Source organism: Oncorhynchus gorbuscha, linkage group LG01, assembly GCF_021184085.1.
Source record: "Oncorhynchus gorbuscha isolate QuinsamMale2020 ecotype Even-year linkage group LG01, OgorEven_v1.0, whole genome shotgun sequence".
NCBI lineage: Eukaryota > Metazoa > Chordata > Actinopteri > Salmoniformes > Salmonidae > Oncorhynchus > Oncorhynchus gorbuscha.
This window is the reverse complement of record NC_060173.1, coordinates 42,701,354-42,753,988: the sequence shown is the minus strand read 5'-3', so window position 1 is coordinate 42,753,988 and position 52,635 is coordinate 42,701,354. Positions and strand designations below refer to the sequence as shown.

General features: G+C 43.1%; 3 protein-coding genes across 5 annotated transcripts; 1 reads left to right on the top strand and 2 right to left on the bottom strand.

Annotated features, from left to right (window-relative positions):
- Positions 1-4,277: 4,277 nt before the first annotated feature.
- On the bottom strand, positions 4,278-16,654 carry LOC124038073 (SUMO-activating enzyme subunit 2-like). Its single transcript, XM_046353505.1, has 17 exons — positions 16,449-16,654; positions 14,757-14,840; positions 14,330-14,400; positions 14,134-14,198; positions 13,252-13,352; positions 12,959-13,080; positions 12,712-12,779; positions 12,445-12,566; positions 12,190-12,289; positions 11,860-12,008; positions 11,592-11,685; positions 11,312-11,424; positions 9,033-9,188; positions 8,479-8,575; positions 6,034-6,139; positions 5,818-5,954; positions 4,278-5,605 (listed from the first exon to the last, which is right to left on the bottom strand). The coding sequence occupies exons 1-17, from the start codon at positions 16,593-16,595 to the stop codon at positions 5,406-5,408; spliced, it is 1,932 nt and encodes a 643-aa protein (XP_046209461.1). The 5' UTR covers positions 16,596-16,654; the 3' UTR covers positions 4,278-5,405.
- A 361-nt stretch (positions 16,655-17,015) lies between these two features.
- On the bottom strand, positions 17,016-25,667 carry ccdc135 (coiled-coil domain containing 135). Of its 3 annotated transcripts, XM_046353492.1 has the most exons (19): positions 25,536-25,667; positions 24,636-24,781; positions 24,225-24,399; positions 23,939-24,064; positions 23,628-23,822; positions 23,293-23,451; positions 22,965-23,183; positions 22,712-22,834; positions 22,452-22,524; positions 21,793-21,921; positions 21,430-21,558; positions 20,995-21,224; positions 20,606-20,821; positions 20,335-20,445; positions 20,090-20,200; positions 19,811-20,005; positions 19,249-19,388; positions 19,006-19,098; positions 17,016-18,629 (listed from the first exon to the last, which is right to left on the bottom strand). In XM_046353492.1, the coding sequence occupies exons 2-18, from the start codon at positions 24,779-24,781 to the stop codon at positions 19,014-19,016; spliced, it is 2,562 nt and encodes an 853-aa protein (XP_046209448.1). In that variant the 5' UTR covers positions 25,536-25,667; the 3' UTR covers positions 17,016-18,629; positions 19,006-19,013. The 3 variants fall into 3 exon arrangements, with proteins under 3 accessions (XP_046209448.1, XP_046209429.1, XP_046209438.1); XM_046353473.1 differs by lacking the exon at positions 17,016-18,629 and having other exon boundaries at positions 18,885-19,098; XM_046353482.1 differs by lacking the exon at positions 17,016-18,629 and having other exon boundaries at positions 18,885-19,098; positions 24,636-24,791; positions 25,536-25,606.
- Positions 25,668-30,097: 4,430 nt separating this feature from the next.
- Positions 30,098-48,663, top strand: lcat (lecithin-cholesterol acyltransferase). Its single transcript, XM_046353460.1, has 6 exons — positions 30,098-30,497; positions 45,646-45,802; positions 46,672-46,787; positions 46,876-46,971; positions 47,102-47,326; positions 47,613-48,663. The coding sequence occupies exons 1-6, from the start codon at positions 30,347-30,349 to the stop codon at positions 48,233-48,235; spliced, it is 1,368 nt and encodes a 455-aa protein (XP_046209416.1). The 5' UTR covers positions 30,098-30,346; the 3' UTR covers positions 48,236-48,663.
- The last annotated feature ends 3,972 nt before the right edge of the window (positions 48,664-52,635 follow it).

Here is a 52,635-nt window from a genome sequence, read left to right as displayed (position 1 = left end):
AGGGAGGTTTTCCAATGCTCAAAAAAATAAATCACACATTGATGGAGAAAAATAAATAACAGCAGACAATAAAAAAATATCCCTTTGAGCATGGTGAATTTATTGATTACACTTTGGAGGGTGTATCAATACACCCAGTCACTACAAAGGTACAGGCGTCCTTCCTAACTCAGTTGCCGGAGAGGAAGGAAACCACTTTGGGATTTCACAATGAGGTTAATGGTGACTTTAAAACAGCTGTAATTGTGGAAAACTGATAGATACTCCACAAGTTGAGCTAAGCACAGGCAAAATCCTAGAGGAAAACCTGGTTCAGTCTGCTTTCCACCAGACACTGGGAGATAAATTCACCTTTCAGCAGGACAATAATATAAAACACAAAGCCAAATCTACACTGGATTTGTTTACCATTTGAGTTAGGCAGGACACCCATATCTTTGTAGTGACTGCGGCATACCACTGCTGGCTTCCTCTGAAGCCAAGCAGGGTTGGTTATGGTTGATCCCTGGATGGGAGACCAGATGTGGCTGGAAGTGGTATTGGAGGGCCAGTAGGAGGCACTTTTTCCTCTGGTCTAAAAAAATAAATAATAATATCCCAATGCGGCAGTGATTGGGGGATTTTTCCCGGTTAGGATACGCTCTTTTGAATGGGATGTTAAATAGGTGTCTTGACTCTGTTGCCACTAAATATCCCATTGTGTCCTAACTAAATTCCCAATCTGGCCCTCATACCATCATGGCCACCTAATCATCCCCAGCTTCCAATTGGCTCATTCACCCCCCTCTCGCCTATAACAATTCCCCAGGTCGTTAATGTAAATAATGTGTTCTCAGTCAACTTACCTTGTAAAATATGGGATCAAATAAAGCAAGACAGTGAATGTGGACAAGTTACAGTTTTGACAAATCTATTTCATAGATGCACAAATTTCTAAAAACATGATTTCCCTTTGTCATTATGGGGCATTGTGTGTAAATGGGTGAGAAAAAAAGTATATTTAATCCATTTTGAATTCAGGCTGTAATACAACAAAATTGTGAAATAAGCCAAGGGTATGAATACTTTAAGGCACTGTATGTACAGTCGTGGCCAAAAGTTGAGAATGACACAAATATTAATTTCCACAAAGTTTGCTCCTTCCGTGTCTTTTTTAGATATTTTTTTATCAGATGTTACTATGGAATACTGAAGTATAATTACAAGCAGTGTCAAAGGCTTTTATTGACAATTACATAAAGTTGATGCAAGACCTCTGCAATCCGCCTTGGCCTGCTGTGAATTAACTTCTGGGCCACATCCTGACTGATGGCAGCCCATTCTTGAATAATAATTATTGAATCAATGCATGTCAGAATATGTTTTTTTGTTTGTCCACCCGCCTCTTGAGGATTGACCACACGTTCTCAATGGGATTAAGGTCTGGGGAGTTTCCTGACCATGGACCCAAAATATCAATATTTTGTTCCCCGAGCCACTTAGTTATCACTTTTGCCTTATGGCAAGGTGCAAAGGCATTGTTCATCACCAAACTGTTCCTGGATGGTTGGGAGAAGTTGCTCTCGGAGGATGTGTTCGTACCATTCTTTATTCATGGCTGTGTTCTTAGGAATTGTGAGTGAGCCCACTCCCTTGGCTGAGAAGCAACCCCACACATAAATGGTCTCGAGATGCTTTACTGCTGGCATGACACAGCGCTCACCTTGTCTTCTCCGGACAAGCTTTTTTCCGAATGCCCCAAACAATCGGAAAGAGGATTCATCAGAGAAAATGACTTTACCCCAGTCCTCAGCAGTCCAATCCCTGTACCTTTTGCAGAATATCAGTTTGTCCCTGATGTTTTTCCTGGAGAGAAGTGGCTTCTTTGCTGCCCTTCTTGACACCAGGCCACCCGCCAAAAGCCCTTGCCTCACTGTGCATGCAGATACACTCACACTTGCCTGCTGCCAATCCTGAGCAAGCTCTGTACTTGTGGTGCCCCAATCCCACAGTAGAATCAACTTTAGGACAGTCCTGGCACTTGCTGGACTTTCTTGGGCTCCCTGAAGCCTTCTTCACAACCATTGAACCGTTCTCCTTGAAGTTCTTGATGATCCTATAAATGGTTGATTTAGGTGCAATCTTACTGGCAGCAATATCCTTTCCCGTGAAGCCCTTTTTGTGCAAAGCAATGATGACGGCACGTGTTTCCTTGCAGGTAACCTTGGTTGACAGAGGAAGAACAATGATTCCAAGCACCATCCTCCTTTTGAAGCATCCAGTCTGTTATTCGAACTCAATTAGCATGATAAGAGTGATCTCCAGCCTTGTCCTCGTCAACCCTCACACCTGTGTTAACAATAGAATCACTGATATGATGTCAGCTGGTCCTTTTGTGGCAGGGCTGAAATGCAGCAGAATTATTATTATTATTTTTTTTTTTGGGGGGGGGATTCAGTTCATTTGCATGGCAATGAGGGACTTTGCAATTAATTGCAATTCATCTGATCACTCTTCATAACATTCTGGAGTATATGCAAATTGCCATCATACAAACTGAGGCAGCAGACTAATATTTGAGTCATTCTCAAAACTTTTGGCCACAATTGTACACTGTAATGGTCATCAGTGGTTGACACAGGCAGCACAATTCTGATATATTATGTATACTAGTAATACTGTGTATGCTAAAGCTTAAGAAAACAAGTTTTGGGTCATTAGATCTGTAAGCGTTTATTCTGTCGTTACCTACTTGGTCCAAAGGGAGGTCAAGGCCCAGCTATGATGGATCAAACTATAAACCACATGAAAAACGAATTGTATAAATAAAGCCAAATACATTTCAACTCAGTTTTTCACAATTCCTGACATTTAATCCTAGTATAAATTCCCTGTTTTAGGTCAGTTAGGATCACCACTTTATTTGAAGAATGTGAAATGTCAGAATAATAGAAGAGTGATTTATTTCAGCATTTATTTATTTAATCACATTCCCGGTGGGTCAGAAGTTTACATAAACTCATAGTATTTGGTAGCATTGCCTTTAAATGTTTTAACTTGGGTCAAACGTTTTGGGCAGCCTTCCACAATAAGTTGGTGAATTTTGGCCCATTCCTCCTGACAGAGCTGGTGTAACTGAGTTAGGTTTGGAAGTGTCCTTGCTCGCACAAAATTGTTCAGTTCTGCCCACAAATTTTCTATAGGATTGAGGTCAGGGCTTTGTGATGGCAACTCCAATACCTTGACCTTGTTGTTCTTAAGCCATTTTGCAACAACTTTGGAAGTATGCTTGGGGTCATTGTCCATTTGGAAGACCCACTTGCGACCAAGCTTTAACTGATGTCTTGAGATGTTGCTTCAATATATCCACATAATTTTCCTACCCCATGATGCTATCTATTTTGTGAAGTGCACCAGTCCCTCCTGTAGCAAAGCACACCCACAACATGATGCTTCCACCCCCGTGCTTCACGGTTGGGATGGTGTTCTTCGGCTTGCAAGCCTCCCCCTTTTTCCTCCAAACATAACGATGGCCAATATGGCCGAACAGTTATATTTTTGTTTCATCAGACCAGGACATTTCTCCAAAAAGTACAAACTTTGTCCCCATTTGCAGTTGCAAACCGTAGTCTGGCTTTTTTTATGGCGGTTTTGGAGCAGTGGCATTCTTCCTTGCTGAGCAGCCTTTCAAGTATATCAATATAGGACTCGTTTTTCTGTGGATATAGATACTCTTGTACATGTTTCCGCCAATATCTTCACAAGGTCCTTTGCTGTTGTTCTAGGATTGATTTGCACTTTTCGCACCAAGTACATTCATCGCTAGAGGACAGAACGCATCTCCTTGCTGAGCGGTATGACGGCTGCGTGGTCCCATGGTGTTTATACTTGCGTACTATTGTTTGTACAGATGACGGTGGTACCTTCAGGCATTTTGGAAATTGCTCCCAAGGATGAACCAGACTTGTGGAGGTCTACAATTGTTCTTCTGAGGTACTGGCTGATTTCTTTGGATTTTGCCATGATGTCAAGCAAAGAGGCACTGAGTTTGAAGGTAGGCCTTGAAATACATCTACAGATCCAACTGACTGAAATTATGTCAATTAGCCTATCAGAATCTTCTAAAGCCATGACATCATTTTCTAGAATTCTCCAAGGTGTTTAAAGGCACTGTCAATTTAGTGTATGTAAACTTCTGACCCACTGGAATTGTGATACAGTGAATTATAAGTGAAATGTCTGTAAACAATTGTTGGAAAACGACTTGTCATGCACAAAGTAATGTCCTAACAGACATGCCAAAACTACATTTTATTAATAACAAATTTGTGGAGTGGGTGAAAAACAAGTTAATGACTCCAACCTAAGTGTATGTAAACTTCCGACTAACTGTATCTGCAGTAATAGTGGTTCACAGTATTACTTGCCAGTGTTGTGATTGGCAGTGATATTCACCTATTGATTTCTCCTACCAGAGCAGTATCGGTTGTCAGAATGGGTAAGCTAATTTGACTTTGTGGCTGTGTTATCTAGGATGGGTCAATTGGCCAATGTTAGAAATCACTTTTCCTAGTTGCAAAAATTCTACATGGTTCGCTCAATTTCAGTTTGTGAGAAAACAGAAGTGTTGGGAAGCATTGTACCATGCAAAAATATATATATATTTTAATATAACTGAAGGAAAAAAGGGGGGGGGGGAAATGAAGTTGAAGACTCTTATCTCCCCCACGAGCTCACAGATCACTGCACCTGTAAATAGCCCAGCCAACTACCTCATCCCCAAACTGTATTTATTTATCTTGCTCCTTTGTACCCCAGTATCTCTACTTGCACATCTATCACTCCAGTGTTTAATTGCTATATTGTAAGTACTTCGCCACCATGGCCCATTTATTGCCTTACCTCCCTTATTTGCACACACTGTGTATAGACTTGTATGTTTGTTGATTCCATGTGTAACTGTTGTGTCAAACTGCTTTGCTTTATCTTGGCCAGGTTGCAGTTGTAAATGAGAACTTGTCCTCAACTAGCCTACCTCAACTAGCCTAGCACATTACTAATTCTACAGGGAAATGGGATGAATGGGAGGGGGAGATTTGCTTTGAATGCCTATTGCAGTTGCAATTCACCTGCTTCCACATAGAGGAGAAATTCTAGCTGTAGCACCTTTTAAAATGTTTCTTTCAATCTCCCCAAAAAATACACACCCGACTTGTGACAAAACAAATACATTTTTTTTTTAAACGTAAATAATTTATCACAAATAGATGCAATGTATCAAAATTTCCACTGTAAACAGTACTGTTGACTCCAAATAACCAGAAAATGTAAGTTTTGTACATTATTATTTACAAATGTTTGGTAAGAGGAATGGCGCATGAAAATAGTTTCCTCCCTCTAACGGGGGGGGGGGGTGTTGAGACATGCTAGTCCAGCGCAATGATGTCATTATCATCATCAGCTGAGGGTTGACTCAGGTGTTGGCGCTTAGCTGAGGCCTCGCCTGTCTCAGCATCATGGAGCTTCCTCTTGTGGCCTCCTGACTCCATGCTGACAGCAATAGTGCTGGAGGATGGCGCCTCCTCGTCTGAATCAACTAGCAGAATGTCATTCTGTTCAGCAGGAGCTAAGAGGTGAAAGGAAAGCAAGAGGAAAACAAAGTCAGATTTACCTGTACCCCTTTAGAGTTTACATTCAACTACAGAACAAACATTGCCTCATTCTAAGCACTATAAACAAATTGTTTAAGGACCGGACTGATTACTTATGACCAGGATTTGAATTATCAGATGTAGTCTAAAATAGTTAATTTCTGTAGACAATGTCAGTTTTGCTCACCTTCGGAAGAGGTGGACGGTTCTGAAGATACTTTGTTGCCATTGGCAATGTTCTTTCCCTCTTCTTGTGACCTGGTTGGGGCCTTGTCAGGTGCATCACCCACCACCTCAAATTCCACATCCTTCTCCAAGTTTTCACTTTTTCAGCAGAAATACATTTACATTAGGGAAATACAAAGGCGAATACAGCACACATAGAAATACATCCTTCTCTTACCAGTGAATCACATTAACCAGGAGTGTGTAATCCTGCAGAAAGTCATCCACTTGCAGACGGCTGCCATTTCGAATCGCAAAGTCAGACAGGAACTTGCAGTTGTTTGCTATGAGAAGAGAATGGTGCATGAAAATATTTGTATACTGATGATGAGAGTATACTGTTTAGGGGTGGGCACAGTTAATCAAATATCCCAACAGTTAGTGTCGGATTATTTGCAAGATTATTCATGTTGGTGATCGTGTGCCCACTGTTTTTAGCTGATAGAAGAAGTGCAACCTGGTGGTCTGCTGCAGTAACTCTCTACAAGGTGTGGAAAACTTTCCACAGGGATGCTGGCATGTTGACACCCAATATTCCCACAGTTGTGTCAAGTTGGCTGGATGTCCTTTGGGTGGTTGACCATTCTTAATACACACGGGAAACTATTGAGCTTGAAAAACCCAGCAGTGTTGCATTTGACACAAACCAGTGCGCCTGGGCTTGCACCTACTACCATACCCTGTTCAAAAGGCACTTATATTTTGTCTTGCCCATTCACCCTCTGAATGGCACACATACACAATCCATGTCTCAATTGTTTCAAGGCTTTAAAAAAAAATACTATTTAACCTGTCTCGTTGTTCAGTCTGTTTAGGCTCTAAAGATCATATCACTCACCTATTGTAAGACACATGTAGGCTGTGAAAACTGGTAAGAATCGGTTCTTGATTGTGTTAATGCTTTAAGGGAGTAGAGCTAAGAATCTCATCTCTCATGTAAGCTTGCCTCCCTCTTGGAGGGGTAAGCAGTTCGGAGAGTGCCTCAATTAGCCTTGCTAGCTAGCTACTTTGTCGATTTGACATACAGTGTCAAGAAAATGTATGTGAACGCTTTGGTATTATCTGGATTTCTGCATAAATTGGTAACAAAATTCGATCTGATCTTCATCAAAATCACAACAAACAGTCTGCTTAAACTAAATCACACAAATCATTGTATTTTTCTTGTCTATACTGAATAGATCATTTAAACATTCAGTGTTGGAAAAAGTATGTGAACCCCTAGGCTAATAACCTCTAAAAGCTCATTGGAATCAGGAGTCAGCTAACCTGGAGTACAATCATTGAGACCAGATAAATAAGAATATGTTCTTAACTGACTTGCCTGGTTAAATAAAGGTCAAATTAAAAAATTAAAAAAAATTGGAGATATTGGTTAGAGCTGCCTTGCCCTGTAAAAACTCACAAAATTATGAGTTTGCTATTCACATGAAGCATTGCATGATGTGAACCATGTCTTGAACAAAATAGATCTCAGAAGATTCAAAATTAAGAATCACTGACTTGCATAAAGCTGGAAAGGGTTACACAAAAGTATCTCTAAAAGCCTTGATGTTCATCAGTCCACAGTAACACACAACACTGTGGAAGAAAAAAGGCACAGCACACCAACATCCCAACTGTAAAGTATGGTGGAGGGAGCATCATGGTTTGGTGCTGCTTTGCTGCCTCAGGGCCTGGACACCTTGCTATCGTTGACAGAAAAATGAATTCCCAAGTTTATCAAGACATATCGCAGGAGAATATGGAAGGCTATCTGTCCACCAATTGAAGCTAAACAGAAGTTGGGTGATGCAACAGGACAACAACCCAAACACAGAAGTAAATCAACGACAGAATGGCTTCAGATGGAAATATGCCTTCTGGAGTGGCACAGTCAGAGTCCTGACCTCAACCCGATTGAGATGCTGTGGCATGACCTCAAGAGAGCGCTTCACACCAGACATCCCAAGAATTTTGCTGAACTGAAACAGTTTTGTAAAGAGGACTGGTCAAAAATTCCTCCTGACCGTTGTGCAGGTCTGAGCCACAACTACAGAAAACATTTGCTTGAGGTTATTGCTGCCAAAGTAGGGTCAACCAGTTATTAAAACCAAGGGTTCACATACTTTCCCCACCCTGATCTGTGAATGTCTACACGGTGTGTTCAATAAAGACATGAAAACATATGGTGTTAGTTTAAGCAGACTGTGTGTCTATTGTTGTGACTTAGATAAAGATCAGATCAAATTTTATGACCAATTTATGCAGAAGTCCAGGTAAAGGGTTCACATACTTTCTTGCCACTGTAGTTAAAACAGGCACTACCAGATGGTATGATAGATAACCTATAGCAGCAAGTTTGTCAAACTAGCATGACTATGGCTACTTTCACTCTCTGTCTATCCATCCCATCTCACATATACCGGCCCTTCCCCCACCCTGCTGCAGCTCTCCCGAGTCACGCAGCAAACAAGAGCCGTTTTACAAAAAACATGCATTTCGACTATCCGAAAGAATGTCATGATATTATTCGAACAGTACAAATATTTCAAATGCAAACCCCTAACTGTTGAGTGCAATATGCAGTCCTCTACTAGTCTCCTTTGGGACAGTCTGATAATGTTCTGTGATTGTCTCATACCTTCTGTTTCACCCTCCTCAGAGGAGATAAGGATTGTCCCTTTCCCATCCTCGATCTGCACATCTGGCGCCACCATCCCAAACTTCTCCTTTAATATCTAACAAAGAAACAAGTCTTTAGCTGAACACATGGTTATGGAGTGGCAGGTAGCCTAGTGGTTAGAGCGTTGGACTAGTAACAGAAAGGTCGCAAGATCGAATCCCCAAGTCGACAAGGTAAAAATATGTTGTTCTACCCCTGAACAAGGCAGTTAACCCACTGTTCCTAGGCAGTCATTGAAAATAAGAATTTGTTCTTAACCGACTTGCCTAGTTAAATAACAGTATTAAAAAAAGGTTAAATATGCTGATCACATTTCACTCTGTCATGTTTGTAACAACGAAACAAAATTTGTTTTGTTTAGATTTTACATGCAACCCACTAGTCAATATCTACATGGCTTTATCTCTTCCTCCCTGGTCAAAAATGTCTATCAGTCTGTGCATTTGTCTGGCTTTATCAGTATGATTTTAAGCATGGTTACATGAAAAAGGAGCCAGAAAGCCATATATTACCTTGTCTTGTAGGGCCAGCACAAGAGTTTTGTGCACATTCAGTTTGACTGTGACTTCTGGCTTGCTGGCGCACACATAACAGTTGGCACTGGGTGGATCCAAAGCACACGGAACCAGCAACTTTTTCCTGGGGTTGGGATGCTTGTTTAGGAAGATCTAGGAAGACAATACAGGAATGGACATTTGAATAGGTTTCAGATCACACTAGCTATACACTAAAACAGCCCTAAATTTCCATTAAATTATTCACAACCACAGGGTATCTGCAGGTTCAATGACGCTACATTTTTAATGGCACTTGGAATGCAAATTAATACCAACTTGATGTCTGCACGCACCACACACCAATATTCCTCTCCAGAAATGAGCACATATTGGCAAAAAGTTTTTGGGCTGACTTTCATCAGAAGGCTATAGTTTATATTATCAGGCAGGTGTGCCATTTTAGGCTTACTGATATAGCATAGTGGCTAGGTTATAGATGGGTAAAGCATGGGGTTGCCCATCTGCATTTGTTTAAGTTACCCCGATGGGCTAATAATTTTTATAACCTTTATTTAACTAGGCAAGTCAATTAAGAACAAATTCTTATTTACAATGACGGCCTACCCTGGCCAAACCCTAACGACACTGGGTCAATTGTGTGCCGCCCTATGCGACTCCCAATCACAGCCGGTTGTGATACAGCAGGGAATCAAACCAGGGTCTGTAGTGACACCTCTAGCACTGAGATGCAGTGTCTTTGACCACTGCACCACTCGGGAGCCCTTTCATTAGCTAGATCACAAACTAATTGTTCAGAATTTTGGGTTCAATACCAAAACCAGCCAAGTATAATGACACAATATCATAATGATACCACTGAAAAAAGTGCGTTAAAGTCAAATATACAGCAGTTACTCTCCATCTGGAGAGCTAGGCCACATAGGAGTCAGATTAACAACATCCTGTTGAGCAGTGTGCTAGGGTAGATCTGGACCAAAAGTCTACACACTCAATAGCTCGCTCTGAGGTATTATGCTATAACATTAGCCTACAACCAAAAAGTCTAATAAATTCCTTAATTCCGTGAAACAGGTATAAAAATGGCTATACGTTGAAGCAATGTAACTAAGCAGGAGAGCTCTAGACTTACTTTTTCCCGGTGCCAAGTAAGACCTGGCAAAAGTTAGATATTTCAACTAACATGTTCAGGGAACGCATGATGGATATTTTTATGTGCAGCATGTCAAAGCAGGATCCAGAAAAATCACATTTATTTCTGGCTCTTTAGAGAGATTAACTTGCTGGCATTGTTTGTGCACATTGGCATAGGCCATGCCTATATGCTACATAACTCAAATGTTATGGTCACATGCGCCAAATAGAACAGGTGTAGAATTTACAGTGAAATGCTTGCTTACGATCTCTTTCAAACAATGCAGTTAAAAAATTATAAAAATAGTAAGAGGAATGATCAATATCAAGTGTCGGCTGGATTGGTGTAAAGTTCACCACCATTGGACTCTGGAGCAGTGGAAATGCATCCTCTGGGAGTGGTGGATCACACTCAGCCATCCGGCAGTCCAACAGACGATTCTGTGTTTGGTGGATGTCAGGAGAACGGTACCTGCCCGAATGCATATTGCCATCTGTAAAGTTTGGTGGAGGAGGAATAATGGTCTGGGGCTGTTTTTCATGGTTCGGGCTAGGCCCCTTAGTTCCAGCGAAGGGAAATCTTAACGCTACTGCATTCAATTACATTCTAGACAATTCTGTGCTTCCAACTATGTGGCAACAGTTTGGGGAAGGCCCTATCCTGTTTCATGAAATTGCCCGTGTACAAAGCGAGGTTCATACAGAAATGGTTTCACGACATCGGTGTGGAAGAAGTTGACTGGCCTGCCACGCCCTTGACTTTAGGGCCCCCCCCAGTTACACGGCAACTATTACAGGGAATGATACAAAATGACAGGCAGGTAAGAGGGCTACAACAAAAACGTTCCTTCACCAAATATATTTTGAAATAAATGCTGTGTTGTGTACTTAAAATTATATGAGTTTTGAAAATAGTTCCCCATTCCTACTGTCAAACTTCCCCTGGGGTGTATTCATTAGTTGCACACCATAGCAAAACGTTTAGCAACGGAAGCGGTTAGATCCAAATGGAAAATGGTATGCAACGAAAACAAGAGTTTGTATTGGACAAGTTCAGGTTCGTCCTGTTTGGTTCCTAGTTAATATGACAAAATGTTTGAAGGCTTAGAACCACCCTTAGCAGATCACTCCTGATTTCTCACCGTGCGACACTGCTCCACATCTCCTGAAAGAATCTTCAGTGCCTCCAGCACTATGAGGCCAGCAATGACTGCATTGGTCGTGGCAATCGCTGGGATGATGTTCCCTGCCATGGCTGCAAGGAACAATTTTACAACACGTCAAAACAGCTTACTAGGAAACAGACATTGCAATTTTTTAAAATCAAAAGTAAAATCACTTATTTATAATAAATCAAAATAACACATACATTTGTTTTTTTGTTTTTACAAATGCTAGACAGCATTCACTAAAAACACCCACACTTGATGTCAAAACGGCTCTTCATATTCATGCTGAAAATATACATGCGCAGGTTGGCAGCTGCTGTCACAAAGTCCATCGCTGGAGGGTCGTCCTAGCAACAAGAGGAAGACAATCAAATGGACTGCCAAAGAACTTGCAATGCAACTTTAAGCTTAAACTATGAGCGCATCATCTTCACCGTTCTGTTGTACCTTCATAATATATTGTGTTCCAGTTTAGACCCTGCACAGTTACCCATCCAAATCCATTCCCTGTGTGTCCTCACCTTGTCCCACACAAGCTCTGCTCCATCCCCTTTGTCAGCCAGCATGGAGTGCAGGGTTTCCACGCTGCGGGAGAAGAGCTGGCAGTAGCCTGCCACACCCAACACCTGCTGGTCCTTCAATCCTGTCCCAGTCACCCCCTGGGGACACGCTATCACACAACCAGAGAGAATCACAAACCTAAACCTCAAAGCTTCTATAACAAGACCAGAAAATGAATCAGAAAATATTCAAATTCAATTTGTATTAGAAGATTTTCTAATTCAATTTCTTTGAAAAATAAAAATCGAATTCAAATTGGAGCAATATAATATAGGATGCTAATATCTTACTAAGTTTCTGATGCTCAGGCCAATCCAGAGGCAGTGGGGCTTTCCTCTTCTTCCACAGCTTGTCCATGGTCAGGAGGTAGTAGATGTCATCTTTAAAAAGCTGGAGGACCACACAAATATAGTCCTGGACTAGTAGCTATTTCTATACATTTTAATACCCATAGCTTAGGGTAATAAGCTGCTTGACAACAAGACATGGGGCCACATTCAAGCAGTCCTCTAGTAAATGCTTGCTCACCCTTAAGCCTACAGTACCTTGTTGAAGAGTTTGACTGGGTCGTAGCCAGTGGAACGTGCCCAGTCCCTAGTGGAAACACGTTTGATGTCTCCATCCTTGTCAGATGCTGTGGCTCGGGCTTCAGTGTCTGCAGGGTTCCCTGGGAATAGGCAACAAATATCCAATGGCATATATTATCCCAATGAAGCCCAGAGTACACACGACTCAGTCTCATGGAGACCAGGGAGAGTAGAGACCAGGGAGAGTGGCAGTTGGAGAATGTTCAAGTGTTTTGTTATACTCACATGAAAGCTCTGGGTCAGCTGTGTCAGGGGACACCTCTTGATCTGCATCTTCTTCTCCAAAAAGCTGGCTGAGGTGGAGATATAACTGGATTGTCAATACCATGGACGACAACTCAACAAACCTGATCGCAATAACAGATCTACGCCAGGAATCCCATCATTAACCCCCTATTGGGTAAAATGAAAAAATAATCAACTTCGCAATTGTTTACTACGAGAGAGATACAAGCACCTTTACTAAACTTACTTGAAAAGGTACTTGGCCCACACAATGCAATGTATGGGCTCAGATGGGGTGTTGCGAATGGTGCAGCCAGGGAATGTTTTCTGTGTGGGTTTAGGCTGGCACTCATAGCACTCAGTAAGACCCTGTAGTGTATAAAAACAAGAAGAGGGAGGTGGCTGTTATGTGTTACATTGGTGCTCAACATTAACAATTGGATGAATGGTACTCACAGGTTGTGGTTGACAACTACACACATGTGATTCACAATCAAATTGTTAAACTCATCCTTAGAGTGTTTTTAATCTGTTTCTTACCTTCTTAATAACAGTCACCTGCCCAAGGTAGCCAGCTGTGCCACTCTCAATAAGGGGAATGTCAGCTGCAAGACACATCCGGTTCACATGGTTACGAGCCGCTGCAAGGAAGAAAAGATTCAGTTGGCAGCAATGTTCCACAAAATGTTTTTAAAAACATGTTTTATGCTCTTGTAGGAAGAAATCACTCACCTATTGCTGACTACAAATGATCTATAACTGGGCTGATAACTCACTAGCAAAAAATATTAACAAAATGTGCAAACGTGGCTACATGCAGCTCTTGATTTGATCTCAAAACAAGCGCATCTACTCAGGACCGCTCATGCTGTCAACATAGTTCAGTTCAAAGTAAATGCCACAGATCCATATATCGCATTGATCCATTTGCATATAGGCCTACTGCAGCTCTGATTGGTTATGCCGCACCAGTCTGTGTAGAGTACGGTTTGAGTAGTGCGTGTCAATTCAATAGAATCCTACTCCGATGCGTTCTGCATACAACAAAATCTCTTGGATACTTAGTCTTGTATAGTTTGTTTTGTTTCAGTATGTTGCATTGAAAGGGGCTAATATTGCGTTGATTCAATCACAATTGCCAGAGTAATGGGAAACGTTGAGTGTTAACAGGGAAAACTCTAGAAAGGTGTGTGAAGTTCAATCTTGTGCTTCTCTCCATGGGCTTATATTTCTTCTGTGTGGCAGTCCACGGGAGCTGAACAGCAGTCTCGGGCTACTGCACGCAGCTTAGAGGGAACATTGGCGGTAAGACAAGGACCATAATAATTGGGAAAAGATAACAAATATACTCTACAAACAGGCAAATTGACTAGGGATCAGTATTGAGGGTTTCATTAGGAAGGCATTGAGATTCCACTATACCTCGATTGTCCAAGGCATTCATTACAAGCATGAAGTTCCTGAAGAATTCCACATTGTAATCTGGACTGGGAAGGACAAACAGACCAAGGACATCTCAGTTTTCCCATCGGCAACTCATGGTGACAAACACACACAATATAATATCATATGCACAATGAACAATCATGCACATAACTACAGTAGCTAGTTGACTTACTTCATGATGCTGTCATGGTAGGCCGTGATATTGGCAGTAGGACAGAATTGCAGCACACTCTCTTTGGCCACCTGCAAGACAGCCACAAGTTTATTTATAGCAGGGGTTGGAAACAGGCAGCCCCCAAGAGTTTAAGTAACAAAATTTAAAAAAATATAATAAATAAAATAAACATAGCTTTGGGTCAAAAAGCCTAGAAATCACCAGTTGTTCAGCATAAAACTATTTTGATTTAGGAAATCTGCTCGTGACTATCTGCTCTGGGGGGGATTTTTTCTCTTTTTTTCAGCCTGCAGTTGAATCTAGTTGCCTACCCCTGACATAGTATTTTGGTTGTATAGCTACATAGCCTACAGCAAAAGTGAGAATGGACCAAAAGGATCAAGCAGTGATGCATGTTTATGAAAAGAAACATTGGGTCCCCTACCTGAGCCTTGGACTTTCCCACATGTTTCTTCTGGAACAGGAACTGTCTGTTCAGGTTGCTCACATCAATAATGTCCAGATCAATCTATAAGGAACACAGATACAGCCAATTAAAATCCAAATCCAAGTTAACAAGACAATTACTAATAGCTGCAACAACAAAAAAAATGTACATTTTTGTCAGGTTCACTAAAAGTGTGAATGTATGAAAGAATGTGCTATACAAGCAGCAATTTAACTAGCTACCTAACAGAAATGCACATTATAAAACACCTAAGGGGTAGAGTACAAAGCAAGATCAATGACTGACCAAACCTGCAGCTAAGCTCATTTACACTGAGCTACACATTTTGGAATGGCAGTGTAGGCCAATCAGCTCATTTGTTGTTCAACACGACATGCCATTCCATAATGGCCGTTGTGGCTACTGCCAGCTAGTATGAGGAAGAAAAGGGCAGTTTTCCAGGAAAAAGCAACAGTATCTCAATCTTCGATGGAGCAGTGTCGATAAAGATAACATTTGGAGTGCAGTGGTATATTCCATCCCTGCATTGAGGTACATTTTCAGACCCACATCTCGCACTGGCTCTAAAGGTGCATTCGTAAAATACTCTCTGACGCCCTACTCAGACATCAGAGCGCTCTCTTCTGAGAGGGTTGATCTGGGTGTTCTGGCCTCACTAGTCAAGCACCCAAGCTAACTGTCTCGAGTTAGCTAGCTAGACAACTGCTTCCAGGCACAATTGAGAGAACACTTCACTCTGACCATTTTTTACAGAGGAAGAAAATTACAAAATTGTCAGACTCCAGTCACCCAAATCGTAGACTGTTCTCTCTGCTACTGCACGGAAAGCTGTACTGGAGCGCCAAGTCACGGTCCAAAAGGCTCCTTAACAGCTTCTACCCCCAAGCTATAAGATTGCTTAAGAATTCATTAAAAGGCTGTTTTTACGCTGCTGCTAAATGCATAGTAACTTTACCCCTACCTAAATGTGCAAATGAACTCAAATAACCTGTACTCCAGCACCTAGACTCGGTATGGTACCCCTTGCATATAGCCTCGTTATTTGTCATTTTATTGTGTTGTTTTTTTTTTTTTTTTTTTTACTTTATTTAGTAAATATTTTCTTAACTCTATTTCTTGAACTGCAAGAATAAGAGAGCGTAACGCTCTGAATTTAGGAACGCCCCGAGGGCACTCCGCCACTCCTGACTGAATTTAGGTACGGGCGACATGGGTGGTTATTTTACCGGGGCCGAACCGGGCGCCGAGGGGGGTTTGACATATTGAAACAAATAACCAAACCGAAAACAGCAGACAAAAATGCTTTCTACTACTAAGAACATTGAACTTTAGGCTAAACTGACAACGGATTGAAGAGCAGAAATCTCAACTAGCCAGCAAATCGCAATGAAGAACACGAAGGGGAGATTTTCGGCACAACACCGGGAAAGATGAGACTCCTTAGTATTGTCTAACATTACAGACCACAAAGTCAGAACATGGCGCGCAATTTAGATGAAGTGACAACTGTTAACTATGTAGTTATGTTCATTCATGACTATATCTAAAAGAGAACGTCACCACTTAAATATAGACATGTTCGAATATAATTATTTTCAGATTAGCTAAATTTAGCCAGCTAGGCCCTTTATATCACCCTGGCAAGTGTCAGCCCCCTGCACGACTTACCACTTCTATATTTTTGAAACCGGTGAGAACAACATTTTTCAAGAGCTCACAGCCAATTCCTCCAGCTCCGACCACCAGCACCCGGCAAGCGGATAAGGAGTCAGCGAGCTCTTTTCGGAGAGACCCCACTAGTTGTAACGTTACCATTGTTGACCGCTTCAAGACAGAAACTGTAGAGGACGAGATAGTAGCTTCTTCTTTTGTGGATTTTATATGGCGGTTGGCAACCAACTTTAGGGTACATTACCGCCACCAACTGGACAGGAGTGTGGACCAGAGACAGTGAAGGTCTACTCTAAATCCTATCCAATATCGGCCTGAGGATCTCCCTGCCCCCACCTTTTCCTGGATCTTATACAGGTGTCTTCCCTTACTCTCCCTATTCCACAACTCGTGCCACTTATTTTTAAGCAGTGTTCTTATTAATCCATTGGCTTCTGCTTTACTGATTGACAATTCCATCTCAACATTCGGATGTTTAAGAGCCTGCTTAGCAATAATATCCACTTTTCTCCCACATGAGCTGGTACCCAGAGGAACATCACAAATACCTCCATCTGTTTCAAATTAAATTGTATTTGTCACATGCTCCAAATACAACAGGTGTATAAGACCTTACCGTGAAATGCTTACTTACTCCACCCTATTCAAACACTGCAAAACCTCAAACAATACATCCTGTCTGCTTTGAGACACACTTGAATTTACACTTGAATCAGTGTAGCACAGGAGACAGAGCAGATGACTACCCTGTCTGGCCTCACCTCCTCCACCCACTCTGCAGCCAACATTACGGCCAACAACTCCATTGTGTAAACAGATAAATTATTTGTTGCTCTTTTTGTCACTGCCACCTTAAACTCAGGAACACTAAAAGCTGTTCCTGTCCTCCCTGTTTTAGGGTCACTAGATTAATCTGTGAATATATTCAAGAATGTATAGTATTTTGCTCTTAAATGTTCACTTACAACTGAATCTACTCCTTCTTCAACATCTCTTACCCTCTCAAGCAAACCTAGATCTATCACTGGTTGAGGGAAAAACCAAGGTGGGATAGCAGAAAGAACCACAGAGGGGCTAAACTCCCTCCAAAACCACCCCATCTCTCTCACCATCCACTATCCACCCAAAGCTTGTATTCAGATTTTGTTCATGTTCCCAGCACTCAAGGAGCACCTTTTTTTTGTAGGATGTGTAACCTTATTTCCATGTAGATTTACCCAATGTCATGGCTAGCTGTTCTCTTTTTATATTTAACGGCATCTCTACCTGCATTGCTGCCACCGGAGGTCCTTAGTGCTCCACAACATATTCTTAGGGCTTGGGCCTGAAAACATCTAGCTTTTTTAAAGATGTCTGAGCTGCTGATACATATGCTATACTTCCATAATCCATTGATGACCTTAATACCGCTATGTATATCATTTTCAACGCCATTCTATCTGTCCCCCACTCCATTCCTGACAAGCAACCCATCACATTCAATATTTTCTTTCCTTTGACAACTTCTCTGTTAATATGCTCCACCCATGTCATTCATGTCAAACCAGACCCCCAGGAACCTAAACCCTTGAGAGAGTAGCAGTGACCAAAGATTATGACTATACTGACAAGGTACATGTCTCTCAACCCTAACAATGGGAGTCGTTGTCCATAAAGCGTCCCGGGTGGCTGAATAGCTCCCGCCTATCTTTTCTTTGGATTGGTGGATACATTTCATTATTCAAATTATGTTTTGAATATTCGATAAGTGTTGTTGACGTCAACCACCTGTATTCAATGGAAAGAGATGCTATGCTACTAGCATCATGTCATGAATATGCATAGCCATCTCAAAATATAGTGTTCTTTTCTCAAAGTTACCGGGATGTCACGTGTCCTACTTATATCAGTACACCCGTAACAACTTAAACATTACGAAACTTCTATTCGATCAAATAAATCTCACATAGCAAATAAGCCATACATTTTTGTTGTAGACTGAAATTTGACACTCATTGAACTCCATTCAAAAAAGTCCTTGCTTTGTGGGCGAAACAACAAAAAGACGCCACCTGTCGGGCCTCGCTCTTCTTCTTCCTCTCTGTTGTTGATACAAGATAGCTGGTAGCAGGCACCACCTCCTCACTCCAATAGGGGGTGTTCTGCCAAAAGCACACAGCGTGATCCAACTAGTGCCGCCTGCTGGAGAGGTGAGGTTTAGTTTACTTCTCCGATAGTACAGTTCACAAGTTCACATCAAAACCATGACCAAAACAGCCTTGGTTGGCTTTTTCACTATGTGGGTGGGAAGATATTGTTGGATACCATTTTTTTTTTAAATGTTCAAGATAGAGCCATGGTAAATGAACTCAATCCAGATGAACAAAAACATCCAGTCAATCGCGTTGTCAAGCTCAAACGAATAGTCATGATGAAAATGATTAAGAGCCAGAATATAACGAATATAAAATTAGTTTATTGCTTTGAGTGGTGGTATACCTAATCAAAACAGAGAAATTGAGGAGTGTCAGATTATGGAGTGGGGGAAGGATGTGATTAGGGAGCTGTACGTGACCATGTTTATCACCACAAGTGATTGGCCAGTCTGGGGTCTCGTCTCAGTCTTTCATCCAGAGCCAGGTATTTCTGGGGGGCTTTGTCCTTATGCCTGAAACACAACCCAAGTCATCCTTCACAAATAATCTAACAAAATAACTATTGAAGTATGTAAACGTCTATACTAAAGCCCAGTCATGTGAACTAATTTCAATACCGATCGTGAATCAATGCTTTGAAACGGAAACTTTTCAGTGCTTACCTGCTCAGACGCAGTTTGAGAATATGGATCCTGAACATGGCATCAGAGCAGTAGGCAAGGTATTCATCTTCATCCTCCTTGGTCATAGTGAGCTGGTTCTTCTGGTACCACTGCTGTTTCTGCTGAAGCTCCTGGGTCTCCTAAACATACAGTATGCATTACAATACATGAATAGAGAAACATTACAAAATATAGAGATACCCATCAAGATTGGGGCGGCAGGGTAACCTAGTGGTTAGAGCGTTGGACTAGTAACCGGAAGGCTGCGAGTTCAAACCCCCGAGCTGACAAGGTACAAATCTGTCGTTCTGCCCCTGAACATGCAGTTAACCCACTGTTCCCAGGCCGTCATTGAAAATAAGAATGTGTTCTTAACTGACTTGCCTGGTTAAATAAAGGTAATAAATAAATAAATAAATAAAAAGATTAAACCATTATTTTTCAACCAGGAGTATTCCCAAACCTTGAACCTTTGCTTGTTTAGTTTATTTTAACATTACTGTACAGATATTCACAAAACTGTTTGTTCTTTTGATTCCACTTATCCTGTGCTTTGACATACCCTCTCAAAACGAGCCTGTATGAGGTTGGCCTTATCAATGAGCCGCTGCTTCAGGTCAGCCAGGCAGTCATTCCTCAGCTGTAGAGCAGCCTGTCTGGTCAGGTTCTCTGGGTCACCCAGCTGGGCCAGAAGAGGTGCTAAGAAGTCCAGCTCCTTCTCCTCCTGTCGGAGACGCTCCTCTTTGGCCGTCCGCTCCTGAACATAAGGTTGAGAGGAATTAGGTTAAGGAGGTTCCTGAGGGTCAGTCAGTCTTCTATGATAAGAGAGTGTGATGCTCACCAATGCCTCTCGGTGGCAGCGTGCTCTCTCATTTCTCGCCGTGTTGTAGATGGAGATGTGGAGCTCAATACTGCTCTCTTCTTGTTCCCTAACACCCAGTATCGCCCTCACCTAAGCAAAAATACAAATGCATATTATCACTACCAACTACATACCTTGCATTACTTTTCGAATTCTCTAATTTTAAGAGATACTGGAAAAGTTATATCAATTCATGCCAGAATACCCACACAACACATACATACCTCTTTTTCAGACTCCTTGACTCTGAGAGCAACGCGCTCCTCCTCCTTCATCATATGGACTAGCATTTCATACAGAAAGAGATTCTTACTGGGCTTCTCAAATGGATCTACCTGAAAGCGCATACATAAAAACAATTGGAAAAACACCCTAGTTCATTCAAACCAATTAACAGAAGAATATGTTACCTCAAATTAATGGTGGCGCCAGTTGTAAATGAATGTGAATTGGTTGTTGTTTAGGTACTGTTTATTGTCCCTGGTGATGTCTGACCTGGAAAGTGGAGGCCATTTGAGGGGTGAAGGAGTGTGGGTTCTGGGAATCGCCTGAATCTCTGGGCTTTATGAAGTTTCTCCAAGCAGGAATAATCCGGTCGTCCTCCCGGTGGTATGTCACTTGGATCCTGTCCTCAGACACTAGAAAGATACGCTCTGCTACATCCTCCCCGGCTGGCTTGGACCGGTCTCGATTGAATCGTTCCACCACCTTCTTCTCATAGACCATCGGAGATATCGTCAAAGATGTTCAAATGTTTAACCATATATTTTCCAGTGATGCAGACATGTGTATGACACATTATGGTGGTGTTAAGTTTACCCAAATTGAGTTATGTTTGAATGGTAGTGCAACCAATTATTATCATGTAATGTAAGCAGTATTACCTGTAAAGGGCGTTGCCCCTGGTCAGGTGCCTCAGTATTACTGGGGCCAAACACTTTGATACGTTTGCCAAAAACGACATGACGATGGTACATAAAGTCTGGCCGATCCTCAAAGGTCTCTGTCATCTCAAAGGGCATCTCGACCCGTCTGGCCAGCCCGTCTGCTCGGGCATGGCTGTAGAAGTCCATCTGACGCTCCGTCTCCGGAGTCATAGTAATATACCTGTGGGCTTGACAGCAAAACACACATTTGTCATGTATGCACTCTTGTCACTTTTATCTTTATGTTTAGATACATTATCTGATGTTGTAACACGGTCATAAGCTGACACTAGCTGTTATGTCATGATTATGGCAGAGTCATGTAGCCCTTATGGGAGTGGGTTCAAGTTACAGTTACTGTTTTTCCACTTGGTCCAATTTTCTAACAGTTACATTTTAAAGCGTAGCTCCGTCCAGGTCTGAAATGCTCAATAGTGACATTGCTAGTCTTCTTCAGTTCCCGTTCCTCTAGGTGGTCATGCCTGTGTTGGTACCACTCCTTCACAGTGCTGGGCTGGGTACCTACAGAAACTCACCAGAGGGGGACAGGAGGGAACGGGAGTCAGTGTCTGAGGTAGGAGATAGATTAATCAGAGACAGACTCAAGTCAGAGTTCAGATACCAGAGAGAGAAGACATTATTGCTGATCATTTATCAGTGTGCTGGCTTTATCAGTCCACATTTAGGACTTTTACTGTAACACATATTAGGAAATCACAGCACCATGACTCAATATGTCAATAATATGCAACTCACAGTCGAGGTCTGAGTATGAGGTCAAGCGTGTCACAAGACCATCCGGGAGGAGGTAGGGTGCAAACTTTTCCAGCTTGGCCTTCCGATACTGGATAACTTTCATGCCCCCAGGGCAGCGTGTCTCCATGTCTGGACAAAGTCACAAAGGTCACTCAGGCCAGACAGATGGAGCATGTAACATTTGATAAGGATAGGAGACATGAGACTGGGTTAGGCTGGTTAATCCATGCCAGAAGGTCCAGTTAGTTATGTAAGATTATGAGGCTGAGTAAAGCGGAGGGCCAGTAGGTGGCACTCTTTCCTCTGGTCTAAAAAAATATCCCAATGCCCGAGGGCAGTGATTGGGGACACTGCCCTGTGTAGGGTGCTGTCTTTCGGATGGGACGTTAAACGGGTGTCCTGACTCTCGGAGGTCATTAAAGATCCCATGGCATTTATAGTAAGAGTATGGGTGTCCTGGCTAAAATTCCCAATCTGGCCCTCAAACTATCACGGTCACCTAATAATCCCCAGTTTACAAATGGCTCATTAATCACCCTCCTCTCCCCTGTAACTATTCCCCAGGTCGTTGCTGTAAATGAGAACGTCTTCTCAGTCAATTTATCTGGTAAAATAACGGATCAAAAAATTAAATTAAAATAAAGCAATGAATGACTTACCTTGTTGTGAGATGTTGATTTGATTCACCCAGGATGGAGGCATTTCAAACACCTTGGGCTCATCCACTTCTTCCTTCAGAAAAACAACAGAGTACACATGCTCATAGTGAATCATAGCACAAATATACACCCATGCATGAACTTCACTATTTATTCCCACACGGTCAATGCCATAGAGGGTGTGCAGAATCAAGGGTAAAGTGCACCAGAGCAGAGTTGAGCAAGAGAGTGAGCGAGGGAGTGCGAGATTGGGATTGCACCTCTTCATCATCCTCTGCCTCCTGCTGTTTTTTCATGTCAGGGATGAGAAGCAGAGATTGGCCAGTTGTGCCATAGAGCAGATACTCCCACTTCACCGCATCCCCCAGGTCGAAATTCATCTCCTGCAAAAACATCCAGTCATTCCCCAATTTCAATAACACCTTGTCACTAACTATGTGAGCAAGATATAATACATGTAGTACATGCATACAGTACAAATCACATTGTCACAGACAAGAGGGCATTACTAACCGCACAGCCGAACCGGCAGTCCTGCATGTTGACCCAGTAGTTCTGATGGTTCCAGATGCTCTCTATGCCCAGGAAGCATTTGTTGGTGGTGGATAAACTCTTCCCTGTGAGTGGGTTAATGAAGAAGTTCTCTGGAACCTCCCGGTTGCCAGACAGAATGAGAACCCAGCAGTGGACCCGCAGGCCCAACAGGGGATCTGGGGGTAGGCGCTCTCGCTCCTTAGGCACATAACAGAGGGACAGTCACAAACATATACACTGTGCTCAAAAAAGGACAATACATTGACAATTCATTTGTTTCTCAGTGTTTCTGGAGTTGCCTCCATACCTCTTGAAGTCTCTCTGCCTCCTGCTGTTTCTTCAGGAGGATAGCCTGTGCATCAGCCTGTCTGCGTTCCTCCTGACGCTGCTCAAAGCCACTGCGAAGGTCCCGTGGTGGTTTCACTGAGTACTTCTTCACCTGCCGCTTCTGCTCAGTAGCCTTTCCCTGAAACACACAAACCCGCAGGAAAACCACAAAAGTGATGCAATTGTGCTATAAGGGATGGATGCAGTGAAATTACATACTGTAATTTGAACATGAAATGAAAGCAGATATACCAGTTCAGTGGTACTGGAGGGCAATGTACAGGCCATGTAGCCAGGTTGCTATCGGTCACTCACCTTAACATGTGTAACCAGTAGGGGGCATTCCTGGAGGGACTGGTTGAGGAGACACATTTCCTTCACAGCGTATCCACTAACACAGTAAGCATTGTAGCCTGCACCCAACAACAGGCTACACAGCAGAGTAGAGAAATCAAAGCAGGAGCCTCGCTGAGTCTGCATCAACCAGGTTGGAGAGTAGAGGTGTCTTGGCTAGAGATAAAGAACATTACTCCTTGCGTCTCTTATATACAAAAGTAAATGCACCAAATCTTCTATTAGTATTATATCATTTTTAGGACAAGCGGAAAGATGTCTCTCTCCCTTACCGGGTCAATGGGAGGATCCAGTGGCTCTAAAGACAAGAACTCTGACACAAAGCTCGCACATCCCTCCCAGCTGTACAGCTCCGGGTATGAGAGCAAGGTGGGCCTCAAGGTTGTACTGACAAATTTCTATTTTGGCCGTTAGAAAGATAAAGAGTGACAAAAATGCCCATTCAAAGATGGGATGTTGGAGGAACATAGGAAGCATGGGTGTCAGTGTGCACAACAAACATGTCACAGAGAAAACAAAGTCAAAGGTGAGTGTAATTGTGAATGCTGTGGAGTTTACCTGGACTCCACACTCATTGAGTGGGCTCAGCAGAAGGGGTTTTCGGTCAGGGTAAAGGTGTGCATACTGGCAGCAGAAGTTGTCGGCGATGGCAAGCAGCAGCTTTTCCTGTGGTGAGTTTTCTTTATAAGAGGTTGGGTATTGGGACAGGTCAACCTCCTGAGCCCGTTCTGGCCTGTTAGGATTGGATTTGAGCATGAGTGTTGATGCAGCTGTCTAAGCATGTAGTAGGGATGTGAATACAATAAGATTATGTATGTATGCGAGAGCACTCTACGTCATTGTGCAAGTAATCATGACAATGAACATAAACATCCTGTATGTTTATACTTTTTTGGTAGAAAGCCATATGAATCAATAACCATGTGCCCTAGTTAAACATGACTAAAAGTGTAACAAAAGTAACCTCACAGGGAACACGGTGTTGGGGTTATTTGTATGTTGCAGAGGGTCTCCTCTAGTTTAAGCAGATCCTCGTTAACCTCGTCCTGTCGATACTCTTCAGCTTCATCAATGGCAACCTCTTTGTCAGACTCCACTTTAGGCAATACCTCCATCTAGAAACAGCTATTTATTTAGGCATATCAATAACTAACATTCACATTTTCTCATAACTAATATAGTGGTTTATTTATGGGTGCGTTCGTAAATTAATTTTGGCTATCTAATCCGATTTCAGAGCACTCGTTTGAGTGTGCCGGGGCGCAGAATAACTGATGAATTTACGAGCATACAACGGCCGTTGAATATGACAGGTGTCCGTAAAGGTTGGCAAAAACAATTAATTAAATTGTTGCTAGCAGCAGTTACAGTCACTAACGCTCTAGATAACATTACAAATAAAACGTCAGGGAGTTATGAACGCTCGGATCAACCCTACTCCTCGGTCCGGTGTGCGCTCCGAGAGCGAAACGCTCTGAATATACGAACGGCCCAGAGCGGACTCTGACACACTGGAGGCATTTCACGAACGGCCCAGAGCACACTCTGACACACTGGGGAAATTTATGAACGGACAATCTGAAAACGCTCAATATTTACGAACGGCCCAGAGCGGACTCTGACACACTGGAGGCAATTTACGAACGCACCCTATTTTGACGCTTAGTTGACGTCAACATCCATGTGAGCTAACGGGAGCTAGCTTGGAAAACTAGCAGCGTTTAACGTTAGCTACCAAACAGGTAACAGACATCCGCAATCCAGAGAATAACACATTTCCAAACTTCTATGTAGAAATATTGTACATAGCAACTATTACAAGATTAAACAGTTTATTGAGAACGACAAACGTTTCTTTATGTCGGTTACCTTGGATTAGACAAGATGTTTGTTGTCGTCTGCCTGTCGTTTGCCGTCTATCTCCATAGTAACGGAAATTGTTTGACAAATTCAATTCTGGATTCCTACCCACAATTTCGCGCAGCTAGAGATGTAATTCCCGGTCGATTAAATAAAGTAGCCAAACATTTAATTAATTATATTTGTTAATGATATTATTAATAGGAAATGTGGAGTTATGTCACATGTGCAGCTAACAAAAATATATGGAAATGTGTGCTCTATCCAAAATTAAACCAACTGATTTAAGCATTAGACTACTGCAAAAATGGAGGAGAAAAGTGGAAAGGGAGAAGGTAGGAAATGTTTGTCTACTCTTTATTATATACCAAAATTGGGTAAACAAATTAATAAAAATCATCATAAATAGAAAAATATAGCCTATCAGTTATATGGTTTATAAATGTCTATTTATACCTACGTTCATTGATCTAGAGCGATTTACAGGAGGGCAATGACAGATTTTTCACCTAGTTGGCTCGGAAATTAATCCCAATCCCCTGTCCCCGCAGGAGGCCTTTTGCCTCTTGGTAGGCTGTCATTGTACATACGAATTTGTTCTTAATTGACTTGCCTAGTTAAATAAAGTTTAGATACAAAAATGTGTGACTGTAACTGTGCTGCTGGCAACAATTTAATAAAACATTTTTGTTGCCAATGTTTACCTTCTGACACCGGTCACATTCAACAGGTGCTGCTCATGTTTTGCAGATACGCAAAACAACGCTTGATTTAAAACGTATTTTTTTAATGAATTATTATAAAATGTTTTTAAAAAATGTTTAAAAAATATTATAAAATGTTACACTATATATACAAAAGTATATGGACACCCCTTCAAATTAGTGAATCTGGCTATTTTTAGCCACACCCGTTGCTAACAGGTGTATACAATCGAGCACACAGCCATGCTGAAGAGCTCAGTTACTTTCAATGTGGCACTGTCATAGGATGCCACCTTTCCAACAAGTCAGTTTGTCAAATGTCTGCCCTGCTAGAGCTTCTCCGGTCAACTGTAAGTGCTGTTATTGTGAAGTGGAAACGTCTAGGAGCAACAATGGCACAGCCACGAAGTGGTAGGCCACACAAGCTCACAGAACAAGTGCTGAAGCACGTGGGGAGTAAAAAAAAAAGAATCATCTGTCCTAAGTTGTAACACTCACGAGTTCCAAACTGCCTCTTACAGCCTTATTCTAAAATGTATCAAACTGTTTTTCCCCGCATCAATCTACACACAATACCCCATAATGTCAATGCAAAAACAGATTTCTAGAAATGTTTGAAAATGTATTTTTTTTTTTAAACGGAAATATTATATTTACATAAGTATTCAGTCCATTTAACCCAGTACTTTGTTGAAGCATCTTGTAACATAGACGCTGGGAGTCGGAACCAAGTACAGGTGGTGAGTTTAATAATAAACGGAACATGAAACTAAACAAGACACATGAGAAGCGTACAGACATGAAACACAGAGTCAATCCTGCCTGGGGAATGGAACTAAGGGAGTGACAGATATAGGGGAGGTAATCAGTGAAGTGATGGAGTTCAGGTGTGCCTAATGATGAAGCACAGGTGCGCGTAATGATGAATGCCAGGACGGGTGGTTAGTAAACCTGCGACCTCGAACACCGGAGGGGAGGAGCAGGAGTAGACGTGACACACCTTTGGCAGCGATTACAGCCTTGAGGCTTCAAGCTTGGCGCACCTGTGTTTGTGGAGTTCATCCCATTCTTCTCTGCAGATCCTTCAAGCTCTGTCAGGTTGGGTGGGGAGCGTCACTGCACAGCTATTTTCAGGACTCTCCAGAGATGTTCGATTGGGTTCAAGTCCAGGCTCTTGCTGGGCCACTCAAGGACATTAAGACTTGTCCCAAAGCCACTCCTGTGTTGTCCTGTTGAAAGGTAAACCTTCGCCCCAGTCTGAGGTCCTGAGCCCTCTGGATTAGGTTCATCAAGGATCTTCTCAGTACTTTGTTCCGTTCATCTTTCCCTCGATCCTGACTAATCTCCCAGTCCCTGCCGCTGAAAAACATCCCCACAGCATGATGCTGCCACCACCATGCTTTACCGTAGGGATGGTGCCAGGTTTCCCACAAAACATGGTGCTTGGCATTCAGGCCAAAGAGTTTAATCTTGGTTTCGTCAGACCAGAGAATCCTATTTCTCATGGTCTGAGAGTCCTTTAGGTGCCTTTTGGCAAACTCCAAACGGACTGACGTACCTTTTACTGAAGAGTGGTTCCGTCTGGCCACTCTAACAAAAGGCCTAATTGGTGGAGTGCTGCAGAGATGGTTGTCCTTCTGGAAGGTTGCCCCATCTCCAAAGAGGAACACTGGAGCTCTGTCAGAGTGACCATCGGGTTCTTGGTCACCTCCCTGATGAAGGCCCTTCTCCCCCGTTTGCTCAGTTTGGCTGGGCGGCCAGCTCTAATGAGAGTCTTGGTTGTTCCAAACTTCTTCCATTTAAAAATGATGGAGGCCACTGTGTTCTTGGGGAACTTCAATGCTGCAGACATTTTTTGGTACCTTTCCCCAGATCTGTGCCTTGAAACGATCCTATCTCAGAGCTCTACAAACAATTTCTTCAACCTCGTGGCTTGGTTTTTGCTCTGACATGCTCTGTCAACTGTGGAACCTTATATAGACAGGTGTGTGCCTTTCCAAATAATGTCCAACCAATTGAGTGTACCACTGGTGGACTCCAATCAAGTTGCAGAAACATCTCAAGGATGATCAATAGAAACAGGGTCTGAATGATGGGGCATTGTGTGTAGATTGATGAGGGAAAAAAGTATTTCATAAATTTTAGAATAAGGCTGTAACGTAACAAAATTTGGAAAAAGTCGAGGGCTCTGAATACATTCCGAATGCACTTTAAATCTTACCAAATGTTGCTTTTTTTCTGTCAGAAATTAGACATTTCCCTTAAGAGGGTGGCGATTTCCCACAAGTTACCCAATGTGTTTAAGTACTATCTATCCAGATGTAATGTACATTAAATAGCTCTATTCTTGCTATGGAACTACTGTGAAAAAAGTGCAATGTATGTAAAAATGTGTGTAGAATGTACATGTAACAAAAAAAATTAGCCAACAATTTTTAAAAGTAAAATAATAAGTAACCAAACCAGAAGAAAGGGCATAGCCTTACTACATTTTTTTCTGGGGGGTACAATTTTTTACCAAAATGAATAAAAAATAAAAAATGATGCTGACATCTAAAATGTAATTTCCCAGCCAGAAATGAGGCCATTAACATATTGTTCCATATTACCAGGCAGGTGGGCTATTTAACAATACTCATTGTCAATTGATTTAGCATCGTGGTTAGAAATAAATAGGCTTGAGGGTTTCCCATCTGCATTTACCCTATTAGGCTAATCATTAGCTAGATAAGAACTCTGAAGTCTAAACCTTAGGCTATCTTGTTGCTAGTTAGCAACATATTGATTACTTGAATGTCCTCCCAAAAATAACGTTCCACTGGCCCTCAGCCAACCAAGGATCATGTACTGTGAATATATTTTAGGCCTGTTACAGCGGACCCTTTTACATTTAGCCCTGGTCTTCCATATGCATTCAACGCCATTGGCGAGCGAATTAGACAAGATTGGTCGCCATTGGCAAGCGAATAAACCATGCTGCTGCTGAAAACTCAGGCTCTAAAATTGGGCATTTTAGCCAACTAATTTATTGGATTTAAGAAATAAGTGTAGCCTAGTAACACTAGAAAGCTCCGTGATCCTCCTATTTTAACAGTGGCATTCAAAACTGTTTTGAAAAGTGTGTTTTCCTGCGACTGCATTAAGAATGTACAATGATGACTGGGTATGCATATTTCTCGCCCTGTCCGGCACTCGCAATTTGAATGCGCCTCGAGATTAATATTATTTTATCGGATTGAATGCGACAGGTGGAACAATTGAATAGTTAAACTATTCCACCATGGAGTTGTCTAATTGTAATGTTGTTTAGTCGTTTTTTTGACTGTGGAAAAATTTAATGTGGACAATAATTTTTCATTAGATAATTCAAATAATCAAAGCAGATTCCGGATCTCAGCTCAGCCTACATGGATATCATTTGGGTCATATAGGTACCGGGTCTCGGACCCAGGAGGACCCGTCCCAATTTAACCTCTGTGTGTAGGTTATAATAAGGGCTAATTGTAGACGTAGCCTCTATAAAAATGCATTGGCTATATCAACAGGCCTATATTTTATATAACATTGTAAAAAGCCAAAACATGTATTGCATGATAATCAAAATATGATATTCAGCAAACCAGCTAACTTTTTTTTCTTCTAAATGTTTTGTTTGGTATACTCACTAGAAATCTCTAAATGCCGGACTGTAATGAATAATTTACCTTGGGACCATAGCGCAAACAGCCTTGACGGAATGGGACTTGTACAACAATCAATAGGGCAATGGGTATGTGGTAAGCCACACGTTGTGTTTGTTCTTCTCTCTGTCTGTGTGTGTGTGTGTGCTTAAATGTCCATATAAATTCAGTTAAACTATAACCCGTCGGCCTTTTACGTTTACTACACGGTAGAAGCACACAGCTGCTCTTATAGAAGGACAGATGCGCATCATGTTGATGTTGTTTATAACGTTACCTGATGTGAGAAAGTGCGGTCCAACGATGGTCGAGTAACTGACCTCACATTTTCCCTCTGATTTCGCGCCCCACCTCTTTCACACACAGCATTAATAGGCCAGTTCTCCTCCTCCTGACCTAGTGAGAGACAAGACAACACTGTCAAGATTTGGACAGAATGGGATATGCGCACTGCTGTACCGTGCTTCTTATAGTATTCATTGCGCTACAGCAATCTGCTGGATTTTGGCTCTTCGATGTGGTATTCCCACCAAGTGCCAAACCGCAAAACAAAGTGGCAAACAATAGCACTCCGCCGGTTCTTATAGGTAAGCGTTTTTATTTCTTGATTAGTTTGCTGTGATGTGATTGCACCGTGTTATTTATCATGGAATTCGATGTATGTTTTATGTGATTGTAATATCAGTTGGCTTTCTTGCATACTGAACGTCCAAAATGTATTTCACAAGACAGGTCGATTTTCTGTCTGGAACTTGAAGCCAGCTCCAGACCGTTTTCTATGGTATCTGCAGGTGTTGGTATGAATGCTAAGTGAATCCTATGGTCCTAGGCCAGGGATATATATATATATTTGATTCCTAATGGCATTGGCTGGGGTTTGGACTTGGGTGAAGAAGCATACCCCAATTCAGCATAATGGGAGGACAGCCAGCCTATATCTGTCTGGAGAGGAAATCATTTGGGGCCTTGGGGTTCAGGAATAGTTCTGGTAATACTTAATTTTAAGGAGTCCTTATTACAGTGTAAATATATGTGTAATTACACTGTAACAAGTCTTGTAGTTAATTGTAATAACTCATAGTTACACTGTAATAACAAAATGTAACTGGCGGGAATTGCAGTCTGTAATTACAGAGGTGTAACAACAAATGCTTGTTACTAATGGGCAAGTTTCCACTAAATTCACCAAATGTAGTGTTTAGTTTCTTCTGAGTTGCATCTGATTCAGTAATAACTGTCACAAGGTTGTAGTCTCTCGTGGACAAATGGGTGTCCGAGATTACAAAGGTTGGAGGCTCAATAGGCTCTAATTACCTCCTGTGAATGCGCACTCTTCAAAATTTCCACTCAATGTTGTTGCTGCTAGCACTTGCCCCCAATAAGTGTAACATCTGGGTTAACTTGATTTACTTTACAATAACAGATCAGATATAGGCCAGCCTCACTGACTGGAGTCTACCATACGGGTGTCATTCCACATTATAATACAAAAATAACTTGTAATGTATGTGCACGTTATCGATGATGACAACCTGAACCTCCTTGCCACCCAAGTGAGAGGATAAACCCACAAGTACACCACAGAGTACATGTAATATCTGCATAAGTACAATGTAATTACTAGGTGTGACACAGGATATAGCTTGTGTATCTTGAGGGGTACTTACTTCTAATTATTGTGTACTTATATAGTAAATTACTTATCCTGACAATCTGGCCCTTATTTTAAGGCTTCCGAGAGCGCCATCCAAGTGGGAGGTTAAACACACTAGTACCCACAGAGTACATGTAATATCTGCATAAGTCAAATGTAATTACTAGGTGTAATACAGAATATAGATAGTTAAAATGAAGTGTAACTTCTTGAGGGTTATTTACTTGTAATGAATGTGTACTTTTATGTAGTAAATTACTTATCCTGACAACGTGGCCCTTATTTCAAGGCTTCTGGAAGCACCATCCAAGTGGGAGGTTAAACACACTAGTACACAACAGAATACATGTAGTATCTACACAAGTGTAACAGTATAACTTTTGACCGTCCCCTCGCCCATACCCGGGCGTGAACCAGGGATCTTCTACACACATCAACAACAGTCACCCACGAAGCATCGTTACCCATCGCTCCACAAAAGCCGCCACCCTTGCAGAGCAAGGGGAACTACTCCTTCAAGGTCTCAGAGCAAGTGACGTCACAGATTGAAACGCTATTTAGCGCGCACCACCGCTAACTAAGCTAGCGTTTCACATCCGTTACACTCACCCCCCCTTTTGACCTCCTCCTTTTCCGCAGCAATCAGTGATCCGGGTCACGGCACCAATGTAACAGTATAACTTTAAACTGTCCCCTCGCCCATACCCGGGCTCGAACCAGGGACCCTCTGCACACATCAACAACAGTCACCCATGAAGCATCGTTACCCATCGTTCCACAAAAACCGCTGCCCTTGCAGAGCAGGGAACTACTACTTCAAGGTCTCAGAGCAGGTGACGTCACTGATTGAAACGCTATCTAGTGCGCACCGCTAACTAAGCTAGCCGTTTCACATCCGTTACACAAGTACAATGTAATTACTAGGTGTTAGCTAGTTAAAATAAAGTGTATCTTGAGGGGCACTACCTTGTAATTATTGTATACCTACAAAGCTTGTTACCCAATTTGACAATCTAATTGTCAGCTTCTGAAAGCACCATCCACGTGAGAAAATAAACACACTAGTACTAAACAGAGTATCTGTAATAGCTGCATAAGGACACGGTTGTCGCTAGTTACACTGCAAAAGTACTGCAGTACAAAAACATTTTTTGGGGGGGATGCAGTATTTGCAGAATACTGGAGTTATACTGCACTCTAACTGCAATCTATTTTCGTAAGGGAAGTGAATTGTAACTTTATAGTTACCCATGAGCAATTTCCATATAATTACTTATTACCAAATGAAAATGCAAACAAAAGATGAGCTTCTACTTTAGTCAACTTTGTTGCAAAAATACATTACATTTCATACAAATAATAACTTGCTGTATTGTTTGTTTAATCAAAGTATTAATCTAAGATATACAGACCTACTCAATAACATAAAAATAACTATTCTAGTGGTGACTCAAATCTGTAGCCTATATAATGGTGAGTAACCTAGATAGCTAGCTAATACAAAAATGGGATGGTCTTTTTAATACCCTTTTTAAGATTACAAGTAACAATGGAAATTGACAACTCTGTCTGACTCTGTCTTCATCCGTTTATTTCTTGTCAACATTTTCCGATCCTGGAGTCTGAGATCTTGTGGGAATCAGTGGTAGATAAGAATAATGTATAACAACTTAGCATAGGCACTATATATTACCCCTATTTCTCATCATCATGATTTCTAGGCATGTAGCCAGCTAAGCTTAGCTAGTTGTTGTGTTATTCAGTTAGCAATAATAGTGCTTGTGTTGACACAAGTAGCTAACTAGCTAGATAATGTTAACATGCTGGGTGTCTCACGTAATACAGTGCATTCGGAAAGTATTCAGACCCCTTGACTTTTTCCGCATTTTGTTACGTTACAGTCCTGTTCTAAAATGGGTGAAATAAAACATTTTCCTCACCACCTATGGTAGTCCACCTGTGGTAAATTCAAGCTGGGGCGGCAGGGTAGCCTAGTGGTTAGAGCGTGTGACTAGTAACCGGAAGGTTGCGAGTTCAAACCCCCGAGCTGACAAGGTACAAATCTGTCGTTCTGCCCTGAACAGGCAGTTAAACCCACTGTTCCTAGGCCGTCATTGAAAATAAGAATTTGTTCTTAACTGACTTGCCTGGTTAAATAAAAAATAAATAAAAATTGATTGGACATGATTTGTAGAGGCACACACCTGTCTCACAGTTGACAGTGCATGAATTTGTCCATAGAGCTCCAAGACAGGTATGTGTTTCAGTATGATATGTTGGATAAAGGAATAAAGACAGACACCAATATCAGGTTCAATAGCCTTGTTTGTGCATTGTACAAATCCCTATACATGGAGTCCAGGGAACAGTCCGGCTAGTCGAATACCTATCAACTAGACTCCGTAACATCATCCTTTTCAATAGAAAGTGCAAACATAAAGGCATAACATTAAGTTCTTAACAGTCAGGTCATAACAATAGAAAAGGCATGACATTTTATTTTTACCTCAGTTGTCAGCATCCTTTTTATTATTTAAGAAAAAAATATATATTTTAATTAACCGAGGGCAAGTTAACAGTCCCTTGCTTACAGAGTAAGCCTGTCCGGTGGCTTGCACAGCCGACCCACCCGTGAGTAAGTATTGGCTCTGACAGGGGTAGGATTAGGGGCACGAGCTGGAGAGCTTGGTGGGGTAGAAGCCTCACCTTCAGTTGGCCCATGTCTCAATTCTGCGCCCCTTACCCTTAGGCCTGGACTGTGATCCAGCTCATCTAGGTGAGTGTATAGCGTGTTCTGGTTTGTCTGCTCTGCTACACGCAGATCCACCCGATTGCGATGATAGAGGGAGCCACCAACATCCACCAGGTAAGAACGTGGTGCAACTCTCTGCAGGCATGTGTCCAGCCTCCAAAGTCCTGTGTGGTCTCCCGGCAGCTGTTTCATCCTTATCGTTTCACCCACCTCCAGCTCTGGTAGGTCTTGAGCAGTCCGGTCGTAGAAGCACTTAGCGAGCTGCTTTCTGTGACGCAGTAAGTCCGTGACGCCAAAACCATGATGCAGGGCTCAAGTAGCTTGTTAGCTACGGGGATGGTAGTCTTCAGACGTCTGGACAGAAGGCGTTGTGCTGGGCTGCTGTCCATGTTTTCGGTGGGTGTGTTCCTCCACTGTAAGATCGCTTTCCATGGGTCATTGCTGTCGCGCAAGGCCCTGCTTAACAGGTTTTTTGCAATTTTGACAGCTGATTATGCCTTGCCATTTGCTTTTGGGTGTCTTGGAGAGGAGGTCACGTGGTCAAACTCCCATTCTGAGGCGAAACGCTTGAACTGTGCAGTGAATTGTGGGCCATTGTCCGTGATTACCTTGTCAGGCTGACCTTGCCTTGCACAATGTGCCTTGCAGCACTTTATGACCGTCTCTGCAGACAAGTCAGGAAGCAGTTCAATTTCCCAAAAGTCAGAGTAGTGATCAACGATTAGAAGATAGTCCTTTTGTCTGTGGCTGAATAAGTCCATGCTGACGATTTGACAGGCCCTTGTGGGCAGTTCGTGTGACATCATGGTTTCCTTTTGCTGTTCATGAGCATACTCGTTGCATGTGGTACAGTTGCTGACAAAGTCTTTAATTTCTGCTTGCATTTTTGGCCAGTATAATGTTTCACGAGCCTGGCGGTAGCATGCGTCACCTCCAACGTGACTGGAGTGTATGCGGGTAAGCACCTCTGGACGTAGTGATTTGGGAATAATGATCTTCTGACCTCTGAACAAGACGCCATTTTGCACGCTGATCTCATCTCGAAAGGTCCAGTATTCTCTCACTGTGAAAGGTGTCTCCTCTTTCAGGTATGGCCAACCTGCGAGAGCCATGGACTTCAGTGACTGTAGGTGTTCGTCCATGTCAGTGTGTTGCCTTATCTGGGCTAGGCGGCGATCTGTTACGTTTAAGTAGTCTGCCTGATTGATCTGTTGAACATCTTGTTGTTCCTGCTGTATCGAACAGATGGCCTGCCGCTGATAGACAGTGCCTCTGCCTGTACATTGTGTTGTTGCCCTGCTCAGTGTGTCGCTGATGTACATCTCTGGTCCTGGCTTGTAAATGACCTTCAGGCTGTAGTTTTGCAGAGTCAGGAGCATGCTTTGAAGCCTCTTGGGCGCGTTGAGGAGAGGTTTACTGAATATGGCAATGAGTGGTTTGTGGTCAGTTTCAGCGGTGACCATCTCTCGCCCATATAAGTAGAGCTGGAATCGCTGGCAGGAGAAGACAAGGCTGAGGCAGTCTTTCTCAATTTGTGCATAATTTTGTTTGGTGGGGGTGAGCGCTCTCGAGGCAAACGCAACGGGCTGGCCTTCCTGCATAAGGCAGCATCCAAGTCCTCTTTGGCTGGAGTTGCTCTGGATTGTGACAGGCTTCATGACATTGTAGTAGCGCAACACTGGCATGGATAAAGCCAGAGATTTCATCTCCTGCACTGCGGCCTCGTGCTTGGGTAGCCAGTGCCATGGTGTGTCTTTGTCCAGCAACTGGCGCAGAGGCTCACAGACTGCTGATAGGTGTGGCATGAACTTTGCAAGATAGTTTGCAAAGCCGATGAGACGCTGTACTCCTTTTGCATCCGACGGGTTTGGCATGTCGAGGATCGCTCTGACCTTGTCTGGGTCTGGCTTCAGGCCTTTTGCCGAGAGAATGTGGCCATGGAAGTGGACGTCTTTCACCTTGAACTGCAGCTTCTTCAGGCCAAGGCGAAGCTTAACTGATCGGCAGCGCTCCATCAGTGCCAGGAGCTTCACATCGTGGTCGCGTTCTGCTTCTTCGTCTGTGTCACCACAGCCTACGATCAGGACATCATCAGCGATGGGTTCAATGCCCTTGAGCCCAGCCAGTAACTCGTGCTGCTTGTGTTGGTATATCTCAGGCGCCACTGAGACACCAAACGGGAGCTTGAGCCAGTGTTTCCGACCCCAGGGGGTCCAGAAGGTAGTCATGAAGCTTGCTTTCTTCATCCAGCTTGCATTGAAGGAATGCATCTCGGGCATCCACCAAGGTGAAAATCCTGGCCTTGGGAAGCTTTTAGAGGACATCCTCTAGTGTCGGCATGATGTAGTGGAATCGTTTCAGTGCTTGGTTCAGATGCTTTGGGTCGATGCAAACCCTCAGCTTCTCTGTTTTTTTCACTATGACCATATTGCTGATCCAGTCAGTTGGTTCAGTCACAGATGTCATGTGGCCATCGGCCTCATACTTGTCCAGCTGGGCCTTCACAGCCACTTTCATTGAAATGGGCACATTGCGAGGAGCACACTGGACTGGAGTGATGCTCTCATCCACTTCAAAGTGTACCTCCCCAGGCACAGGTTCAACAGGCATGTTGAATACATCGTCATATCTGCTGAGTAGTTGTTCTTTGGACAGGGGTCCATGCTGGACATGATCCACAATGTGCAGGTCATTTGGTACAGTGAACTGCATCAGTCCCAGGCGTTCGCATGTAGAGCCTGAGAGGAGAGGATGTTGACTGGTTTTTACAATCTCAAACTCCAGCTTGTGTTTGCGTCCCCGAATAACACATTCGGTCTCAAAAGTGCCCATAGAGCTCATTAGCTCTCCTGAGTACAGCTTTAGTCGAGTATCGCTGGGCAATAGATGTGTGTCAGGTGCCAGGTTGATTTTGCATGTAGCACCGTTGCATGTAGCACCGGAATCCAGTTGACATTGTTGTTGCTTGTTGTGTAATCGTAGTGTCACAAACCATTTCTTTCCTCTTGAGTGTACAACCCCAATGGATTCATGCATGTAAATGTCACTTTCACTGTTCAGCTCTGAACATTGAGTGATATCATCAACACAGTGAATCTTGCCCTCACTCACCCTTCTTTTGCTTTTGAGACACACTTTTGCAAAATGATTATTAGTTCCACAAGCTCTGCATGGTTTTCTGAAGGCAGGGCAGTGCTCTTTGCCATGTGTGTGTGTATTCCCACAGTATTTACATGCTACGGGGCTCTCTGTGTTCACCGTTCGTGGTGAATTGCTCTGCCTCGATTGGTTTAGTCTGAATGTCTGCCTAGCAACAGCGTGAACAGTATCAACATCGGAGCGTGGGGTTTCGATTTCCATTGCTCTCATTCTCATGTCAGTGACTTCAGCAGTGCGGCACATTTCAATGGCAGTTACTAATGTTAAGCCTCTCTCTCTCTCAGTACATTACATTTACATTTAAGTCATTTAGCAGACGCTCTTATCCAGAGCGACTTACAAATTGGTGCATTCACCTTATGACATCCAGTGGAACAGTCACTTTACAATAGTGCATCTAAATCTTAAGGGGGGGGGGAATACTTATCCTATCCTAGGTATTCCTTAAAGAGGTGGGGTTTCAGGTGTCTCCGGAAGGTGGTGATTGACTCCGCTGTCCTGGCGTCGTGAGGGAGTTTGTTCCACCATTGGGGGGCCAGAGCAGCGAACAGTTTTGACTGGGCTGAGCGAGAGCTGTACTCCCTCAGTGGTAGGGAGGCGAGCAGGCCAGAGGTGGATGAACGCAGTGCCCTTGTTTGGGTGTAGGGCCTGATCAGAGCCTGGAGGTACTGAGGTGCCGTTCCCCTCACAGACATTTACATTACATTTAAGTCATTTAGCAGACGCTCTTATCCAGAGCGCCTTACAGCTCCGTAGGCAAGCACCATGGTCTTGTAGCGGATGCGAGCTTCAACTGGAAGCCAGTGGAGAGAACGGAGGAGCGGGGTGACGTGAGAGAACTTGGGAAGGTTGAACACCAGACGGGCTGCGGCGTTCTGGATGAGTTGAAGGGGTTTAATGGCACAGGCAGGGAGCCCAGCCAACAGCGAGTTGCAGTAATCCAGACGGGAGATGACAAGTGCCTGGATTAGGACCTGCGCCGCTTCCTGTGTGAGGCAGGGTCATACTCTGCGGATGTTGTAGAGCATGAACCTACAGGAACGGGCCACCGCCTTGATGTTGGTTGAGAACGACAGGGTGTTGTCCAGGATCACACCAAGGTTCTTAGCGCTCTGGGAGGAGGACACAATGGAGTTGTCAACCGTGATGGCGAGATCATGGAACGGGCAGTCCTTCCCCGGGAGGAAGAGCAGCTCCGTCTTGCCGAGGTTCAGCTTGAGGTGGTGATCCGTCATCCACACTGATATGTCTGCCAGACATGCAGAGATGCGATTCGCCACCTGGTCATCAGAAGGGGGAAAGGAGAAGATTAGTTGTGTGTCGTCTGCATAGCAATGATAGGAGAGACCATGTGAGGTTATGACAGAGCCAAGTGACTTGGTGTATAGCGAGAATAGGAGAGGGCCTAGAACAGAGCCCTGGGGGACACAAGTGGTGAGAGCGCGTGGTGAGGAGACAGATTCTCGCCACGCCACCTGGTAGGAGCGACCTGTCAGGTAGGACGCAATCCAAGCGTGGGCCGCGCCGGAGATGCCCAACTCGGAGAGGGTGGAGAGGAAGATCTGATGGTTCACAGTATCGAAGGCAGCCGATAGATCTAGAAGGATGAGAGCAGAGGAGAGAGAGTTAGCTTTAGCAGTGCGGAGCGCCTCCGTGATACAGAGGAGAGCAGTCTCAGTTGAATGACTAGTCTTGAAACCTGACTGATTTGGATCAAGAAGGTCATTCAGAGAGAGATAGCGGGAGAGCTGGCCAAGGACGGCACGTTCAAGAGTTTTGGAGAGAAAAGAAAGAAGGGATACTGGTCTGTAATTGTTGACATCGGAGGGATCGAGTGTAGGTTTTTTCAGAAGGGGTGCAACTCTCGCTCTCTTGAAGACGGAAGGGACATAGCCAGCGGTCAGTGATGAGTTGATGAGCGAGGTGAGGTAAGGGAGAAGGTCTCCGAAAATGGTCTGGAGAAGAGGGGAGGAGATAGGGTCAAGCGGGCAGGTTGTTGGGCGGCCGGCCGTCACAAGACGCGAGATTTCATCTGGAGAGAGAGGGGAGAAAGAGGTCAGAGCACAGGGTAGGGCAGTGTGAGCAGAACCAGCGGTGTCGTTTGACTTAGCAAACGAGGATCGGATGTCGTCGACCTTCTTTTCAAAATGGTTGACGAAGTCGTCGGCAGAGAGGGAGGAGGGGGGGAGGGGCAGGAGGATTCAGGAGGGAGAAGAAGGTGGCAAAGAGCTTCCTAGGGTTAGAGGCAGATGCTTGGAATTTAGCGTGGTAGAAAGTGGCTTTAGCAGCAGAGACAGAGGAGGAAAATGTAGAGAGGAGGGAGTGAAAGGATGCCAGGTCCGCAGGGAGGCGAGTTTTCCTCCATTTCCGCTCGGCTGCCCGGAGGCCTGTTCTGTGAGCTCGCAATGAGTCATCGTGCCACGGAGCGGGAGGGGAGGACCGAGCCGGCCTGGAGGATAGGGCACATAGAGAGTCAAAGGATGCAGAGAGGGAGGAGAGGAGGGTTGAGGAGGCAGAATCAGGAGATAGGTTGGAGAAGGTTTGAGCGGAGGGAAGAGATGATAGGATGGAAGAGGTGAGAGTAGCGGGGGAGAGAGAGCGAAGGTTGGGACGGCGCGATACCCATCCGAGTAGGGGCAGTGTGGGAGGTGTTGGATGAGAGCGAGAGGGAAAAGGATACAAGGTAGTGGTCGGAGACTTGGAGGGGAGTTGCAATGAGGTTAGTGGAAGAACAGCATCTAGTAAAGATGAGGTCGAGCGTATTGCCTGCCTTGTGAGTAGGGGGGGAAGGTGAGAGTGTGAGGTCAAAAGAGGAGAGGAGTGGAAAGAAGGAGGCAGAGAGGAATGAGTCAAAGGTAGACGTGGGGAGGTTAAAGTCGCCCAGAACTGTGAGAGGTGAGCCGTCCTCAGGAAAGGAGCTTATCAAGGCATCAAGCTCATTGATGAACTCTCCGAGAGAACCTGGAGGGCGATAAATGATAAGGATGTTAAGCTTGAAAGGGCTGGTAACTGTGACAGCATGGAATTCAAAGGAGGCGATAGACAGATGGGTAAGGGGAGAAAGAGAGAATGACCACTTGGGAGAGATGAGGATCCCGGTGCCACCACCCCGCTGACCAGAAGCTCTCGGGGTGCGCGAGAACACGTGGGCGGACGAAGAGAGAGCAGTAGGAGTAGCAGTGTTGTCTGTGGTGATCCATGTTTCCGTTAGTGCCAAGAAGTCGAGGGACTGGAGGGAGGCATAGGCTGAGATGAACTCTGCCTTGTTGACCGCAGATCGGCAGTTCCAGAGGCTACCGGAGACCTGGAACTCCACGTGGGTCGTGCGCGCTGGGACCACCAGATTAGGGTGGCCGCGGCCACGCGGTGTGGAGCGTTTGTATGGTCTGTGCAGAGAGGAGAGAACAGGGATAAACAGACACATAGTTGACAGGCTACAGAAGAGGCTACGCTAATGCAAAGGAGATTGGAATGACAAGTGGACTACACGTCTCGAATGTTCAGAAAGTTAAGCTACGTAGCAAGAATCTTATTGACTAAAATTATTAAAATGATACAGTACTGCTGAAGTAGGCTAGCTGGCAGTGGGTGCGTTGTTGACACTACACTAATCAAGTCGTTCCGTATCCTCATTTGCAATTCCCAGTACTATTCTGTCACGAATCAATTCATCTTTCAATCCCCATGTATTCACAAGGATTTCTCTCTCAAACGGGTTACAAAGTTGTGTACTGACTGACCCTCTTCCTGTTTGCAGCTACCGAAAAGGAATCGTTCGTAAATGACGTTTCTGGCGGGTTTGAAGTAATTCTCCAATGCATCCAATATAGCCTTTGCATCACACTGTTGTCGTGCTGTGAGGGTGAGATTGTGCCGGTAGATATGCCTGCATTCACTGCCCATTAAAATTCTCAGAGTTGCAGCTTGTACCTCGTTGGGTTTCTCATGTAGACCGGTCGCCAGCGCATAGTCCTCGAATTCATCCCTGAAGTTGTCCCAATTAGTATTCTAGTTCCCTGTGAGAACAATGGGATTTGGTGGAGGATTGTTCGCTGCCATAGCAATGGAATATGAGATTTCTTTGCCTTCAGTCATCGAAGTAGGTAGTGATGCTAGCTAGCCAGCTAACAACGAGGTGATCAGTGTTGTGAGTAGGAAACGGCGTGTGTTCGCATATGGAACGTACCTGCGCCTATACTGCACTTAGCTACAAATATAACAAACGTGTGTTTTCCGAGCCACTTCTGATACCAAGTTTCAGTATGATATGTTGGATAAAGGAATAAGACAGACACCAATGTCAGGTTCAATAGCCTTGTTTGTGCATTGTACAAATCCCTACACATGGAGTCTGGGGAACAGTCCGGCTCGTCGAATACCTATCAACTAGACTCCGTAACAGTATGTGTCGAGGCACAGATTTGGGGAAGGGTACCAAAACATTTCTGCAGCATTGAAGGTTCTCAAGAACACAGTGGCCTCCATCATTCTGAAATGGAAGAAGTTTGGAACCCCCAAGACACATCATAGAGCTCGCCGCCCAGCCAAACTGAGCAATCAGGGGAGAAGGGCCTTGGTCAGGGAGGTGACCAAGAACACGATGGTCACTCTGACAGACCTCCAGAGTTCCTCTTTTTAAGATGGGAGAAACTTCCAGAAGGACAACCATCTCTGCAGCATTCCACCAATCAGGCCTTTATTGTAGAGAGGCCAGACAGAATCCACTGCTTAGTAAAAGGCACATGACAACCTGCGTGGCTTCGAGAAAAGTCTCTGAATGTCCTTGAGTGGCCCAGTCATAGCCCGGACTTGAACATCTCTAGAGAGACCTGAAAATAGCTGTGCAGCGACGCTCCCCATCCAACCTGACAGAGCTTGAGGTTCTGCAGAGAAAAATGGGAGAAACTTCCTAAATACAGGTGTGCCAAGCTTGTAGCGTCATGCCCAAGAAGCCTCGAGGCTGTAATCGCTGCCAAAGGTGCTTCAACAAAGTACTGAATAAAGGGTCTGAATACTTATCTAAATGTGATATTTCAGTTTGTTATATACATTTGCAAAAATTCTTTTTTTTTTTGGTTCGTCATTATTTAATCCATTTTAGAATAAGGCTGTAACGTAACAAAATGTGGAAAAGGTCAAGTGGTCTGAATACTTTATGAAAGGACTGTACCCTTGGGGAACGGATATCTTGAGAACAAGGTTCAGGGAAGATAAGACCATTGAGCCTAGCTAACGTTAGCTAGTGAGTAGCAACCATAGTACACTTTTTGCCAGCTTTAGGTAGCTAGTTAGCTAGTCAAGGTTAGAAAACTAGCTAGCTAGCTAAAGTGCTAGCTAATTTTAAAAACGCTAGCTAACTGCCTATGCTAAATTGTCCTGCAGAATTAATGTATCCAAAAATGTACTTACTTTCTCTTTCCTGTGTTGACGATTTTGGCCTACAACACTTTGTTTCGTTCACTGAAATCTTTAATGTCTGGATTTTGCACACTGAGCGTGTACTCCAGGGGTTGACAAACTTTTCCACTCAGAAAGAGAGTCGGACCGAAATGCAGCGTGTTGGTTACTCATGACTTTAATGAAAGAAAACGCGGTACATGAAATAACTGATACTAAATACAAAAACAACAGAATGGAACGTGAAACTAATTACAGCCTATCTGGTGAATACTACACAAAGACAGGAACAATCACCCACGAAATACAAAGCGAAACTCAGGCTGCCTAAATACGGTTCCCAATCAGAGACAACGAGAATCACCTGACTGATTGAGAATCGCCTCAGGCAGCCAAGCCTATACAACACCCCTAATCAGCCGCGATCCCAAATAATACAAACCCCAATACGAAAACAACATATAAACCCATGTCACACCATGGCCTACCCAAACATATAACAAAAACACAAAATACAATGACCAAGGCGTGACACCAACGCTTTAACCACTAGGCTACCCTGCCGCCCCAAATGCATTGACCAATTTCGAAAATGCACCTTGTGCATTCTACTATTACAACTTTAAAGAGTAAGTTGAAAGCTGTACTGAGTGCCTTAAATATATACAGTACCAGTCAAAAGTTTGGACACACCTACTCATTCTCAAGGTTTTTCTTTATTTTTTATTTTTTAGAATAATAGTGAAGACATCAAAACTGTGGAATAACACATTTAGAATCATGTAGTAACCAAAAAAGTGTTAAACAAATCCAAATATATTTTATATTTGAAATGTTTCAAAGTAGCCACCCTTTCCATTGATGACAGCTTTGCACACTCTTAGGCATTCTCTCAACCAGCTCCATGAAGTAGTCACCTGGAATGCATTTACATTAACAGGTATGCCTTGTTAAAAGTTAATTTGTGGAATTTCTTATCTTCTTAATGTGTTTGAGCCAATCAGTTGTGTTGTTACAAGTTAGGGGTGGTATACAGAAGATAGCTGTGCTAAGAAGCAGTGTGGCTTGGTTGGGTTGTGTATCGAAGGACTTTCAACCTTTGTCTCTCCCGAGCTCGTACGGGAGTTGTAGCGATGAGACAATATAGTAGCTACTAAAAAACAATTGTATATTATGGCAAGAACTTATCCTCTGCAGCAGAGGTAACTCTATGCCTTCCTTTTCCTCTAGCGATCCTCATGAGAGCCAGTTTCATCATTGCACTTGATGGTTTTTGCGACTTGAAATGTTCCATATTGACTGAGCTTTATGTCTTGGACTGTTGTTTCTCTTTGCTTATTTGAGCTGTTCTTGAACGGATCTACGCATGTGTGGTTCCCACCGTGAAGCATGGAGGTGACTGCTGGTGACACTGTCTGTGATTTATTTAGAAATCAAGGCACACTTAACCAGCATGGCTACCACAGCATTCTGCGGCAATACACCATCCCATCTGGTTTACGCTGCATCAGATGAACTGGCCTTCAAAATCACCCGACCTCAACCCAATTGAGATGGTTTGGGATGAGTTGGAATGCAGAATGAAGGAAAAGCAGCCAACAAGTGCACAGCATATGTGGGAACTCCTTCAAGACTTTTGGAAAAGCATTCCAGGTGCAGCTGGTTGAGAGAATGCCAAGTGTGCAAAGCTGTCATCAAGACAAAGGGTGGCTACTTTGAAGAATCTCAAATCTGAAATATATTTCGATTTTTTAAATATTGTTTTTGCTTACTACATGATTCCATGTGTGTTATTTAATAGTTTTGATATCTTCACTATTATTCTCCAATGTAGAAATGTAGAAATGGACCCCGCACCCGCCCTGCCGACTCCTTTTTCTTTTATGTGAACTGTTTGTAAACCTGTTTTTGTCTTTGGTGTCACGCTCTGACCTTAGTAATCTATGTTTCATGTATTATTTTGGTCAGGTCAGGGTGTGACGAGGGTGGGTATGTGTGTTTTTGTCCTGTCTAGGGTTTTTGTATATCTATGGGTTTTATGCATGTCTAGGTAATGTAGGTCTATGGTGGCCTGAATTGGTTCCCAATCAGAGGCAGCTGTTTATCATGGTCTCTGATTGGGGATCCTATTTAGGTTGCCATTTTCGTTTTGTGGGTTATTGTCTACGTGTAGTTGCATGTCAGCACTCGGTCGATATAGCGTCACGGTTGTTTAGTTGTCTTGCTTTATTTAAAGAAGAATGTATTCATATCACGCTGCGCCTTGTTCTCCTCTATACGATGAACGTGATAATTGGGCTAGGGCATCAGACTCCAGCTCTTTATTGCAAAATTGTGTCAATGAATTGGTCAGTGTTCAATTGGTTTACACTTATCACATGGTTTGTGCAGGCTGAATAACTTTAACATTTGTAACAAACAGAATCAAGTATTTGTTGTTACAGCCCCGTAATTAGACTCAAATTACCTCATGTTGTTAATGTTACTATTATTACAATTAATTAGCCTTAAATGAAGTGTAAAACCATTATTTTTATTGGTCAATGTCTTGTGTCTGTTTGATGGGACAAATCACATTGATAGTTGTGAAACAAGGGAAAACACAAATCTCTACGTTGACTTTGTCTTGTCATCCTTTTCTTCATCTACCCTTGTTGTATCCTCTTTTTAAACTACTTTATTGTAAATTGTGATGATTGTCTCTACATTGTTCTAAACTTGCCTCCTTGCTCATCTGGCTTCTAAGTTCTAACATTTTTCCACTTTTGACCAGTACCTGGGAACCTAGGAAACCAGCTTGAGGCCAAGATTGACAAGCCAAGCCTTGTGCATTGGATGTGCTACAAAAAGACAGATGACTTTTTCACACTTTGGATTGACCTGAATATGTTCATGCCAATTGGGCTTGACTGTTGGATCGATAATATAAGGTGAGGTGGAGAATGAATCTGATCTATGTCAAAATAATTCTGTTTATATCTTGTAAATTCAATCATTTCAATTAGAAAATTTGCTAATTGGTCTTTGCTGTATTAATACATAATGCACTGTAATAGAAGAATCAAATGTATTTATATAGCCCTTCGTACATCAGCTGAAATTCTCAAAGTGCTGTACAGAAACCCAGCCTAAAACCCCAAACAGCAAGCAATGCAGGTGTAGAAGCACGGTGGCTAGGAAAAACTCCCTAGAAAGGCCAAAACCTAGGAAGAAACCTAGAGAGGAACCAGGCTATGGGGGTGGCCAGTCCTCTTCTGGCTGTTCCGGGTGGAGATTATAACAGAACATGGCCAAGATGTTCAAATGTTAATAAATGACCAGCATGGTCGAATAATAATAAGGCAGAACAGTTGAAACTGGAGCAGCAGCACGGCCAGGTGGACTGGGGACAGCAAGGAGTCATCATGTCAGGTAGCCCTGGGGCATGGTCCTAGGGCTCAGGTCCTCCGAGAGAGAGAAAGAAAGAGAGAAGGAGAGAATTAGAGAACACACACTTAGATTCACACAGGACACCGAATAGGACAGGAGAAGTACTCCAGATATAACAAACTGACCCTAGCCCCCCGACACATAAACTACTGCAGCATAAATACTGGAGGCTGAGACAGGAGGGGTCAGGAGACACTGTGGCCCCATCCGAGGACACCCCCGGACAGGGCCAAACAGGAAGGAGAAGAGAGAAGCATACAACCGCAACTCTATCTTCACAAGTTTGATTTTGAGTGCGAGGCATTTTAGTGGTTGGGATCATTTCCTTATGCAATAACATCCTGTACATACGGAATATTTCCTGCTACAGAATTGTATACAATAGGACAACTCGCAAGACCTCCAATTCTGCAGGGGTGACGGTGAGAGTGCCTGGTTTTGGACAGACCTATTCTGTTGAGTTCTTGGACACAAACAAGTTGTCAGGTGAGAACAACCATAATGAGGACATCTGTTCCTATAATTGTTTTCTTTTTGATTATGATTTCATTAAATGAAACCTGTCCTTTTCCAGGATATTTTCACACTATGGTTACACATTTGGTCAACATGGGATATGTCCGTAATGAGACTGTCCGAGCAGCACCATACGACTGGAGGGTAGCTCCAAGTAAGTGACATCATGGACACACACACCATCCAACTGACAATAACATTCCTGTAAAACAAAAGTACAACTCATTCATTGTTTATGCATACATGCTTTCTCATTATATGGCCTATTTGTCTCTCCTTATCAGACGAGCAGGAGGAATACTTTGCACGACTGAAGAAGCTGATTGAGGATATGTACGAGCAGTATCAACAACCACTTTACCTCTTGGGACACAGCATGGGAAGCAATTATGTACTCTACTTCTTATATCAGCAGACCCAGACTTGGAAAGACCAATACATCAAAGGCTTTATTTCACTTGGAGCACCCTGGGGTGGGGCAGTCAAGCCTATTCGAGTGCTAGCATCAGGTACTATATGTCAAAGTCTGGTGGACAGATTGAAACAACCTTACCTATAGTAGAAACATAACCTAAAAAAAAACGGATAACCGTGTGGAACTAGTTTTTACTGTCCTGTAAATCACATTGATAGTAATCGGAACATATTGCAAAATCATTTTACTAGTGATGATGCCCACATCTTCATTTTCCTGAAAGGGTTGTAGGACTGGTTTGTCTGGATTACTTTGGCGAGTCACACATTGATGAAAGATTGCCAAGAGAAAATCATTTATGATAACAATTGTTTCTGCAGGTGAAAATGATGGCATCCCAATGGTATCCAACATCAAGATCCGGGAGGAGCAACGCATGACCACAACAAACCCCTGGATGCTTCCATTTGAAGAGGCATGGCCTGCAGACCATGCCTTCATCTCCACACCCTCATTCAACTATACCCACCAGGACTACCAGCGCTTCTTCAAAGACATAGACTTTGAGGATGGCTGGTTCATGTGGGAAGACACCAGAAACCTGACAGCTGGTCTGCCCCCCCCTGGTGTTGAAGTATACTGCTTCTATGGTGTGGGGCTGCCCACACCGGTTACCTATATTTATGACGACCAGTTCCCAAATGTAGACCCTATAGACTATGTGTATGCTGATGGGGATGATACAGTGGACAGTCTTAGCATGAGTTTATGTAAGCGTTGGATAGGAAAGCAAGCACAGCCTGTCTATGTCAAGGAGTTCAGGGCCATGCCCCACTTGGAAATAGTATTCAATAGCAAGGTGCTCAACGTGGTCCAGAGTATCCTGGAAGGAAGATATGGAGAAGAGGATTCTACATTCCATGAGACTGATGAACGTCCCATTGACTCTGCAGTCATGCAAGATCAAGTCCAGCCGGACAAGGCTCCCAAATCTACACTGTAAGCTTTTGGGGAGAAAATAATTCACTCTCCCAATGTACATACGATTACTGATGTAGTAGCTACTGAGTTGGACTTACACACTGAGTGTACAAAACATTAAGAACGCCTGCTCTTTTCATGACGCAGACTGAACAGGGGAATCCAGGTGAAAGCTATGATCCCTTATTGATGTCACTTGTTAAATCCACTTCAATCAGTGTAGATGAGGGTTAATTAAAGGATTTATAAGCCTTGCGACATGGATTGTGTATGTGTGCAACTCAACATTAGGTGTTCCTAATGTTTGGTATACTCAGTGTATATGTACACACATCCTAACTAGTATTACTAATGAGATGTGATATAGTATGCATATGCCTCTTGTTTCATTATGCTTATCTTTTCCTCTTAGCATGATAGGAAATCAAAAAATAAATATGTATTTGGTCAGTGTACGTTTCCTTATTTTGATTTGAGTCAAAACAGTGGAAAAACAAACGGCTAAAACATTTTTGAATTAAAAAAAAAAAATCTAAAATCGACTTGTTTTCCCATCTATTGTGTCAAAATTGGACATGGAATAATGGCAAACAAATAACAAATTGTATTATGTTTAAAAAAAAAAATTATACACAGAAGTATACACCCCCTCAGAGTATTCACAGGGTTGGGGAGGGGGTGGGGTTTAACAGCCTATGTTGGCAGCTAAAAGAAAGGATTAGACTGAAAAAGATAAAATAATAATGTTAGCTAACATGCAGAACTTATTATGAAGTTTGCATGCCAATAGCACAAACTTAATAACAACTGAACAAAGTTGGCTTGGTCTAGCTGGCTAGCTAGCACTAGCCCTACCTGGTTACTGGATATAGTCATGCTAGATAGTAGTAGCTAGTGGAAGCTGCCCAGTTAGAGCTAACTGCTGCAGAAATGTCAGACTCCAATACTTAGCTAGCTCTTCTGTTGGCTAATAGTCAAACACTAAGTAATGATGAACAGCAGTTACTGTAAATGGACACCTTATCTGACACGTTGCATAGCTATTGCTAAATGGGCAAATAGTTAAAGTTCTAAAGGGAAAAAAACATAAATATGGGTTGTATTTACAATGGTGTTTGATCTTCACGGATTGCCCTTTTCTTGTGGCTACAGGTCACAAATCTTGCTGCTGGGATGGCACACTGTTGTACTTCACCCAGTAGATATGGGAGTTTATCAAAATTGGATGTGTGTAATCTGAGGGAAATATGTGTCTCTAATATGGTCATGCATTTGGCAGGTTAGGAAGTGCAGCTCAGTTTCCACCTAATTTTGTGGGCAGTGTGCACATAGCCTGTCTGCTCTTGAGAGCCAGGTCAGACTACGGCGGCCTTTCTCAATAGCAAGGCTATGCTCACTGAGTCTGTACATAGTCAAAGCTTTCCTTAAGTTTAGGTCTGTCACAGCGGTCAGGTATTCTGCCACTGTGTCCTCTCTGTTAAGGCCAAATAGCATTATAGTTTGCTCTGTTTTTTTGTTAATTCTCAAGTTGTTTTGCTGTAGACACCAATCCCATGTTGCCAGATAAACTACTTTATCCCCTAATACTAAACTTTGCTCACTCTTATTAAACTGCCTTTTGATTATATCGGTTTATTTCAATGTTTAAATTTGCTTCAAGTGTGTTTTTTTACTAAAAGTTGACAGATGGCACTTGTATGGAGGAGTGTGGGTGGCGAGAGAGAGTGGATACATGTTCGTTTTTAAGAAACTCCCTCTCCCCTTACATCCCCTCCTCTTGATGAGTAATAAAAGTACATGTAATTGCTGCATTTTACCTGTGAACCAAAATCTAATAAAATTGAAGACATAATGAGATTTGATATTGCGTTGTCTTTACACATCTATTCCCTACTTGCCAAATGCAGTCCCCATCCACTTCAGATAGCATTGTCTGTTTTAGCTCTGTTTAATTTTAAGGTCAAGCACTTTGGATGAAATGTCAAAAATGTGACAAGCTGTATTATCATGCTTATGTATGTGTTGGTACTGTATGTATAATAAGGTCTCCAATATTCTTAAATCTGACAAATATTCCCATTAGTTCTCTCTGCTATAAAATAAAGATGCCACAAATATATGTTAAATACTCAAGCACTGGCTCATTGAAAGAAACATACATTTTATTTGTATTCAGTCTCAATTTACTGTTGAGAGGTCGAACAGTAGAATAGACAAGGTGCAATTTCACAAGCTGGTTGCGCATCAGCACTTTCTCTCGTTATGTCAGTCACTGACACACTTAATTAGCCCATGACAGCTAACATTTTTACATTGGTCAATTAGTCTAGCGGCCCTCTACGAAAACAGCTTTTTAATGTTAAATGTTGGTCAGGATCACCCTAGACCCTAGACCCTATGCACTATGCAGATGAGGAGATCTGAGGTGTGTGTGTGTGTGAGAGAGAGAGGGAGAGAAAGATGGCCAACCTATTTTGCTACCTGACAACTTTACGGGTTTCACTTTTTAATTACCGTTCATATATTTATTTTTTCCTAGACTTTTCTTTCCTCGACTTTTTCACTCCGGACGCTTTATCTGGACACGATTTGTCAGGACCTCCAACAGCCGAAGCTAAGTAGTAACATTAACATGATGCCTTCTAATTGCAGCCGCTGTGCTCGCCTTACGGCGAGGATAGCTGTACTGCAAGCCCAGCTTCAGACGCAATCGTTAGGCAAGGGTAATTTCAGTGTAGGAAAGGATGAAACAGCGTCTGTGCCACCAGTAAGTACAGATAGTAGTATAAATCCCCTGGCACAGTCCCCGCAGCCGGACAACTTTCTCACGGTTTCTGGAAGGAAATGCTGTAGGAACGCTCAACCGGTGTCGCTCATTCAGCAGACAGAAACTTTTAACCGGTTTTCCCCATTAAGCAGCGGGTCGGTGTCAGAGGCCGAGTCTTCTCTGGTCTCTACTCCTCCCGTTACGGGGTCTGAGACGCCGAAGCTTCCCACCATTAGCTCTGACAAATTGAAAACTCTAGTCATTGGCGACTCCATTACCCGCAGTATTAAACTTAAAGCGAATCATCCAGCGATCATACACTGTTTACCCGGGGGCAGGGCTACCGACGTTAAGGCTAATCTGAAGATGGTGCTGGCTAAAGCTAAAACTGGCGAGTGTAGAGAGTATAGAGATATTGTTATCCACGTCGGCACCAACGATGTTAGGATGAAACAGTCAGAGATCACCAAGCGCAACATAGCTTCTGCGTGCATATCAGCTAGAAAGATGTGTCGGCATCGAGTAATTGTCTCTGGCCCCCTCCCAGTTAGGGGGAGTGATGAGCTCTACAGCAGAGTCTCACAACTCAATCGCTGGTTGAAAACTGTTTTCTGCCCCTCCCAAAAGATAGAATTTGTAGATAATTGGCCCTCTTTCTGGGACTCACCCACAAACAGGACCAAGCCTGACCTGCTGAGGAGTGACGGACTCCATCCTAGCTGGAGGGGTGCTCTCATCTTATCTGCCAACATAGACAGGGCTCTAACTCCTCTAGCTCCACAATGAAATAGGGTGCAGGCCAGGCAGCAGGCTATTAGCCAGCCTGCCAGCATAGTGGAGTCTGCCACTAGCATAGTTAGTGTAGTCAGCTCAGCTATCACCATTGAGACCGTGTCTGTGCCTCGACCTAGGTTGGGCAAAACTAAACATGGCGGTGTTCGCCTTAGCAATCTCACTAGGATAATGACCACCTCCATTCCTGTCATTACTGAAAGAGATCATGATATCTCACATCTCAAAATAGGGCTACTTAATGTTAGATCCCTTACTTCAAAGGCAATTATAGTCAATGAACTAATCACTGATCATAATCTTGATGTGATTGGCCTGACTGAAACATGGCTTAAGCCTGATGAATTTACTGTGTTAAATGAGGCCTCACCTCCTGGCTACACTAGTGACCATATCCCCGTGCATCCCGCAAAGGCGGAGGTGTTGCTAACATTTACGATAGCAAATTTCAATTTACAAAAAAAAAATGACGTTTTCGTCTTTTGAGCTTCTAGTCATGAAATCTATGCAGCCTACTCAATCACTTTTTATAGCTACTGTTTACAGGCCTCTTGGGCCATATACAGCGTTTCTCACTGAGTTCCCTGAATTCCTATCAGACCTTGTAGTCATTGCAGATAATATTCTAATCTTTGGTGACTTTAATATTCACATGGAAAAGTCCACCAAAAGGCTTTTGGAGCCATCATCGACTCAGTGGGTTTTGTCCAACATGTCTCTGGACCCACTCACTCTCACAGTCATACGCTGGACCTAGTTTTGTCCCATGGAATAAATATTGTGGATCTTAATGTTTTTCCTCATAATCCTGGACTATCGGACCACCATTTTATTATGTTTACAATTGCAACAAATAATCTGCT

Excerpts from the sequence above, each read along its gene's own strand:
- LOC124038073 (XM_046353505.1), bottom strand. The coding sequence starts at position 16,595 with ATGGTAACGTTACAACTAGTGGGGTCTCTCCGAAAAGAGCTCGCTGAC. Across the intron at positions 14,841-16,448 it reads GTTTCAAAAATATAGAAGTG|ATTGATCTGGACATTATTGA; the intron begins GTAAGTCGTGCA and ends TGTTCCTTATAG. Across the intron at positions 12,567-12,711 it reads AGCTGACCCAGAGCTTTCAT|GGAACCCTGCAGACACTGAA; the intron begins GTGAGTATAACA and ends GCCTATTCCCAG.
- ccdc135 (XM_046353492.1), bottom strand. The coding sequence starts at position 24,781 with ATGGAGGTATTGCCTAAAGTGGAGTCTGACAAAGAGGTTGCCATTGAT. Across the intron at positions 24,400-24,635 it reads ACCCCAACACCGTGTTCCCT|GCCAGAACGGGCTCAGGAGG; the intron begins GTGAGGTTACTT and ends CAATCCTAACAG. Across the intron at positions 21,225-21,429 it reads ACGGAGCTACGCTTTAAAAT|CCCACAGGTATATTACTATG; the intron begins GTAACTGTTAGA and ends TTTGCTGTCAAG.
- lcat (XM_046353460.1), top strand. The coding sequence starts at position 30,347 with ATGGGATATGCGCACTGCTGTACCGTGCTTCTTATAGTATTCATTGCG. Across the intron at positions 30,498-45,645 it reads CACTCCGCCGGTTCTTATAG|TACCTGGGAACCTAGGAAAC; the intron begins GTAAGCGTTTTT and ends ACTTTTGACCAG. Across the intron at positions 46,788-46,875 it reads GGACACAAACAAGTTGTCAG|GATATTTTCACACTATGGTT; the intron begins GTGAGAACAACC and ends GTCCTTTTCCAG.